General features: G+C 36.5%; 2 protein-coding genes across 2 annotated transcripts; one reads left to right on the top strand and one right to left on the bottom strand.

The window, feature by feature from the left end:
• Nucleotides 1–34,773: 34,773 nt before the first annotated feature.
• Nucleotides 34,774–63,893, top strand: LOC109003459 (protein FORGETTER 1). The gene is made up of 32 exons (XM_018981593.2): nucleotides 34,774–35,386; nucleotides 38,636–38,701; nucleotides 38,835–39,008; nucleotides 39,093–39,223; nucleotides 39,389–39,465; nucleotides 50,096–50,277; nucleotides 50,454–50,531; nucleotides 50,746–50,878; nucleotides 52,654–52,714; nucleotides 52,785–52,866; nucleotides 53,887–54,015; nucleotides 54,145–54,288; nucleotides 54,394–54,493; nucleotides 54,585–54,716; nucleotides 55,136–55,206; nucleotides 55,278–55,450; nucleotides 55,570–55,663; nucleotides 56,216–56,313; nucleotides 56,395–56,530; nucleotides 57,027–57,133; nucleotides 58,739–58,834; nucleotides 58,942–59,029; nucleotides 59,157–59,277; nucleotides 59,439–59,550; nucleotides 59,634–59,757; nucleotides 59,825–59,902; nucleotides 59,997–60,115; nucleotides 61,089–61,142; nucleotides 61,223–61,325; nucleotides 61,865–61,993; nucleotides 63,011–63,122; nucleotides 63,449–63,893. Exons 1-32 carry the CDS (start codon nucleotides 34,979–34,981, stop codon nucleotides 63,478–63,480), a joined length of 3,744 nt encoding a protein of 1,247 aa, XP_018837138.1. The 5' UTR covers nucleotides 34,774–34,978; the 3' UTR covers nucleotides 63,481–63,893.
• LOC108982768 (metacaspase-4-like) lies at nucleotides 63,840–66,158 on the bottom strand. Its single transcript, XM_018954226.2, has 2 exons — nucleotides 65,583–66,158; nucleotides 63,840–64,919 (listed from the first exon to the last, which is right to left on the bottom strand). Exons 1-2 carry the CDS (start codon nucleotides 65,926–65,928, stop codon nucleotides 64,018–64,020), a joined length of 1,248 nt encoding a protein of 415 aa, XP_018809771.2. The 5' UTR covers nucleotides 65,929–66,158; the 3' UTR covers nucleotides 63,840–64,017.
• Between the last annotated feature and the right edge of the window lie 5,931 nt (nucleotides 66,159–72,089).

Here is a 72,089-nt window from a genome sequence, read left to right as displayed (position 1 = left end):
ACAGGCAGTGACACTCAATTTGTCAGCTCTATCATTGCTAAACTTGGAGACTCCTTTTCTCTAAAAGACATGGGATCTCTTCATTTTTTTCTCGGCATGGAAGTCATTCCCACTACCACTGGTCTCTTCTTATCTCAGCACAAATATATTCATGATATCCTCTCCAAAACAAATATGCTTGGTGCAAAAGAAGTGTCCACTCCTTTGTCTACAACAACGGCTCTAACACTTGCTGATGGAACTTCATCTGTAGACAGTACAGAATTTCGCCGTGTCTTAGGTGGACTTCAGTACCTCTCACTTACCCGTCCCGACATATCTTTTGCTGTCAATAAACTCTCTCAATTCATGCACAAGCCCACTGTTTTGCACTGGACAGCAGCAAAAAGACTACTGCGCTACTTGAAACACACAATTTATCATGGCATTCACCTCCGCAAAAGCTCAAGCTCAATCATCACTACCTACACTGACGCTGATTGGGCTGGCAACTATGATGATAGGAGCTCAACATCTGCCTATATATGCTTTCTTGGGTCAAATCCGATATCTTGGAGTTCAAAAAAACAAAGAGCAATTGCAAGATCATCCACTGAAGCCGAGTATAGAGCCCTTGCCAATGCTGCCTCTGAAACCATTTGGTTATTATCACTGCTTCAGGAACTCAACTTCCCCATTTCTTCACCACCAAAATTACTTTGTGATAACTTAGGAGCCACCCAACTCAGCTTTAATCCCGTTCAACACTCTCGGATGAAGCACATTCAAATTGACCTGCATTTTGTTCGAGATATGGTTCAAAAAGGAATGCTGAAAGTTCATCATGTCACCTCACAAGATCAGCTTGCTGATCTTCTTACAAAGCCATTGTCAAAGCAACGAACAGAACAACTAAGGAGCAAGATTTGCCCTGCTAATGGCAGCCCTATCTTGAGGGGGCGTATAAGAGACAATCCCACAAATCAAGCATCAAATCAAATCCCACAAGAATAGCCAAGATTCAAGGAGGAGCTGGCTGTCATGATCTCACGAATCAAGTCTCTCATCTTCACAGCCAAGATTTTAGTTAATTTTCCTAAATTAGATTCTGCACTCTTTGTATATATATGGCACTCATTTCCTTTGTAAAGCAATTTGAATTCTGTAATCAAATCTGTCAATATACAGTCTACATTCAAATTCCATCATACTTATACTAATATAGTTTTTTTTTTAAAAAAAAAAAAAACAAACAAACCAAGAATTTGGGAGATTACAATTTAGCACCTCACCACCCTCCCAAATCCAAATAAAAACAAAACAACTCTAGAAAAATAAAACAAAGACAAACCATCAACAACCTAACCATATTAGACAAAGGATTTAGATCTAAAATAAAGGCAACCAGACTTTCTAGATGAAGATTTCCTCTCAACGAAGAAGGAAAACTGGAACAATTATTCCAAGTTTATGCTTATTTATAATAGTATGTGAAGTCTGTATCTTTCTCAATTATGGATGTGTATGTATAGTTAAATTATTTATGCTTATTGCTTCATATACAAAATGTAAAAAGTTGTATATGGCTCAATATGCATTAACTTAGAACTAAACTAAATTCATAATACATTGATATACTCTAAGTTAGTAACAAAGTAATAATTAACATCATCAATATAATTATAACTAAACTAAATCACTATAAGTCTATAACTATAATTTTAATTTATAACTAAATCACTATAAGTCTACAGTCTATCTATAGTATTAATATCACTATGAGTCTATGAGACTATGACCATATATTATTATATAGTATTAATATCACTATTAGTATAGTATATAGTATTAGTAATAATCTAGTATTAATGTATTATATAATATATAATATATATTCCATAATGTATTAGTATCAATGTCTCAATGTATTATTATATAATATATAGTATTAGTATCACTATATCATTATAATATATAGTATTAGTATATATTAATATATTATAAGAGTCATAGGCTTATAGCAAAATATATATTAGACTATATATGTATAATAGTATAGTATTAATATCACTATAACTATATTTACCTAATACAATGATTTATTAATCGTATACAAAATGTAAAAACTTAAAAGTTTAATAGATTGACAATTATCATAGAGTCATAATACATTGACATACTCTAAGTTAGTAACAAATTAGCAATTAACATTTAACATCATAAATATAATTATCAATCATTATTGTTTTAATGATTTAATTAAATAATCCACATTAAATAGTTTACTTAATTTTAATTTTACTAATTTAAATAATTTTTGTAATTAATTTGTGTGCCAAAAAACCACAGGTTAAAAACACATTATTTGCCATTAAAGAAACGACTTGTTTGGTATAAAATTGGACCTAAACGGCGCCGTTTAAGTCATTACAAAATGAATTCTGAAACTGGGTTGTTTGGGTCCAAATTCAATCCAAACGGCGTTGTTTCGTTCCACCACCCTAGGCTTTGTTCCCCCTTAGTGCGCTTGCGATCAATTTTGTTGAAGCCATTTCCCAATTCCCCCTCCCGTAAGAAAACCTAGCACCACACATCCCCCCTCTCCAGACCCTCCGTCGCAGGCTGGTAGCACCGTTGTCGTTTGGGTACTCTCTCTCTCTGGTTTTGAATTTTGATGGTGTTGAATCATTTGAGTGTTGAATTGTTTTGATGGTGTTGAATCGTTTGTTTGGTTTTTGTTTGAGTGATTCTGAGTTGCTCATTTGGGTGATTCCGTTTGCTCATTTTGTTTGGAGTTATGTGTTTTTGCATTTGGTCCTCCCCTTGCAAATTGTGGGTTGTTATTCACTATTTCTATAAATAGAGGAATATCTTGTATTTGAAAGATAATGAAAAACAGTAAAGCATTTTTGACAACTTCCTTTATGTATTCTGTGTATGGCCTTTTCAGGAACACTTGGTAGGTCATTGTATTTTTTAGGCTTGAATTAATAAACATCTGCTTTTAAAGTTGATACTTAAGAGAAAATCATAACTAATATATCAACTGTTTTCAACTGGAAAAACATTCTCTTTCTCTTTCTCCACACCAATTACTAATTTACTCTGATTTTATTTTTGCAATATAAATTGACAGTCTAAAAAAGTAATGTGTCATTTTCTTATTTCCCCAATCAGAAAATTGACAATCATTGTCTCTTTTGGTCTTGCAATTTTTTATGCTAGACTACTTTCATGTTTTGTTTGTTTTTAATATACTCTAACATGCTAATTGATGATAATATACTCAATCCTTGATACACTCAAATAAATATTGCAGTACCAATATTGTAAAATAACAATCATTGGATTAGGTCATCTAATAAAATATTGTTCATTACAGCTATTCATTATAAACTGCTCATTACAAAATAGTTGATTACAATAGTTTGTTATTATTGTCACGTCCAATTTCAATCCAATTTCTGACCTCTATGGATCCTTTATTCCTTATTATTAGAATAATATTTCCATCAATACTGGACATGAACAAAAATTTCATTTTTTTTTTTTTACAGATAAAGCTCGTGTGAAGGAGTTTAACTTGAAGCAGATGTGGAAGAGTCCAAATGTTTAACTAATGTTTTTTTATATTTGTATTAATAGGACTTTTCCGTTTATATATATTTGTGTTTTGTATTTATGTAAATATGAGAGGCTGAGACAGTGAGAGCTGTGTATTGATGTAATCATGTTAATATGCCTTTATTTTTTTTCTTTTTTTATTCAGAAGTTGAAATTTGGATAAATTGGATGATTACTTATCGGGGACTTTAAATATTAGGGATTGTTTTAAATTTCTTTATCTCTATTTTTTTAATTTTATTACTATGATTAACAATCTTGTTTCAGTTGTTTGGATGGATATAGAAAATTTATATTCTTTTTTAGTAAATCCTTTTAACCAAATTTAGTAAATCCTTTTAACCAAATCCTTTTTAGACAATTTTCTTTTTATGATTATTTTTATTTTCCTTTCAAGTTATTTTTTGGTATTTTTGGACTTAAAATTAGATAAAATGTTAGTGGGTCGAAAAGTTAAAATGACTGTTGGGCCGAAAATTGTAGGATTTAGGATTGGGCTATTAGCCCATTTGGTACTGTAAGGGACCAAAAGGACTGACTGAGACTGGACCTAACCAGTCCGATCCCACTGTCTATTCAGTTCGGTCTAGGGTGGAAAAACCCTGGACCGAATAGGTCCGGTTTGCAAAACCTCATGCAGACCGACCGGACCAGACCGAAGTCACCCCTAGTGAGAACTATGCCAACCCAAGGGAAGAAATTCCCCTTGTGCAGGTAAAATGCTAGCGAGAAAAAGGTAGCCAGGGGAGCAATGTACAACTAAGTATGAAGTAAGGCAAGTAATATGTTGCGACCGGTAAAGCCAGTATGAGCAGCACAAAGAGAACAAGGTGACTAAGAAGTGCGCACCCAATATCGGACAGGCAAAGGATATACTGACTATATGAAAGAGAGTAATGGGCAAAGAGAAGCCATCGCGAAGAAGGGAGCACTCTTTCGGAGGAGCTGAGATGGCAGCAGGTGACGTACCAAGCCCATGCTCCAACAATGACATCACAACATGAGCGCGCCTGGGAAAGGAGGAATATGGACAAGCAGGCCAAACCTCTAACCACAAAAGTAAGGCCCAACACCACATGGACAAATCTTATAAGAAGATGAACTACGCACCAAGTTCCAAGACAAGAAGCAGAGACGTGTGCTTGTGCACCTTGTCTAATCAGCTCACTCGATCTCTACCATGCTTTAGTCTAGAGGACGCGTGAATGATCGAGATTCAAAATCACTTTTTAGTCAATCAGAAGTCTTGACCATGACTAACAAGTCTAAAAAAGACATTTGGATGAAAGTTTGCATCTCACTTTTGAGATTGTAAATTACTTCAACAATCTCTTCATCCTTTTTCTGTTCAGGACTTTAAGGGGGCCAAGAAATTGGAGCGTTTATCAACAAGGAGACTGATGACTCCAGTACAACCCTTAGCATTTAGTTATTGTCCAGGTAGATTCACTCATATAGGTTTGTTCAGGATTTAATATTCTACTTATCAATCTATTTCTCTCATGAAAGTGCATATTTTCCTCACCATGATTACTGATTATTTTAAGGATGTGATTTCAAAGTGCTATACTCATGATATCGGGTTGAGGATTTCTCTCATTGCATGTAACAATGAACGTGTGACATATGACATGACATAACGTGGCATTAACAGATGAGCATGTACTTGAAATAATTAACATGGCATGCATATTAGAATATTTATAATAATCATATGTGACAAGAATATGAAAATTATGGCTTATCGTACATACAAAAATACACTGATAAGTAAGTTAGAGGCTAACTTATAATGATTGTGAGTGACGTAAAAGTAGTGAAAAAATAATGTGAACTGAAATGAGATAATTCTAAGGGTTAGAATATCCCATCAAACACTTCAAACATAAAACTCACTTAATTATGGCAAAATTTCCATTTTATCCCTATACTTGCAGGAAATGACTATGTTGCCCCTAAATTAAGGATTCTGCATAGGGGAGGGCTCCGAATCTGATGGAATCAGAATGGCCAATCCCGACCCCCGACTCTGACCAAGGTTGGAGGCCAAGTGGAGCTCTGAATCTGACTCCGATCAGAGTTCCGAAGTCGGAAGGAAAATCAACCATTGTGATCATACCACCTAAGCCAAACATTATTCCATCCAACTAGTCACTTTGTGGCCAACCAAAAAGGGTTTTAACCATAGTCAAACCCCAAACCATTGAGGTCTAATTGGAACCCCAAAACAATGGTGGAAGCCTAAACCCTAAATGGTTTCCCCAAACTCTATTTTTGGCCGGTTTTAGCTTAGTGATTAATCAGTTGATTAAATCTCTTTCACATGCTATTAACCACTCAAATTCATGTCATTACACTCACATTTATTATTTTATATCTTGATAATTTCATTGGGCCTAGAACAATTTAGATTTTGGCTTGTTAGAAAATGAAACTCTAACCAAATCCTCTTTATACCCCAAAGTTAGGCCCAATTGGTTAAGGCCCACCGAGAATTACCACCCAAACATGGCTTCTTGTGGAAGTTTCTCCACACTTCCCGATGTGTACTATAGCTACCATTGTCAGCCCAAATAATAGTTGATGGGAGGCCAAATAGCCACCCCAAAAGCCCCCATCACATGGCAACTTCCAGCCAATACCATGGGCTGTATTGCCAATAGTTTTGCCCCTAGTTTTGGCTGACAAAACCTCAATCAAAGGGTCATCCTCACATCCTCCACAAGCCCTCTAATCCTATATAAGCCATCCATTCTGGCCCCTTCCCATTTTGGTCACTTGTTTTTCACTTACTTGATGAGAACTTGAGTTGGAGTTTCTAATAGTGTTTTTGGCCAATCTTGTTCAACTTTTTCGAAGCCTTTATAACTTGATTCTCAAAAACCTGCCTTCATATTTGTTGTTACACTTTGCCTCTAGATTCCATTGATGTATGAGTTGTGATTTTGTATTGATTGGTGAAAAGTGATTTTGAACACACATAGGTCATATTGGGCGACAGTTTGGATGATATTGTGAGATCTTGATGTTTTGATGAACTATTTGTTAAAGTTAGGTTTGGATATTGATATGATGAAATGATAACACATTTTTATACATGGCATGATTTGATCCAAAAGTATATTAGCATTTTTATTTATTAAGAATTATATATATTTTCTTTGGAGACGAAATTGGAACACACAAAATAGTTTCTGTTTTGAAGTTATGATGATAGTTGGTTCTTAAAACCTTTTCCAATGGCTATGAAATTCTTATATGATGTTCTTAGCACGTTCATTTATATGTTAAGAGTATTTTTTGGAAGATATTTGGATTAGATAATTGTTGGAAGCATGTTTTACATGAAGAGGTTTGATTATGGTTCAATATTTAGGCTCTTGGGTTGCTTGATGTTTTTATGAAAATTTTGCCATATGATTTTAGGTTTAATAGAGGATCATCTTTATGACTTGACTATGAAGTAATTATTTTTATTTATTGAAGGTTTATTTCATGAAAGTTTTGAATTTAGTGTATTTGATTTAAGTCAAAAACATGTGTTACATGGTTTAGACTTAGTGAGCACGCCAATTTGTTAGATGATGATTTTTGTGTTTTTGATTGATGTTCTAGCATTTTTATCACTTAGGTTTGCGTTGTACACATGTTAAGAGGGAGCTTATGGACTTTTGGAGCCCTTGGAGTTTAATGGAAATGTGATAGACTAAGTATATCAAGGAGTTGTTCTATTTGTCTAAGACTTGGTATTTTTGGCACTTTTCTTGACATGAGGAATTTAGAGTTTTATGATATGATTATTTTGATGTCTTGGTGTGATCTTAGAACCTAATATATGACTTTTAGTGTTGCAAGAATTGGTTTAAATATATGGTATGAGGTTTGAAAGAATTGCAATAAAAATTAAGATTTTTAGCCTTAGTATATTTCGACCAATGCCTGGTTTTTGTAGTTGTACTTTGTATTAAATTTGTTTTATTACATTTTTGGACATAATAAAAAAAATTACATAAGGAATGTAAATTTTGGTAAAATTTGGAGTTCATATCAAATCCTTAGCTTAAGGGCAAAATGGTAATTTCTCACATGTAGATGGGTAAAATGGTAAATTTTGTCATGAGTCAATGAGTTTTAAAATTTTAGCCATTAAAAGGATATTCTAACCGATAGAATTATCTCATTTCATTTCACGATATTTTTTCACTACTTTTACATACGTTACGCTGCAGTTACTATAAGTTAGCCTCCAACTTAGTTTTAGCATATTTGTGTTTGTGTGGTAGTAGGAAACCATTATTTATGTTCATCATGCTTATTATAAATGTTCATATATGCCAAACCAATTTAATTTCAAGTACATGCTTATAAGTTACATGCCATGTCATCTGTCACACATTCATGTTACATATTACGTCATGTCCCATGCATGACGTTTGTCATGAAAAAATAGTATTTTCAAGTCAGTGGAGTCTTTTATTTTTGTCATTACCACAAATGCTAGGATGATATATTATCCTAATGGACTCTATTGTTTATGCTAGAGTGTTTAAACTTGTTTGAAATTTCCTAAGTTGACAGGGTAAAGATCAACATGCTTTGGATAGGACCTAAATAACTAGTTTCCATAGCGAAGTTAGTCACAAACACCGTTGTGCCAACCACAGTTTCATTTCAATATATTGACGTACTCAGAGCTAGCGCAAATGCCTGTAATGTTATGTTGTACCGGCAGGAGTACACAGATCAATGGGACTTGGGTAGCATCCACATTTCACTTTTAATTAACCAGTTTATTGTCAAACAAGATTCCAAGTCCATGTTTAGTTCATGTCAGATAAATCAATGTCAGTTTTCAATCCATGTTAGTTTTTAGGTTATGTCAACACATATCATGCTATTTGTCAAGCAATGTCACTCTCATTCATGTTCACATTAGCATTAATGTCATTTTACTGTCATGTATGCTTCTTTATACTGATAGTTAAGTTGGTTGTTAACTTGTTTAGATTTGTAATCAAATCTTACTTGTAGTTCCAACTACCATTTCCCTCAGACTGGTTAGGGGTGTAAATCTAAATTGAGAAATCGAGAAATCGGTCCAGGTTCGGATTGGTTGGTTCGATTTTGAACCGGTCCGGTCCGAAATCGGTTCCTATATTATGAAAATCGGCTAGATCCGGTTCGGTTTCGGTTCCGTAGTTTTCGGTACCGGATCGGACCGATTGAAAAAAATATATATATAAATTAATTTTATATATTATACAAAATATTTATATATATAAGTTTTAATTATATATAAAATTTATATATATAAAATATATAATTATATATCATATATGAAATAATTTCATATTATAATTTACAAATTATAACATAAAATGTTAATCTTAGATATTAACATTTGTAATTTGTTTGATCATATGTTATTAATATAATTATATATAAGATAATGTTATTATAATTTATAAAATAAAAATTTAATCTTAAAGATGAAAATTTAATTGATCATATGCTTTAAACATAATATATATATATATATTAAATTATTAATAACATTTTATCGTAAGAAGTAACACTTTATTATATGTTTTTTACATTTTTAAAAAATCAAAAAACCGGACTGGACCGAAAACCTGTAAAACGAGAGGTACCGGTTTAAAAGGGTAACAGGGCATAATCGGTTTTGAAAAATTTAAAACTTTTCCAAAACCGGTACATACCGGTTCGATCCTAAATTTTGTCCAAAACCGGACCGGTTACACCCCTAAGAATGGTAGACTGTCAAGACATCAAGAACCAGAACCCAGAGGTTTGGATGAGACTGACTGGGTTGCGAAGGAATGACACAGAATTGATAACCACGCTTATCCATTTCCTGGATGTTATTTTGGACATTACAGCAGAGCTGCGTGGGCAGCTCAACAATCTATTAGAATAGATTAGAATAGTTTTATTTTCAAACTGTAATCATGGAGCTTTGCTTTCAATACTTATGTCGTTACATATCTTTTGGACCAGTACTGTAACTTTTGGATGTATGTTATCATGTGATCATGAAGTATGCATATATTATTTTGGAATATGTTATATCTGGTACATAATATTGCTTAGAAAAAAATTATCTGATGCGAATATTACATATTGTTAGATGCATACTAGGTGCACTACATCTTTAACTATCATGAAGGAGAGTATATAACCTTGTGTTACATATTCCGACGCTTCAGAGTCAGTCCAATCCTAAGCAGAATCTGGGGGCGTCATAAGGTTGTATTAGAGCAATACGTCTCGTCCCTAGGATTTGTACTTGGGTATAGGATCAAAATTTTAGTCTTTTTTTAGGCTTAAATATGCTAAGTATAAGAGTTAGTACTTGAAGCTTATACACGTAAATATGTATTTCAAGAAATAACATATGATGCATGGTAGAGCACGCAAATGCTAGTGGAGACAACAACCAAGAAGAAAAAATCCTCCAATGGACGGAAGTCATGGATTAGTTGAAACTGTACATTTTCTAACTGATGTGCTTAAACAACAGCAACAATAGCAAGTACACGTACCTAGATGAGAAATTAGGGGCTATCCCTACGAAAATTTTCTAGTTCACCATTATTCAGTCTTTTTTGATAATGAAGGGCCCTTGAGGGTATACAAGTGGATTATTGATCTCGAAAGGAAATTCGAGATTTGCATATGCATGGATGATTAGAAGGTACTATATGTTGGGTACCTTTTTCAAGGAAAAATTTGCATTTGGTGGGATATACGGAAGCAGCTTCTAGTGAGAGAGTTGGGAACCCTAGCTGCGTTGGCTTGGGGAAGATTCATGCAAGAGTTTGACAACAGATTCTGTCAAACAACAGGAGGCGCAGGAGCTTGCGTCTTTGTCACAAGGTAGCTTGACTGTGGAACAATACTCTGCTAGATTCATGGAATTAGGGAGGTTCGCTCCTGACCTAATTTCACCTAAAAGGATGCAAACACAAAAGTTTGAGGGAGGACTTCAGCCAAGGATTCACAGCCAAGTGTCTTATCTCAAGATTTAGAACTACCAAGAGTTGGTAAATGTCACTGTCATAGCAGAGGCAGAGTAAAGAGGTCTAGCTGCTTAGATCAATTTTGTAAGAAAGAGTGCTGTGTCGTCTACTATAAGTGGTAGTGCAGAGAAGAAGAGGAATTTTACTAGTACAGTGAAGGGTAGGGGAGTAGTAATTGAAAGACAGATGCCGTCTTCCAACCACAATGTATTAAATGTGAAAAGCTTTATGCTGGAAAATGCCGTTACAGATATGGAGTTTGCTTCAAATGCGGACAACCCGGGCACATGATCAAAGAGTGTCCCTATAACACCCGGGCCCAGCACCAAGCCCACATTCTACAATTTTTTGGATGTATACATATGAAAAGTTCACTTGAGATTAACGAGTAATTTTAGCGGATATCGAAATCTTTATTGGGTTTGCTAATTAAGTTAAAATCATTAAATATGCTTAGATTAGGTGGAATCTTTTTATGGATTGAGAAATTTTTGGGATAAGTTGGATTATTGTAGAAGTTGAGTTGATGCCCATTAGTGTTGATTAAATACCCGACCCATGGAAATACTGTTAAACCAAAGAGATTATTGGGATTACACTAACTAGTCCAACCCATTTATTAAATCTATACACTATCCAAGACATGGGCGCAAAAGTCCAAGCCTGTAAGAACCAAATATTGGAATCCACACCATGCATGTATCCACGCCATGCACGTCTCCTTTCCTCTAGAGTTCATGGCATCAGTGCGTGTATAAATACCCATGTAATTTGCATTTAATGCAAACCTTACTTTTCTTTTCTTTCCCAAATTAGGGTTGCTGCAACCTTGAGTTCTTCAGTGAAACACCACCACAACTACCCTTTTTCCACCCCTGTAGCCCAGCCTTGAACGCACAAGTGGAACCACCGTAAACCACCAAACAACCTTCTCAGTCCTCTCTCCACTGCCCAACAACCAGTAGATGCCCCACGTGAAGTTCAGTAGCCCATGTCTCCTTCTTAGCCACCATGTTGCAACCTTCTTCCATTGCTCAACAACTGTGCAACGCCAAATAGAAATCGACGCCATAGCTTGGCCACGAGCCACCCAACACTACCTCGCACCAACACTGCCCACCCTCTGTAAACAACCAATGCAGTCTCTGTTTTAGGCAAACCGAAACATAGCAACACCGCTGCCCGTGAGCTTCTCTCTTCCCAAGGTCACGTTCGAGAAGTAACCATCATGGAGGAGCTTGGTGAACCAGTCAATGTCGTTGACCCGTGACAAAGGCTCCTCCATCATTCACCTCATGCCTATCTACATGCTGAGAACCATCGAAGAAGGGTTCGTACGCATGAACCCGTGGTCTAGCCTATCTCGCTGGAAAATACTCAGAATAGCCACATGAACTATCGGTTGGATCACTTCCTATCACCCACGTGCCATTCCAGTAAACCAAGCCCGATCTTCTCCCCTACTATCTCTTTCCCTCACTTAACTCTCTCTCTCTCTCTCTCATCACTTTTTCTCTCCCTCCCACAGTGCTCTACAGCCGCTCCCACCTTGTCGCCGCTTTGTTACTGCCCTCACGATGAGTCTGTCACACGGTGCTCCCCTTGTGACTCTATTATTTTCATCCAAACATGGCTTGCCATTTTGTTGTGTAGTCTTCTGTAAATCCTAATAATATATGCAACTTGTGTTTTTTTTATTAATTGGGTGGGGCTTATCTAGGACCACATGGGCTTTGTTTATGTACTAGACTTGTTGTTAATTAAAGTTTGATTATGTTAAATAATTATGAAGTTAAACATGTATGTTATTGGGTTAGACTTGGGTCTTAAATCATTTTGGGCCTAGTAATATTTTGGTTATAACAACTATTATAATACTTAAATGGGTTGGACTTATTTGTTAAATAGACTTGTGATGGAGGTGGAATTAGGTTAAGTGAATGTTAAGTGGATATCAATAAATTTGAGAAGTGATGATATTTTAGAATTATGAGGAGGATAGATTTTTTTTAGGAAAAATAGGTTATTTTAGTATTTCAGGTCTACATATCAAAATATGTGTTTAAGTGGAAATTTAAGCAAGTTACGTGTTTATTTTGTAGGTGACGATTGATATTCGTTTGACACTGTTGTGAGGAAATTCAGATAAGTTAAAAAGTTCAAATAAGTGGGGTTCCTATACTAGACTTTGCATAAAACGAATGGACAGAAGTTGATTTTATGAAAAATATGCATGTTTTGTTATGAAAATGAGAATTTGAAAACAGTCTCGGTCAATTTATATGCATTATTGATCATGAAGTCTGTATAAGAAGATAAAAGTATTTGAATTGTGTAAAAAGAGCGAATACGAATTTTTGTGCATGATTATATGAAGATGCTCTAAATTTGTTTTGATTATGAAGATGATATGATTCTGTTTAGTACTTTGTTTTAATAAGATGTGGCTTCTGAAAACTTTTTATATGACATTCTAATCTGTATATGGTTTTGTTTATGCTCTGCTCTGACCTTACCACGGGTGTAAAATTGTGGCCTCTATTTGGGTTGGTACTAACTTTTATGTTTATGGTGCACTCACTTTGGAAGCAAAGTGGTTTTTTGTGTGGTATTTCTTGTGTGCACACTCGGGACTTTGAGAATAATAAATAGAAAATTTCACATTTTGTTTTTGCAAAACCCTACTGTAACAGCCCGCTAGAAATTCATTGGTGGAATTTCTATCAACTTTAGGAATCTCGTGAAAACCCCATAAGTTTTTACGAATCAACCAATCGCACAGGTTTTAGTCTGTCAACATAGTCAGTGTTATCACTCACTATGGTGCTAGAAATATGAGTTTTATTTATTTGAGATAGTTAGAAGTGTCAGAATGCGTTATGGTCTACGCCATTAGGTTCAGTTGATTATTTAAGATTTTATGACGCAATAAGTTTATTTTCATATTTTCGGATGAAACGCTTGTTTGAAACTATAAAATTATTTTTAGGAACACTTCGAGGTTGAATTTCGGTAAACAATTTTTACTGTAGGTTAATATGAATATCTAAGAATTTTTAGTGTTAAGTTTATTATTCACTTTTTAGGAGTGAATAGTAACCTCGGTAAGCACTTCAATTGCAGTATTTCAAAATCACAGTGTGAAATGTTTAAATTAGATTAGAGAAGTTTTATTTGGACACTTGGCAAGATCTTAGCCACACTTAGTGAATAATATTAGACACTTGGCATCTTGAGGAACGTTTGTTGGATTTGAAGGAATCAATGTGTGAGATGCCATCTAAGTAAAACTTTGTTTCATCTGATCAACCAAATTGTGTCAAACCAAAGAGGGTTTCAATTGAAACCCTCAATGGTGGGAATCCAATTGAAAGCCCAAAATCATGGTTGAAATCAGAACTCTAAACAATTTCCCAAATCCTAAAGTTGGCCTTCAAACCATTTCTAATCCAATTTCTAGCATTATGTTTAATCACTTGATTTAATCACTTCCACATGCTACTAATCCTTCAAATGTTTGTTAAAACATCATTATCTATCCTTCTTAACCTTGAAAAATTGATTGGGCCAAGTGGGCTTGATAGCAACCCAAAACCCTCTTTAAACCCTAAAATTTAGGCTCATTCGGTTTAAGTCCATTAAGGCCCACGAATTTGGTCAGCATAGGATTGGTTTTGGATATATTTTGTACCTCCACTTGGCTAGCTAGATCTTTTCAAAGAATGGCCTAGAAGGTTCTTGAAGTACAAAGCTAAAGGGGCCACCTCACTCTTTCACTTTTACACTCCACCTTGAGAAAAGATCTTGGACTGATTATTGTTTATTGCAATGAGAAGAAAAGGCCAACACTCAAGCTTTACTTCAGTCCTATCACTTTCCATAACTTGTGTAAGAGGCTTTCTAGTCCACTTCCCACGAAAAGTAACCCTCCTTTACACTTTTCCTTCATAGAACACAAAAGACACTCTCGGATAATTTTTCTTATCTTTTTTGAACGCCTAATGCAGAGCTTGTTTAAGTATTTTCTTGCAAAGTTTTCTTCATGAAAGTTGTTCATTTTGGAGTCTAGTTTATGTGGATACCTTATTTGTTCCATTTGGAGATCATTTGATTGGTAAAACGTTGTTTAGATCCCAAAAAGGTCATTCTAGGCGATAAACTGGAGAGTGTGTTATATTTTGGAGTTTTTGACAAAGCTAATGAATAGATCTTGGTCCGGAATTTTTATGGAGTACTTTCAACATGTGTATATGATTTTTGGTTGAGGATTTGTTGCATGATTAAAAGTTTTGGTGAAATATTTTCTTAGATCTAGAAACTTAGAAACTGAAGGAGGAAAAACAGTTTCCGTTGTGAGAAAGTTTAAATTATTTATGGTTTAATCTTATTCGAATGACTTTGATATTCTTATTGGAAGATTCTAAGCCTCTTATATAGATGTTAGAATATTATTTTAAAGATATTTTATGTTAGTTTCAAAGATATGAAATTTTATACAAGGAGATATTCGGTTAGGCCAAAGTGATGATGTTCTAAGCAAATTTATGTTTTGGTTGATGTTTAGCATGTGATCTTAAGTTTGATGCTTGGATCTGGTTTAAAACACCTTTTTAAACCATGTGATGTTTTGGTTTGAAAATCACATCTTTATAAGTCATGGATCAAGAGGTTGATCAAAACAAGTTAGAAACAAAAATCTGTTTTGAATTTGGAAGAAAAACAAAAAAAGCTCAAGTATGATTTTAGTGATTTTGATGACTTTTGTTCATGATTCAAAACATGATTATTCTTAGGAATATGTTATGAGTATAGTAAAAAAAAATTGATTTAATCATGAGTTTTGAAATTTGAAAGAATTACAACAAAAATCAAAAGAAACAACTTTTGTAAGTTTCGGCCTTATAGAGTTTTAATGGTTGTGTTTAGTTTTAAATTTTTCTGAATTGATATTTGAGCTTAGGACAAAATTTACATAACGTATGTAAATTTTAATGATTTTTGGAGTTAGGATATAAAATCCTTAAGTTATAGGTAAAATGATCATTTTCCTAAATGTGAGGGTAATATGGGAATTTTACTCTAAGTTGATACTTTTCCATATTCTTAATTGTTAGTGATTAAGTTCTAATTTTTAGAAATCACTACTTTCAATTTCTTGTGATTGCACTTGAGTTTTGTCTAGAAGCACGAAGACCGATGTAAGTTAGCTCTTAACTTACTATCAGTTTACTGTATATGTGTGATGAGTAAGAGAACTACAGTTTATGTTCATATGTTGTTATATATGCCATGTCATCACATGTTTATTTATTACACGAATTATTCTGTCATGGAATACTTATCTGTTACACAATATATTCTGTCTCATGTTACTATTTGTTGCAAGTATGTTACATTACGTATGTCATCTGTTACATGTATGTCATGTCACGTAATATTCACTGTCGCATGTTATGTCATATTACGAAATATTGTCTGTTATATGTTATGTTATGTTATGAAATATTGTCTGTTACATGTATGCCATGTTTGAAATGTTATATGCTATATTTATGTTTCAAAGTATGTCATGTCTGTCGTCTTACATTCATGTCAGGTTACGCTATGTCAGGACTTCTGTTTTTTATGTCACGTTCTTGTCACATACGTTACAAAATACTAAAATAGGGTAACATTCTAGTAGAATTCCTTTGTTCATGCTAGAGTGTCTAAATATGTGTAAAATTCTTTGGATTGACGATATATAGTCAACAGGTTGCGAATGAGACCTAATTAACTAGTCACCAGAGCGCGTCAGGCACTAACGTCGATGGAGCCACACTTTATTTTACGTGTGTCCAGAGCAAATGTGGCACAAATAAGTCATGGGACCACAACAATTATGGAGCATACACTACGTGAGACACATCAATTGTGACACGTAGAATACTTGAGGTTAGAACAATTGTGGAGTACGTATTAACGCACTCACAGCTAGTATAGACACATGTGTTGTGATGCGGTAATCGGCAGGGACACACGGCTCAAGGGGACCCGTGTAGCACCCGTATGATCACTTTATTAATTAAGTCTATTGAATAAGATTCCGAATTCATGTATTTCACGTTCAAGTCATGTTTCATGTTATGTTATGTTCACGTTATGTTTCAAGTTCACGTTCATACTATGTTTCAAGTCCATGTTATGTTTTAAGTTCACGTACATGTCATGTCACGCCAAACAAAGTTTCAGTTTCAGTTCAAGTTAAGCTATGCAGATACTCCTGGCGTAATCATTCTGATTGTTAGGGTATCTCATTTAAAATACTCATGATGGAATCATTCTGATTGTCTGAGTATCTCTGACGGAATATGTTGGGCGGAATCATTATGATTGTTCACTATTCCTGACGAAACGACTGGTGGAATCATTTTGATTGTCAGAATTCAAGTCCAAGTTTATGTTAAGTAAATAAGTCAAATGAAATTCATGTTAAGTGAAGTCTCATATCAAGTTCATGCTAAGTCGAGTCTCAGTTTAAGTCCAGATCAATTTAAGCAAGTCAAGTTCGGTTCACGCTTCAATTTAAGTTATACCAGTTATGTTATGTTGTATGTCAAGTTATGTTATGATTACTTATGATTTGATTATGCATTCATGTTTTTACTGCCATGTATGCATCATTAACCTGTGTGAAGGTTTTTTGTTAACTTACTGAGATTTGTAATCAAATCTCACTGTGGTAGTCACAACTACCATTCTCTCCGAATGGTAGATCTTGTTACAAGATCTGAAAGAGAATCGAGAATCAACCAACTGGAAACGGTCGACTAAGCGACACTGCGACGTAGGTGATAGTACAATTGTTACCTCAGATTATTACTTGTATTTTTGGTGTTCAATCTCAGCACTCTTTTCATCGTAACTATTTTGGAATAGTGTTGTGATCTTAGTTGTTTAGTATGTCATTATGTATGAAGTATGTTTTGAGTATTTGAGATATTTCAATTTGGTGCATAGATGCATGTTAGGAATATTGCATCTTATATGTCATGAACGAGGGCAGATAACCTTGTATTGCATGTCTCGAAACTTCAAATGTCCGTCCGATCCCAAGCAGAATTTGGGAGCGTCACACCTATCACGGGGGTTAAACATAGAATTTTATTTTGATGTGATGTTTCAATTATACTATGCCCAAAGACTTTTGAATAAGAATATTTTTGAACATTCACTCTGATATTTTTTATAACACATTTTGATTCTGCATTCTGAAAATAAAAATATGTTGTTCTGCATTTTGAACTTTGTAAATGCTCATGTTTACATATTAGTATATGTTCTCTACTTACTGAGTTGTTGATGGATCCGCTAGAAATCAAGAGTATGAAGTACTAACAAGATATGTTAATCATAGAGGAATAAGTGTCAAAGGGTACAAATAAATATTGGAGAGTCATTTTTTCTGGATTTATTATTTTCTGTTACTTTGGTTATCATGAGATATGAATATTTCTGAGTCTTTCTGAAGATTTTAATTTGTTATATTAAGGTGTTTCTTTGGTTTCCTTGTAGAGGAACATATATATTTATGTTGAACAAATAAATTTATATTTTATGGAGTCGTTGAAGTATATATAAATGTGTTATGAGAGATGATTTTAGGTAACATGAACTAACTCTTTGAACTCTAGGATTGGGGCGTTACAGTCTCAAAACCGCCCAAAGTAGTGGAGCCAGTTACAATGGTGACAACAAGCCGAAACCAAGGCCCTAGGATGTGCTTAATTTCTATATAAGTTTTATCATACTTTTATTCTAAATTTTATGCTAGTTTGTGTTTAATTTTCTTATTTATTAAAGTTTTTATTTATTTTGTTTATTTTTGTTTAGGAATAAATAAATTGAAGGAGTCATCAAGAGAATGGGAAACATTCAGTTCTCAAAATTTCTGAAGTACCCTTCGGTAATTGGAGGATAACGTTTTCTAAACAACTCCAATAAGGGTAATTTTTGTGTCTACAGAAATCCAAGAGAAAATCCTAGAACTTTTGTGTTAAACCCTTGTCCAAAAACGAATATCTAGAAGGCGGAAATGGCGCATCAATTCAAAAGTCGCAAAACTGTCAAATTCTTAAAATACCCTTCAGTATTTAAAGCATAACTTATTGTAGAAAAATTCAGTAAGGGCAATCTCAGTTTCTACGAAAAGCTGAGATAAAAACCTACAACTTTTGTGTTAAAGAGAGGGCCGAAAATGAACATCTAGAGGGACGAAACAGTGCCTCAAGCAGGAGGTCGAAAATCTGTAGAATTGGAGTTCATCAACGATAGAGATTCTTGATCTACATAGAGTTTCCTTCTTAACTCTTTAATCTTCTCTTTGTAATTCTCATTATGAATTCCAAAATTATTATGGTTTGTTTTGATTAGATTATGAACTAATTTCTATTGCTAAAGCTGTGATGTAGCCTGTCCATGACAATCCTGAATTTTATTTCGTTGTGATCATAATTTTATCATTCATTTTGAGTATACATCATTGAGTTTAATGCCTTCAATTATTTGGCCAATAGTTAAATGATTTGTTGTGCATGTTAATTCGAGAGATGATACATGTAGTTTAGCTTCGTATGATGTATTGCATGAATTGAACGAAAGAAAGAAATGTGCCAACGTAATTTGTGCGGCTTTTATGTGAAATATTATTAATCTTAATGTGCTCAAATGCTTTTAAATTTGCATATACATATCGTGGGTTATCGTATGTTGAGTAATTCTAATTCTATTCGAGATAGGGTCTTAGATAAGTTAAAATATTTCGCTGTAAAAAATGATGATAATTGATTGATTGTATGGTTAGAATTTGGGATTGGATTGGTTAGGTGAGTCGGATGCCTTAGTGTTTTCTTCTTGGGTGAAATCTTCTTCTTTTCAAGTGTTTGGTCAATTCTGTAGTTGTTGATTTAATTTAATTTAATTTGTTGCTGTTTTTCTAATTTAAAATCTACCATTTTTTTGGATTTTCAAATAGCTTAGAATTAAAACAATTTCAATAGTTAATAAGTAAATAGTCCTCGTGAGTTCAACATCTTTCTTATCATTATATTACTTGGTACGATTTCTTACACTTACGAAATTTCACAACACCCTACATCCCAACATGAGTTTACCCTGTAACGCTAGGAGATGTTGATGTTGACGTGTCAGAGACAGAATAATCTAACTTCATCACTGGTATTTTCTAACACATTTGTGCCTTTACCTTAGCTTAGAATGGTAGAATTTGTTTTTAAAATTGTACTACCTTACATCGATTTTAGGAAATGACAACCTGTTAAGGTTTATAGTTTGTGCACTATTCGATTCAAGCACATCGTAGTCTTTTGTGTCTGCAGTATTTGTATGGATTTGTAGTTTGCAAAATGAGTTGTTACCTCGTAAGATTGTAGTAACGATTCCTGATGAGAATATAGTGGCATGTACTCGTGTAGTTAAGGAGTGTCTTGTTGAGTTAGAAGGCAGGACGTAGAAAGTCGATTTGATGGTGTTCAGTCAGATGGAGTTTGATTTAATTTTGGGGATGGATGGGATATTCAAGCACTATGCTAAGATAGACTGTCGGAACAGAGAAATTTTGTCTGAACTCTCAGATAAAGACATGATTAGTTAGGAATGTCGATTAAGGCCACCCCTCCAATGATTTCTGCTTTACATGCCAGAAGGTGCATCGAGGATGGTGACTCAGCATTTTTGTTGATGGCGGTTGAGAAGTTAGTTGAAAATGAAGAAGTATGTGGGATAAACATGGTTGAAGACGTTGACGAGTTACCCGTATTATCGCCGGACAAAGAAATGAAATTCGGAATAGAGTTGGAACTCGCGGCGGCTTTGACACATAAGGTGATGTATGATATGGCTCTTGCGGAATTGAAAGAGCTTAAAGGTATAGTTGGAGAAACTATTAGCGAAGGGATTTATTTGTTCCAATTCTTCACCATGGGGTGCACCCGTGCTATTCGTGAAAAATAAATATAGTTCCTTGAGGATGTGCATAGACTACATGGAGTTGAACAAGGTAACGATTAAGATCATGTATTCGTTACCTTGGATCAATGACCTATTGGATCAACTACAAGGGGCATCGGTATTTTCAAAGATTGATCTGTGATATGGATATCATCAGCTAAAGGTTAAGGAACAAGAAATTGCCTTTAGGAAAAGGTATGACCACTACGAGTTTTTGGTGATGCATTTTGGGTTAACCAATGCTCCAACAACATTCATGGATATGATGGATAGAATATTCAAACCTTACCCGGATAGTTTTGTTTTCGTATTCATTGATGATATCCTAATTTACTCGAGCATAGAAGTCACCTAAGTATGACACTTACCATACTCAAAGATCAAGAGTTGTATACCAAGCTCAATAAGTACGAGTTCTGGCTTCATGAAGTGAAGTTTTTGGATCACATGGTTTCCAGTGGAGGAGTAGCAATAGACCCCGATAAGATTGAAACAGTAATGGACTGGTAGAGACCAACCAATGTGCATGAAATTCGTAGGTTCTTAGAACTCGCTAGTTATTATAGAAGGCTCGGGGAAGGATTTTCCAGTTTGTCTGGACCATTTACCGCTCTAACCAAGAAGAATGTGAAATTTGTTTGGAGTAATAAGTGTGATAAGAGTTTTCTCGAGTTGAAGAAATGACTTACGACAGCACTGATACTTACATTGTCGAAGCCTCATAAGCCTTTTGTCGTATATAGTGACGCATCCAAGACAGGACTCCATTGTGTGCTGATGTAGGAAGGGAGAGTAGTCACCTATGCTTCACGTTAGCTGAAGGACCATGAACTGAATTATCCTACTCATGACTTGGAGTTAGTTGTCGTGGTTTTTGCTTTTAAGATTTAGAGACATTACTTGTACAATGAAAAATGTGAAGTCTTTACGTATCACAAAAGCCTTAAGTACTTTTTTTAGCAGAAGAACCTTAATATGAGACAGAGAAGATGGATGGAATTGATCAGTGACTACCAGTACGACATAAAATACCATCCAAAAAGGCCAATGTGGTAGCTAATGCATTAAGTTGCAAGAGTAGAGCCAAAGATTCATCTGTTCCATCATCGAATGTGAGATCTCTTTTAAACAGTATGATTAAAATGTTGATCAGAGACCGTAGTTAGGAAGTCATTTTGAGCTTAGTCCAAGAGTTCCAGTGGATTGGGAAGAGTTGAAGAGCAATCAGATAGAAGATGACAAACATATGGAAGTCATAAAAAAAGTCGAGAAGTCTGTAGAGCCAAAAGACTTCAGTGTTAGAGACGACAAGACTTTGTATTACAAGGATCAGAGAGTGATCCCAGTTGATGAGGAGATGAGAGATAGGGTGTTAAGGGAAGCTCACAACACTCCCTATACAGCCCGTCCTGGTAGTACAAAGATGTACCAGGTAGAGCTGTAAGACTATCGGTCCCGATCGGAAAAATAGATTGAATTGTCTGTTGGGATCAATAGTCTTATTGGTTAGTCTCGAGGTGTTATTTTTTAAGACCAAATCGGACCGAGACCGACCGAATGTAGATATATATTTAATTTTTTTTATAGATAACATATTATTTTATATAATAGTTGTATAAGTTAATTATGTAATTTTCATCCAAGAGATCACCATTGACCATATATACAATGAAATTACTTAATATTCATTAACCATATATTAAATATTAAAGAGATCACTTAATTTTAATTTTACTAATTAAATTAATTTTTTGTATTAATTTTTTTTTTAAAAAAGAAAAAATAGGAAAAAAATGTTCATGGACCAACCAGACCGATAGCTAATGATTCGGTCCGACAAAAAACATGGACTGAAGTTTTCAGTCGATCCCTCTGGATCAGACCGATTACGACCCTAGTACCAGGATTTGTAGCATCATTTATGGTGAGATGGAATGAAAAAGGTTGTGGTAGAATTTGTGAACAAGTGTTCTGTATGCAGACTTGTTAAAGCAGAACATTAGAAGCCGGCATGTGTGTTACAACCACTGCCAATACCAGAATGGAAGTGGAAAGACATCTCAATGGATTTTGTGATAGGTTTTTAAAGAATTGCAGCTGTGAATAACGCTATATGGGTGATAGTTGACTGTATAACCAAAAACACCCGTTTCATAACCATCAAGAGTACATTTTCTTTGGAGAGACTGATAAATATTTATGTGTCAGGAATCGTCAAACTGCATGAAGTACCAAGGACTATCATGCAAAGTTTTGAATACCGTTTCGGTGGCTGTTTCGGTCAAGGCACGGGAACGAAATATTTCGATACCTGTACCGTTTCATGTACCGTTTCGGATAAATATTTCGATACCAGTACCGTTTCATGTACCGTTTCGGAATAGTATATATATGGATAAATTATATATATATACACACAAACTATATTCCAAAATAACAATAAAATAAGTTATAAAACAAGTAATACTTCTCAATACAAGTATTGAATTTTAACAACACACATACTTGTAAAACTAAATAAGTTCTCAATTCAACTATTAAAATAAAATCACTCATCTTCATAAAAAAGACAATAAGGATTAACATTCGAAATGTTATTCATAATATTTTCATCAACGTCACCATCACCATCAACGTCACCATCATCATCACCGTCTTCCAAATTTAGTGAGCTTAATGGCTCCTCAATACTTGCCCAATCCAAGTCTTCTCCATCAATAAGTTTAGAGTCTTCACCCACCCATTCTTCCATCAAGTCAATATTTTCAAGGTTGATTGGATCCAAAACATCTCTACCTTTTTTTATGTTCCTGTCAAAATAAATGTCAAATATATGTGAAAATGTTACATATTTTTCAACAATGAAAAACATTTGTATTGAAAAAATTTACCTCTCTTGTAACTTCAAGTTATAATGAACAAATACTAAATCATTCAAACGTTTATGCTCTAATCTATTTCTCTTCTTCGAATGAATAAACTCAAAAGTGCTCCAATTTCTTTCACATCTAGTTGCACTACAACATTGACTTAGTACTCGAACTGCAAACTTTTGAAGCGTTGGAACCTCGTGACCAAAATTAGTCCACCATGCAACTGTAGTAATAGTGCAATTAAAGTAAATAATAATAAATAATAATACCTGGATTAATTTTGTCACGTTGGCGGATTGCTAAAGAATGTCCAAAATCGCCTTCTGCATTCTTATACAATTCAAGTTCTTCAATGATCTTGTCTTGATTATCGATATCAAGTTCTATTCTCATGACACAAGCCATAAACCCTCTTGCAACATCATTTTTATTTTTAAAGCAAGGGTTATAGTAAATTGCAGGGTTAAGAAAACAACTTGCCGCATGTAATGGACTGTGAGGTTGCTTATCCCACCTAACATCAATGATCCTGATGAATGGATTGAATACACTAACTTTGTTATTACATCTCGCTTTTATGTTCTCTTTGACTCTTTCCATTGCATCATACAAGTATCTCATTGCAGGCTTCTCTTCCTCGTTGACAAGTCGTAGAACTCGAACCAAAAGCTCACTAACTTTCACAATAAATTGACATTGAGCCAAAAACTCTTTATCTTCTAAAACAATCTCGACTATCTCCTTCCCTGTGTTGCTTTTAGAATGACTTGATGCAATCCATTTATCATAAGTAAATATTTGTTTAAGCTCTTTCTTAAACAAAAGTAAGCATTGGATGCTTAAAAAATTTGTTGCAAACCTTGTGACTGCAGGACGACATAAATCACGATCTTTGGAGAAGTCTTTTCTCATCAAAGCCAAAACTCAAGCATGGTTGTAAATGAATTTCGTTATCTTTCTTGCCTTTTTTATAGTTTCATCAATAACAGGGAAATGCCTAGGATCAGAAAAATTTTTCAACATCAAATCTATACAATGAGCTGCACAAGGGGACCAGTAGAAAGAGTCATACTTCTACTGTAACTTTTTTCCTGCAGCTTTATAATTTGCATCATTATCCGTTATGAACTACACAAGATTCTCAGCTCCAACTTCTTGAACAACTTCATCAAAGATGTTAAATAGTGTTTCAGAATCTTTTCTAAGGCCTGATGTATTAATAGACTTCAAGAATATTGTACCTTTTTGGCAATAATCTAAGAAGTTGATTATTGGTTGTTGCCTCTGGTTTGGCCAACCATCTGCCATTAGTGAACAACCAGTCTCATTACAAATATTTTTAATTTTTTGCACATAATTCTGAACCTCATTCACAGAATTCTTTAACAAATTTCCTCTCAACTCATATAAAGAAGATCCCTTGAATCCTGGCCCGATGGAAGCAATGGCATCTATAGCTGGTTGATAAAACTTGGATTGAACTGCATTAAAAGGTAGATTAGCATCATACCACCAGTGTGTTATAACCATCTTTGCTTTGTCAATCATCTCCTTCGAACACATAACACTCTTAATGGAAGGTTGAGACCTAGGAGTTGTTCTTGGGACAAAAAATCTATTCAATTCCTTCACAGACTTTCCACTTCCACATTCTTTTTCCTTCCCATTACTTTTTGAATTCTGATAGTAATCCTCAATATTATCATCAATATCATTATCATCAAATGTTAAATCAACATGGCCTCCAATCTCTGAGCTTATTTTTCTTTTTTTTCTCTTTACTTTTTTTCATTTCATTAATCAGCTCCTTCATTTGCCATTTCACATCATCAGAGACTTTTTTACATGCTTCTACATTGCCGGGAATCCCAGCTAGATGATACTTCAACCGAGTAATTCCACCACCTCTAATTAGTTTATTACAGTAGACACATTCAGTATTATTTCTTGCCCCTGGCACTACACGTGCATGGGCCCATGCTGGATCTTCTGATCTCGCAGGAGCAAGTATTGTAGATGTACCACCGGTTGATTGACAACTAGACATTTTTATATTCCTATATAATAATTTATAATTCAAAACCTATTCAAATTCAACATTTAATCGATGCATATAAAAGTAAAACGGTAAAACTATTGGTGATGAGTAGAATAAATTTTTTAGAGGAATTTTCTAAGAACTTCAAAATTCATATTGTTAAGCAAGTAAGAAAAAAAATGATGAAACTTTTATATCGGCCCTGTTTTCTTTTCTATTTATCATTATTGCTATATTTAATTAAAATTCATATGGGTAAACCGTAGAACATTAATCCAGATTCTAGATTCTAGATTCTAAAATGCACATAAAGTCTGAAACTCATGTCCATACAATTAGCTAGGGCTCAAAATAAACTTAACATAATTTATGAAATGGATTCAAAGAATAAAAAATCAAAACACAAATTAACCTATCAGTCAATTTCTCCTATTGGTATTTCGGAAATCAAAGTCTAGACATAGGAAATAATCAAGAGAGGAATGGAACAAAGAAAATGCATACGGCATACCTTCAGGAAAATCCGAAAATAATCAACTTGAGTTGCTGACTTGCTGGTGCGTAGTGCGTACTTGCGTAGGCCAAAAGAAAAAAGGAAGATCAAATGAAGTTGAAGTTTGAAGAAGAAACGAAATGAAGAAAAGGAAAAAAAAAAGTCAAAAACCAAGAGAAGAAGAAAAAAGAAGAAATTGGCATCGCCGCAAACCAAGAAAAGAAGAAAAAATGAAACGAAAAAAAAAAAAAAAAGATGAAGTTTGATTTTTGATTCTTGAAGCAAGAACTTGAAGATGAAGTTTGAACTGAAGTCGGCGTGCAAGATGATAGAATCACAGACGACTAAAGAAGAAGAAAGGAAACAAAAAGTAAAAAGTAACCCTAAAGGCTTAAAATCCATAAATGCCCCTTATCTTTACTTTAAATTACAAAACTGTCATAGCCCATAAATTACAAAACTGACATTCGGATTCAGTACCGGCCGAAATGGCCATTCCGGCCAAAATTCAACATACCGGCCGAAATTGCGGCCGGTAAGAAATAACAGACTTACTTGTACTGGTTGTGTGATGGAAACAAAATATTTCGACCGTACCTGCCGGTACGAGACGAAATTCAAAACTTTGCTATCATGTTAAATAGAGACCCTCGTTTTACATCTCGATTTTGGCAGAGTTTGATGGGCATCAGTCTAAAATTCAGCAGTACCTACCATCCTCAAATTGACGGATGAACTGAGAGGACAATTTAGACTCTGGAAGACATGCTTAGAGCCTATGTCCTAGAACATGAAAGAAGTTGGGAGAAGAAGCTACCTTTGATAGGGTTCGCGTACAACAACAACTTGTTGGCCACCATTTAGATAACACCATATGAAGTTTTGTATGGTAGGAAGTGCAGATGACCATTATATTGGGACGAAGTTGGGAAAAGAAAGGTAGCTGGACCAAAAGTCCTGCAAGAGATAAAGGTGAAGTCTTAATGATTAGAGAAAGGATGAAAAATGGTGTAGAGTCGAGAGAACATCTATACTGACAACAGAAGAAGGATTATAGATTTTGAAGTCAAAGATTGGGTCTATGTGAAAGCATCTCCTACGAGGCGAGTGACCTAATTCAGTGTTAAAGGAAAGTTACGTCTGAGATACATGAGACCCTATGAAGTATTGGAGAAGTGGGAGCAGTTGCGTGTCGTTTGGAGTTACGAACTGAGTTCCATGGAATCCATAATATATTCCATGTGTTTTCATTAAAAAAGAGCTTGGGGGATTAGACACTAGCAACTGTAGGCCCCGAGAGTAGACCTTTGCAATTTAACCTAATCTATAAGGAAAAACCAGTGCAAGTCATTGATTGGAATGAGAAGGAATTGTGTAACCGTAAGATTCCACTAGTCAATGTACTTTGGAAGAATCATAATGTTCAAGAAGCAACTTCAGAGAAAGAAGTGGATATGAGAGCTAAGTACCCTCATCTGTTTGGATCTTAGTAGAGTTTTGAATTTTGTTTGTAATTATAGCTCAATCGATTTTGTGTTCGCTTTTGTACGGGTTGCATTGCATCAGTTAATCATTATACTTTATTTGTTTGGATATAAAATAAATTATATGTTTGGATATCAAGAGATGGAGTGTTTAGAGCACCATCACACTCATGCGATGGATATAGATAAGAATTAGGCAGGCTACGAGAGGAAAGCTTTTCCTCATGAGGAGTGGTATCCACCCCTTCACCCGAACACTTGGATGGATCGAGACAATATTAGGGCAAGGATGTCATGCGATGGAGTGGAGTCCAGTCAAGCAGCCAAGGATAGTGCCGCAGTCACCAATCATGAGCCCAACACATCCGGATCATCGATTTCGTCTACTCATTGAGAACGACTACTCATTCAGGGTCACATCCCAAACAACGATGATGAGGTTGAGCAGCACATTGACCACAACTATTTTGGTACCATGATTTACGATTCCAATGATGATGTGTTCTATTATATGTAGCAACATACCACATCAGTAGACACTGAAGCACCCCCGTCCGCATCTTCTAGCAACTATATGTCCAATGATGGACAATTTATTAGTGAGCAACATCTTCTCCTTTTGTGTGGTAGCAATTATATTATGTACATACGTAGATTTTGGGGACGAAATCTTTGTTTTAGGAGTGGAGGATGTAACAGCCTGCCAGAGAAATCTTGAAAAGATTTTACAAATCGAGCGACCACTTAGGTTTTAGCCTATCAGCATAGTCAGTTTTTTAGCCGCTACAGTGACAAAAGTGTCATTTTATTTATTTTAGGTACTTAGGAGTATGAGATTAATAAACCGTTTGCGCTAGTATTCTTAGATGAATATTTAAGATTATACGGTACAATAATAGATTTTTCATTTTCCAGATGAAAAGTGTTCGAAAATGCCTTTTGATTTAATGGAGGCACTTAAGTGTCAAATTTTGTATAACAAATTGCATCACTAGATTCTCATGATTATTTATGATCTTAAGGTGCAATGTTTAATCCTGCATTTTTTGGAGTGAATAATAATACTCGAGATGACGCTATTTGGCACCCAGATCAATTGATGGTTAAGTCACTGTGTGACTTGTCCAAAATTAGTCTTGAGAAATTATTAGTGGACACTTGAAAAGATCTTAATCATACATGGTGAAGAGTGTATGACACTTGGCACTAAGAAAAACCATGAGATGGAAATGTGAAGGAAAATAAAGAAAATAAACTGTTGTGATCATGTCACCTAAACAAAAAACTATTCCATCTGTAACGCCCCGGTCTCGAATGGGGCCGGAGAATTACTACCTTTCACTTAAAATCATATATCACAGTGCATATATAAACTCCAATCTCTCAACTATACATAGATCTCATTGTTTTAACTCAACTACTCCAAATAATTAACTAGTAACACCCCAAATTCTTAATTTAAACGTCAACTTTTCAATATACCACATCATCAGAGCACAACAAATTTACTGAATAAAATTCTCCAATAACCATGACATCCTTTTGTGCTTAATCCACTATACTCACATAGCCTTACCCATACTTTCTATTTTTTATCTTTACCTGAAACATTCTAAATATCTGTAAATATTATAGAGATAATGGTGAGTTATCAACAATTCAGTAAGCAGAGAACATATATTAGTATGTAAACATGAGCCTTTTCATAGAGTTCAGAGTGTAGAACAAAACATTTTAGTTTCAGAATGCAGATTCAAAAAACATATTATTAGAATATCAGAGCGATAGTTCAAAATGTTCATATTCAAAAATGTTTTTTGGCATAATATGACTGAATATCATCATTTTATCATATCAAAGCATCATATCAGAATGGAGACGGGGGACGGAGGGGGCTTAGCCCCGCTCCGTAAATCCCCTGCCCTGCCCCCCCAAGTTTTCAGCTTTTGACTTGTACTTTTCCCGAATCTTCTTCAACAACTCAGTCCCTCTTCTCTCTCGATCTCTCTCCGTCTCTCGTCTTTGTTTCTCTCGATTAAAACCCTCTTCGCAGTTCGCACATGATCTCTCTCGATCTCTCTTGTCTTTGAGCCTCTGCCCCTCTTATGTAGATGAATCCACTGCTTCAACCCTCTTCGTCTTCTTCCTCAAAATCTCCTTCCTCTGACCAGTTTCATGTGTAGGACTCTTTATTTTGTAGGTTCTTAAAGCTTTTATTTTTCAAACACGTCCGTGAGCTCCACAGACTACAGAGGGCAAAGCCTGTTTCCAGATCTTCAAATGAGGTTGTTTCGCTCCCCTTCGAGTTCGCTCTGTGCTAAAACCCAGTCCTTCTTCTCTTTCAATCTTCAAACCAGATTTTCACTTTCATTTTCTTTTGGGGGGTTTGATTCCATCGGCAAGTTGTTGGGTTTGGTTTTAATGGTTTGTCGTTGTGGTTGGAAAAATGGTGGACACAACAGTAATCGATTGGGGAGAGGAGGGGAGGAATAGAAGTCCACCCCCGCACCTTGTGCAATGGACTGAGTACCCTGCCCCCCAGCATGGATGGGGGCAGATTGTAGGAAAGAAATCTCCACCCTCACCCATGCAGAGGCGGGGGGGCGGGGAAGGGGCGGCCCCGCTCCGTAGGGGCGGGTAGCACCCCTATAAATCACCATGATACCAAAGTGATTGCACTCAGAACAGAGACTATTATTATATCTCGTGACAAGACCAGATGCCACTATTATATCTCGTGATAAGGTTAGAAGTTACTATTATATCTCGTGACAGGGCCAGAGGTTACCATTATGTCCCGTGATAGGGTCAGAAGTCACTATTATCACACATGACAAAGTCAGATGCCACTATTATCACCCGTAGTAGGGCTATATATCATAGCAAAACAGAATTAGAATCATCGGATCAAGATCAGAAATATAATCAAATATAGAATCAGAAAGTCATTACAAAGGTTTTACAGATGCCACATCATATCAAAACATAGTACTGAACAATTTCATATCATTTTCACATAGTTAAAATTGATTTAGAGTATCTGCACATAACATGTACAAATTTTCAGATTTCATATTCACTCTTTTTGCATTGTCAGAAATAGAATGTAAAAAATTTGCTCATGTCTACACTAATCATAACAAAAATATTTTATTCTTTTATACAAATTTTATGAGTAATACAAAATAAATAACTAAGGTTGTTTCCACATTTCTTTTCAAAATATATTATGCACATTTTTCATTAAATCAACCTCAGTTAATTTTATTTTTATGCAATGTCTTTCATAGAAATCCTGCTTACCTGACCTTTCAATTTTTTCTGAAAAAAAACCTCTGAATCGTGTTAAGCAAAAATTTGATCGTTACCTAGATATAATTAAAAATATTATAAATTAATACAATTAAATTCGCACATCTAGAATAAACAACACAATTAAACAACTCTACTACAATAAATCTCATTGTTCTAATTTTTTTTTATCATAGTTACTACGCATCTCCAACCCACAAAATAACTTCCCAAACCTCACCCATTAGAAGCGTTCACACTTATCCCATTAGCGTACCCAACATCCAATCATAATACAAACTACAAATTTTTTATTCCAACGTTTTGAATGACACCAACCACATCACAATTACTTATTTCATCTCAACATTTCATAGGGGCCTTCGGCCACTACGCAGATTCACAAACAGTGCTACAAAGCAACACCTAACATTTCAGATAATTATTTCGATCATAACCACATCACCTAATTCTTAGTTTCTCACTTACCATCACTTCACAAAGCACACAATCAAAATCACAATGATATCGTTTTCCCAACTACTGATTACAACTATTCACACACGTAACAATTTCAATACGACAATTCATAGTTAACCCAACACATGAATTCTAGAAATCATGTGTCAGTTATACCTCTATGGTTTTTATCACCAAGAGTAATCGTCCGATGTGAAGATGCTTTTGGATTGCTGATGACTTGCATAATTTCTTATATTTTATCACTTCTTAACTTTAAACTTTAATCTAAATACCTTATTATTGGACTAAAATGCTAAAATGTTAATAGAAATAATTGGAATTAATGTGTATTCTTGAATTGAGTTTCTATTTACTTTGGGATACTCCTGAACAGATTTTTACGTTTAATTTTAGAGTTTATAAAAGAGCAAGTCCAAATCCATTCGAATTTAAAGGACTTTCAAGTGGATAAGACGTTGGAACAACCTAAGAACTTTCAATGAGTGTAGAATTCTTCAAATAAGGATAATGATGGGGTTGTGAGTAATTCGGATCAGAATCTAAAATGCGCTAGTAGATAGCATGAACATACTTTAGTATTTTAACCATAACTTTCTGCTCCAATATCAGATTGATGCGATTCTTGATGCGTTGAAAATCTATCTTAAAGGGATACAAAGCTTTTTCTAATAAGGATTTCCAAATTCAAACTTCTGAAGCATGTATGTGACTGCCAAGTTGATCCTAAAATTTAGGCGATTTTGTGTGCGGGAATATAAAGACATTAGAGTTTATTTCCTACACTATTTAAGGATATCATTAGCACGAAATTGGAAGGTTTTTTTTTTTAGGGGCATTTCTTTGGAGTTTTTCGTTTCAGACGCTACAGCTTGCGAGGGACGACATTGCAAACTGTGAGGAGCATTTTCAGTGTTCATTTTCTTCTGTTCTTTTCTCAAAAAAATTATGGTGAATTCGTTTATGTTGAATTTAATTTTTAGCATGAATTAAATTTTCTTTATTCTAGGAAAACAATGTAGTCTAGTTCCGAACTATGCTTACTTTTCTATGTTAATTTGAAGTTATTCTCTTCTATGTTTGTTTGATTTATTCTGAGCTTATTATTTCTAATTAACTGGCCATTAATTAGATGATTTTAATCTTATGATTTGTTGTCGAAAGAGGAAATTATAGAATAGATCTTGGATATTTCGGCATAGATAATTATAGAGATCGAAAGACTTGTATGAACCTATCTAGTATTAAAACCATTGGTCTTATTACTTTCTTACTTTATTAATTTGCATACTCTTGTGTAAAATGATGAACAAGAATAATTTCCAATTGACTATCGAAAGAGGCTGTTGGATGTTTGTGGAGATTTGCTAACAAACAGAGATAATTAAATTCAATTAGTTAGATGAGTAAAGCATAGTGAGAGATTATGTGAAATTGATTTCCTAGAAATTTTCTTTCCCATTGATTTGATCTTCGACCAATATTTTTCTTTTCCTTTAAGTATTTTCTTTGACTTAATTTTATTTTAATTTTCAATTACAAAAATCTTAGTGACTTTTCTAAATAAAGTCGAGATTAATATAATTTCGGTATTTGTCAAAAGTAAGTTACCAATCCCTAAGGACGATACTCTTTTTATCACTTTACTATAAAACTACGATACTGTGCATTTGCAGTTTTGCACCGATCAATTGCTATGAAAACAAGGGATGCTGTGTGCGATGGAGGTTAGCAGCGGGTTTGGGCTTTTGTAAGTGAAGGCATGGGTGTTTGTCGTGGTCTAAGGTGGAGCTGAGTGGTCTGGCAGTGAAGACTGCAGGCGAGGGGCTAGACTATGATGACACATAGAGGGATAACAAACCCCGATCTGCATAGAGACCCAGAGGGAGATCAACTGAGGAAGAGCAAGATAGAGAGAGAAGGAGAGAGAGAACTTACCAGCGTCGCCCAGGTGGTGGGGCTCAAATCTGGACTGTGAGAGCGTGTGGTGAATCTTGTGGTGGTTGATTTGAAATTAGTGGTAGCTGCTGGTGGTTCTCATTGTTGGATTTGCTCGACGTGTGGTGGTGGTGATTTGGGTCTTCAACACAAGAGAGAGAGAGATCAACTAAGAGAGAACTTGTAAGAGGGAGAGAGAAATTCATGGGGAGGGATTGGTGAGTACGAGGCACGGTGAGATAGAGAGGGAGTTGAGGTTGTCGGTCACAAAGAAGGGGACGTGTAGAGGGGTGGCAACGTGGGGGAGAAGTTGTGCTTTGAGTTGTGGAGCCATGTAACAGGAGAAGAAGGTTATCGGGGAATGGGGGAAGAAAGGAGAGGGAAAACAATTTTGAGAGTGGTAAAACGATGCGCTTTGCATCTAGCTAGCCGGGTTTGGCACTTGGGCTTAGGCCCTAAGCCTGGGGTGTTACATCCTCCCCCTTATATAAATTTCGTCTTCGAAATTTGCTAATACCTCAAGCGAAGGCTACACACTTATCTGTCACATCCAATCCACGCCTATTTTAAATCTCAATCATTCTGGTCAAACATAATATTCCAAGATTTTAACTTGTAATATTTTCGCCTCGTGCCTTAAATGCCTCCTAAATCACACACCTAGTATCAATCGTCATACCCTCTAGGGTCCAATTCTAGTCGTAAACCTCAACAACAGACTCGATTAAATGCCTAATAATAACTTCACCCAAGTTCTAAACTTAACTTCATATCAAAAAGCAAATAGAACTCATCACTTTATAACAGCTTCATACATAGCCAAAAAAATAAAATTCTCCAAAGTTGGGGCACTTAATCTCACATTCGGTTCATGAAGGTATCAGAATCATGGTTCCTCGTAATCTATTGTTCCTAACAATCCTAAAAATTTTGAAAATTCATAGTCAAGATTTAAGTCCTAAGTGATCTCAAATAAACAAATTTATAAAATTAGATGCATGTTAGGTGCACTATATTTTTAATTATCATGAATGTGGGTATGTAATATTGTGTTACATATTTCAACGTTTTCGAATTTATTTAATCCCAAACAAAATCTAGAGACGTCACAGGGCTTAGCCTAGCAAGCGATGGATTCATCCCTCCAGAGGGGTAATTAATGAAGTACAAATAATAAAGAAAAAAGAAGTTATAATCAAGTACTAATGCATCCGCCTCATTTTGAGTAGATCACAGTTAAGTGAGTAATTATTATAATTAGTACTTTCATAAATACGATCGATATTTAGATGAATATCTATATAAATCTATTTATATAATTTTTTTTAATAAAATAACAATATCTTTTATAAATAACTTATCATCAATGTTTAAAATTATATATAAATTTAGTTATATAAATATTTTCTAATAAAATAAAAATATTCACATAATATATATTTGGAAAGTTCACAGCTTTTTCAACTAAAGACGCTCGGGTACTCTCTCTCACTGCCAATTACGCGTTAATAGATGTTTCATTTCAAACGTCACAGCCTAATTTCTCTCTCTTTCTCCAAAAGAAAATAATAAAGAAAATCGACAGACAGTGAGGGAGAAGAGCGCCAACGAAGAAACGCTTCCCCAAACCCTCTTCGCGCCCTAACCTGTACGTACACTTTCTCTTGAAAATTCTCTGTACAGCGAGGCATTATTGAGTCGGTGAGCGAGCGAGTGACCGGAAAAGCATAATGAGTCAGCCGCCGGTCCCTCCGCCCCCACAACCGGCGGGCGGTGGTGGTGGGGTGCAGGTACGGTGCGCTGGTTGCAAACTGATCTTGACGGTGGCGGGGGGCGTCACGGAGTTCGTGTGCCCGACTTGCCAATTGCCTCAGATGTTGCCGCCGGAGCTAATGAGAATGCAATTGAAGGCGCCTCTTCCTCCGCCTCCTTCAATACCCTCGTCGCACCAAGTGCCGGCGCATGGAATTGACCCGACGAAGATCCAGGTACCCTGCGCACACTGCAAGGCCATACTCAATGTGCCCCACGGCTTGGCCAGGTTCGCCTGTCCTCAGTGCGGCGTTGACCTCGCCGTCGATTTGTCCAAGCTGAAGCAGTTCTTCCCGCCTCGACCACCTCCTGAGGAAGAAAATGAGGTTTTCTTTCCGATCCATTTCTCAACGATATGTTTTTGTACTGCCAAAGGGATTGCTAAATGATTGCAGACGCCCATGTTTATTGGCTTTTGTATAATGTGTGTGATAACGTTAAATCATATTATTTATATGCGAATGAAGTTAAGATTCCTCAGTAAATCATTGATAAGTAGCATAGGAAATACATGTTTATTTTATGTTTCTTTTCTTTCATTTCTTTGTTGCTAATATTTTCTTTTCATTTGTAACTTATTGGAAAAAAATTCTTTCGCAATAAAGAGCTCTGTAAAAGAAAAACAAAAGATAATCTAGACTAGAGCCAAGAGGACTTGGAATATTTTAGAGATATGGAATTTGTTTACCTGCAGTGACAACTTAACGACCATGAGTCGGAATTCATGTTTTGACTTAGGCTGTCTTTGGACACAATATTTTCCGAGGATTGAAAATATCTTTTAGGGAAAACCACTGATATTTCATTGTTTACTTGAGGCTCTAAAAATAATGTTGGAAATACTTTTCAGAGGTTTTGATGGTACAAAAAAGTTTACCCAAAGTTAAGGCCATATGAGACGATGTGATTGAGAAGATCAAGCAATGATTGGTAGGGTGGAAGAGGACGTACCTCTTGAAAAGTGGTCGTATCACTTTAATCAATAGCACCCTCTCTAATTTATTCACCTATTTCCTTTCCCTTTTTCTTCCACTGGCGCATGGCGAAGTGTATAGAGAACCTTCCATGCGATTTTCTATGGAGTGGATTAGGCGAGAAACTCAAATTCCATCTAGTCAATTGGTGGAAGGTACACTCCCCAATATCAGGTGGTGGGTTGGGGGTTCAAAATTTGAGAATGTTCAACCGGGCACTTGTTTGAAAATGGTTGTGGTGTTATCACCAAGACAGGGATGCATTGTGGAGACTGGTGATTGACTCTTAAGTATGGTGGAGCATGGGGGAATGGTGCTCCAATGTGGTACATGGGACATATGGTGTGGTGTTTTGGAAGAACATTAGAGGAAGATGGGAGGTTTTCTATCGACATATCAAATTTGTGGTGGGCAATGGCTCTAGATGTTTTGGACCCCTTGGACGAGTAAGACGCCTCTTAAGGCCACTTTCTTTATTTAGATAGATTCGTTTGGGAAGATTATAACCATGGAGAACTTCTTTGGTGAAGATTCTAACCGTGGACAACTAAAGGAAAAGATAGTTTATAGTAATTGACTTGTGTTTCATGTGTAAGAGAAGTAGAGAGATAGTAGATCATTTGCTTCTTCATTGTGAGGTGGCTAAGGCCCTATGGGATGATATCTTCAGTAGAGTGGGTGTAGCTTGGGCTGTGCTGGGGATGTGGTCAATCTCTTTGCTAGATAGAGAGGTCTATACGGCATTTTGCAAATTATGAAATCTAGCAATTATTTATTAATGGAGTCCCACTTGAAGTAGGAAACTTTTAGGAGTCGTTTGGATTCAGAGATGAGTTGAGATGGTTTGTGAATAGTAGAATAAAAGTTAAATTATTTATTATATTTTGTGTGAGAATTTGAGAAAGTTGTTTTGGGATTTGAAAAAGTTGAATTATTTATTATATTTTGTGTGAGAATTTAGGAAAGTTGTAATGATGAGATGAGTTGAGTTGAGGTGGGTTTTGAATGCAAATGAGGCCTTAGTTTCCTTTTGACAAAGAAAAAGGGTGCTTCATTTTTGGAAATTTTGCCAGGGTAGAGCAAGGCAATCATGTTATTCATTATTTTCCCTTGTTTGTTTGTCATATTGGAAATTTGAAACATGGTATGAGGCATGGAGGAACAAATGAGAACAAAGGAAGGGCAGAATATACACATTGATAATTGCATATTAATAACTCGTGGAGAAAGAGAATCAATGCCTTTGATTCCTTTTGTATGGTTGTCTATCTCTTTCAACCAAAACACAAGCATCTAATAGACAGGCGAAAAAGAATAGCTTTGGGTTTAGAAACCTAGCGTTGAATGCAAGCATCCTAGAGCTTGAGGTGTTCTTGAGGAAAATATCTACTTTTTAGAAAATTGCTAGTAAACTCAATCCTTTATATTTTTGGATTTCAGTGAAGCTAACTAGTCATAAGAAGAGTTTGGGGAACATTTTTGTAGATCACCATAATGGAATAATCAGATTCCGTCAGCACTTTTCCTTCGGGTTATCCAAATTCTGATTTTTATAGGTAGGTTACATTTATGTAATATGTGTTCTGATATCCCATACTGAGGAGTGAGGAGTATAGGTCGTATATGAGATCCCATATTGCTTGTGAGGGAGGAAGTTTTTGCTCTTTGTAATGATTCCAATGGGGCTCCAATTGTAATATTGACTAGTCTTTTTGGATGTTACATGTGTCCTACAAAGTTATATGATGGAGCTCCTACATGATTCACCAACAAATTTCCAACTACTAGTGTAACCTCTGAAGTTGTATAGGTTGTCATGGTAGTGATTAAAGTATGAGGAGACATCATTGCTAGAGAAACAAGTACAAGATTAATTGGGACAAGAATGAAAAATTTTGTTTGCCCTTTACAAACTTCTTGTGCTGCCCCTTAAATTAGATATACTATTATCCTACATCTAATGTGAGCTTTACTCCTTTTCAAATACTTTATAGTAAATGAGTCTTTCAGTAAAGAATTCTATGGAACTCCAATCATTTGGGATTATGTTCCTCTCTTCCTTTTAAAACCTAATGTGTCCAAAGGCAAGCTTGCCCTTCTTGTGGCATAAAAATAAACATCTTATATTTCATTTTCACAAGTTGAATCTTCTCTGAACTGTTTCCCTTGCGACTTTTTTGGAAAGATCATTTTTGGTGGATCTCCTAGAGAACAACACCGTAGTAAGCCTTTTGCACCTGGAATGATGTGAATTTTGGTGTTGGTTTTAATTTGTTGCCTAGATTAACCTAGGATTAAGAATGACTTGGCATCAATTTGAGTTTGTCTGATATTACTTTTTTTTTTCTTTCTGGTTAGAGAAATCGGATCTATTGGCATTTTCTTCCCTTACACGCCTTTCTGTTACTAACAAGAAGTCCTTAAGGGTGCATATTTGTGACAAACCCTCCTGTTGGTTTATGCTTTTAGTTTGTGAAACTTACGTATGGTCATTTTTGTTTTGAACAAACATTTTTTTCTTTCTGATTGTATTTTATTCTAAGGTCCTATTAGTTTCCTTATATCTACGCTTTCGTCCTCTCATCTGCATTGTACTGTCAGGTAGCCATTGAAGTGGAGCGAGAAGAAGATGAAGGTGGCATGGTGGGAGAGACATTTACAGACTATGTGAGTTTTTATTTTTCTGAACTTCTTGATCAGAAGTGCTATTTGAGGGTTTTTGTTTTCATATAGTGCCTTGACTTTTTATTGAACCTTCCAAACCAGTAATTCCGATGATTCTTGCATTGTTCTTTTGCAGCGCCCTCCAAAACTATCTATTGGACCTCCCCATCCAGATCCTATTGTGGAAACATCCTCCTTAGCTGCCGTACAACCACCTGAACCGACATACGATTTAAAAATCAAAGATGACTTGGAAAGCTCTAACACTTTGTCGTGTTTGCAAATTGAGACATTGGTGTATGCTTGTCAGGTTGCTTTTATAACAGATCATATGGTTGGTAATAATTTTTCTGTTCCATTATTTGTAAGATAACAATGTGAGCTTCCATTACAGAGACACCTCCATCACCTTCCTAGTGGTGCTAGGGCAGGATTCTTTATCGGAGATGGAGCTGGTGTGGGGAAAGGTCGAACAATTGCAGGACTAATATGGGAAAATTGGCACCATGGGATGAGGAAAGCCCTGTAAGGGCTTTATATGTGTATCAATTTTTTTTCCCTTAATGTTTTGTTGTTTATTATTATTTGTTTAATTGTATGATAAAGGCATTACTGTTTGATGGTACTTTTCTTTGCTTTCTAATTAATGTTTTGTAATGCGTTTGTACTATTTTCGATGATCCTACGCAGGTGGATTTCTGTTGGTTCAGACTTAAAGTTTGATGCAAGAAGAGACTTGGACGATGTGGGAGCTACCTCGGTTGAAGGTAAAACAAATACCTTAAATCGTAGTTAGTTATTTTATGTTAGTTATTTTATTATCTTAGTAGGATAAAAGATTCTAGTTGGAGTATCATAATTTTGGAAATATTAATGCTGTATTTAACATGGTGTTACACAATATGAATTTGGAGGATGGGGTGTAGGGATTGAAAGGCTAGAAAAGATAGATGTGATGTCATTTTTATAAATTAGGTTAGATTATTTTCCCTTATTTTATTATATATGTCAGTGTTATTGGTAAGCAAAAGAGTGATATTCAAGTAAACACAAAGAGTATATAGGATAACACCCCTAATCTAAGAATGAGAAAAGAGTAATAGAAAATCCTGAAAGCTAAAACTAGAAAAGGCCAATTTGAGCAGCTATCCATTGGTATGAAGTTCTTAAGAAAAGATATGCACATTTTATTTTATTAGCATTGGGTGTCTGGAAACAGTGTTCCGACGAATCTTGGGATGCATAGGCCCTTGGCAAAGAGTTTCCCTCGAGTGCACTTCGGATAATTCAAGTGGAAAATCTCCCAGTCCAATGGCCCCTAGAGATTGTTTGCACCTAAGGGAATTTGAACCTTAGACCTAGGGAGAGCGTACCCCCAAGCCCAAGACCTTGACTACTTGAGCCAACCCCTAGGGGTTAAAAAAAACAGATATGCACATGCCATTGGCTTCTCACAATTCTCAAAGTTTCGATTTCTCATTTTTCTCTCTAAATACCACGTAATGCATAAGGGAACAAGTTTCCATATAGTATCCCTCTCAGGCTCAAATCTTGCCTTAACATGCCAAAAGAACTATTGCTCTATATGGCTTAACCCAACCCAACCCAACCCAAATATGCCAAAAGTAGTATTCCATAAAGCACTTGCTACCTTACTATGAAGCGAGAGGTGATCAATCATTTTCCTGCTCTTGCGCATCAACTCTAATCTTTTTAGTGACGAGTCCTAGTGACTGTGCAAACGTAACATGTATACTACCATAATGTGTCTCTTTCTAATATTAAGGATATTCCCAAGAGCTGCGGTCCAAATAAAGAAAGCCACTCTCAACGAAGCGTTATTCCAAACTAACTTCCGCTGGAAAAGAGTGCTGCTCTAAGAAAATAATGCTTGGTAGATTGATCTGACTTGAAATTCCTTGTGCCCTTTCTCAAACACATGGAGTGAAGAGCATCATAAAATGAAGCAATAATCACCATCTCCCAATCATTTTGATGACAATGAACTCTGAAGACCTTGCAATGCAATGTCTTTTATCCACTTAAACTTTGGACCAATGTGATGCTCTAACAACATAAGGATCAGGTAAATATCCATCCACCCGTGGGTAGCCCAAGTGGTTTTCATCCACAATAAAATGAGTCGAAGACTCAATAAGCACACACCATATTGTAAACATACCTTAAAACAGGGGTTTTCATGAAAACATATATGCTTTGTTAATATATCATATGAAATCAATTAATGATGACTACTAGTACGTTCATGCGTGGCTTATTAATTTTTTTTCACGTGTTTTATCTTATTGGCCAACATGAATTAACTTTTTTCTTTTTGAAGAACACACATTAACCTCATGTGCAAGGTTGTGCACTGGTCCCATTGCCTGTGGCCACAAGGGGAATTTTTTTTTGATAAGTAAAACAAGTATTTATTAATCCACCAACTGTCAAATTACAAAGTTAGAAATGCCCTAATTGTGTAGGAGCATTAGAAACTAAGAGGTCATGAAGGTCCATGCCATTAAAGTCCACAGCAATGGCCCAAGTACAAAGAGTCCTAAAAAATAATAGTTTTAGCTCCTCCAAAGATCTCTCTGTCTTCGAAAATCCTCTCATTACGCTTCTGCCATAAGCACCACATAATACAGGTAGGGATCATCTTCCAGACCGTTATGATTTGTCTCATCCCTCGAATTGAGGTCCAACAAGCCAATACATCCAAAACGGTTTTCGGCATAACCCACGCTAAGTCCATTCTTTTAAAAACCTCATCCCAAAGAGTCTTGGTTACCTTTCAATGTAAAAGTAAATTATTTACCGACTCACCCCCGCTTTTACACATGCAACACTAATCTGCAATGATTATCATCCTCTTTCTCAGATTATCCGTGGTGAGAATCTTGTTCAAAGATGCTGTTCATACAAATAAAGAAGCTTTAGGAGGAGCTTTATGACGCCAAAGCCTTTTCCAGGGAACTTGTGTGAGGACCTTATAGAAGGAGCGAACAGTGAACACCCATTTCCCTGCAGGACTCCACCACAAATCATCTTCATGCTGGATACTTAGACGAACAGAATACATGAGACTATAAAAATCTACAAAACTCTCCATCTCCCAATCCTGTGCAGCTCGGTTGAAATTGATGTTCTAGTGAATGCTCTATAAAAATCTACAAAACTCTCCATCTCCCAATCCTGTGCAGCTCGGTTGAAATTGATGTTCTAGTGAATGCTTCTACTTGAGACTTCCATAACCTCCGCCATTGTGACATCTTAGGCACTTGCAATCAAGAAAAGAGAAGGAAATAGATCTTGTAAAGCATTGTTACTACACCAAGCATCCTTTTAAAATTTGATCTTGGAGCCTGTCCCCAATTGCAATCTAATGTGTTGATGGAAGACCTCCCATCCTCTTCTAATATGTTTCCATAACCCCATTCCAGAGGCTCCTCTAACTTCTCTAGTACACCATCCCTCCCCTAAATCACCATATTTGCTTTTGATCACAGTCTTCCATAAAGCCTCTGGTTCCTTGGTATATCGCCACAACCATTTGCCAAGTAACGCCCGATTAAACAATCTCAAATTTCTAATACCCAAACCACCATTGGAGATAGGACGGCACACCATCTCCCACTTGACTAAATGGAATTTAAACTCATCTCCTAAGCCCCCCACAGAAAATCTCTCTGTAGCTTTTCAAGTCGACCCGCCACACTTGCCGGTGAAGGGAATAATGATAAAAAATAGGTGGGTAGGTTAGAAAGTATACTTTTGATTAACGTAATCCGGCCCCCTTTCAACAAATACATTCTTTTCCACCCTGCCAGTCTCCTCTCTACTTTTTCAATCACTGTATCCCAAATCGAGCATACCCTCGATGCTATACCCAGCGGTAATCCCAAATAAGTCATAGAAAGAGAAGTTATCTTACAACCCAGAATGCCAGCCAACTCCCCTATATCCTGAAACTTCTCCAACCGGCACCAACTCGGATTTGTCATAATTCACTTTTATTCAAAACACAGCAACAGTGCCTTCACAACCCTCAACTGGGCTTGATCAGCCTCACACATAATAAGTGTATCGTCTGCAAACAATAAATGAGAAATAGTAGTAATACTCCTACTTGGCGATCCAATCTAGAAACCACTAACAAACCCATTAGCCACTAAGGCTGAGATCATCCTGCTTAGTGCCTCCATAACAATAACAAAAAGTAAAGGAGATAACGGATCCCCTTATCTCAAGCCATGAGAGCTCGGGAAGAAACCCTCTGGACTGCCATTGATCAACATAGAGAACTGTACCGTGGATATACACCATCTGATCCAAGACCTCCACCTTTCTCCAAACCTACACCTACCCAGTAAATATAGAAGGAAATCCCAATTAACATGATCATACGCCTTTTCCATATCTAGTTTACACATAATCCCTGAGTTGCCAGCCTTCAATCTACTGTCGAAGCATTCATTAGCAATTAGAGCCGCATCAAGGATCTGTCTACACTTAACAAAAGCATTCTGAGGCTTGGTAACAATTTTCCCCAAGACCCCACTTAACCGATTGGCAAGCACTTTTGCAATGATCTTATACGCATCATTCACTAAACTAATGGGCCGAAAATCTGTGATCTTAATGGCCCCTACCTTTTTAGGGATTAATGCAAGAAAAATGGTGTTGAGACTTTTCTCAAATTTTCCTAACGAGAAGAACTCCTGAAACTCCTTCATAAGATCTTCTTTAATCACCTCCCAACATTCTTGAAAAAAACCTATAGAGAAACCATCAGGTCCGGGAGCCTTATCTTTTGCCATCCTCCTTACTACATCATAGACCTCTTCTTCTTCAAAAGCCATCTCCATCCTAGCAACGTCCCCTAGTTCAATAGTGTCAAAAGCCAATCCATCCAAAGTAGGCCTCCACCCCACTTGCTTAGTGAGAAGTTTTTCAAAGAACTCGACCACGTGGTCTTGAATAACCTCTTCTTCTCTACACTCGGCCCCCTCAATTTTCAGCACTTCAATGTTATTATTTCTTCTATGAGAGTTTGCAATTCTATGGAAGAATTTCGTACTCCGATCACCTTCCTTTAACCAAATAGTTCGTGATTTTTGGCGCCATGATATTTCTTCCTGTAGGATTATCCTCTCAAGATCTGCAACCAGCAAAGTTTTCTGTGCTTGCTCCTCCTCAGTAAGTGGCCTCCCTTCTTGCAGTCTTTCTAAATCCTGTATTTCCATCCACTTAGTATTTTTGTTCTTCTCCACATTACCGAAAGACTGTTTATTCCACTCCTTTAAGTCTCTTTTTAAGGTTTTCTGTTTATTTGTAAAAATGAAACTGGGTGTACCTTCGAAATGATACGAGATCCACCAAAGTTACCCTTTCCACAAAACCTTCTGACTTCAACCACATATTCTTGAACTTAAAATACCTTCTACCTCTACGAATACCTCCACAATCTAGTATAATAGGCCAATGATCCGAGGCTAGCCGTACCAAACGCTTTTGCCATACATTCGGAAAATGGCTTTCCAACTCAGGTGAAATTAAAAAACGATCCAAGCGGGACCAAATTTGATTATTTGACCATGTGGCTGGACCCCCAGCTAGTGGAAGGTCTATCAAGTTCAAGTCAAAGATACACTTTGAGAACTCCAAACTTGCTGGCCTCAATCTTCTACTTCCAAAACTTTCACTCTGGAAACGAATCACATTGAAGTCCCTTCCAATACATCAAGGGAGCTCCCACCAGCTATGTACCCCTGCAAACTCATCCCACAATAATCTTTTGTCGACGTCTAGGTTAGGCCCATACACACCTGCAAATGCCCACAACAGAATATCTGACACACATTTAAAAGAACATGCTACCATATATCTCCCTATATACTCCACTTTCTCCACCTCTCGCCTATCCCATATCACCACAACTCCTCTCGATGCCCCTGAAGAGGCCAAGTATACCCAGTCTACATAAATACTGCTCCATAAACTCCGAACAGTCTTCCTACTAATCATCTTCAGCTTCGTCTCCTGTAAGCATACAATGTCTGCTTTCCACTCACGGAGTAGACGCTAAACATTCCAAGATACAATCTTGGGTTTCATTGGGGAACAATCAGCCCCTTCCCTTTTGCCCTATTCCTGCTGGAGCTACCCTCCGAGTTCATCGACCACATTAATCTTTGTAATTCCCGACTTTTCTTAGAGTCCCCCTTCTTTTTTTGGTAATGTCCAGCTTCCATAGCAGTTAACAAGGCTATGAACTACTCCTCATACCCATCACATGCAATTCCCACAACATGTTGAATTTCTTTTGCTTTATGTATTACCCAATCGGAGGCTTGATGTGGGAAATGATAGTTTAATGGGATAGGATTCCCCATCTTGTTGTTCTGGAATTTCTGAAACTCACTCCCCACCGAAAACTCCTCCAACCCGCAAGCCTCAGTGATGAAAAGTTTGTCCTCCACAAAATGCATAAGATCATACGAATCCTCCTCAACCTTAGCCAACTCAAACTCCTCAACAGGTTTCGCAGACACTATTACCGGAGCCAAAAACACCCCACTACCACTCCTCGGCGAGCTCTGGATCTCCCTTGACGGAGAGAACCACGATTAGAAACCCACCAGAGCCTGTTGTGCACAGAGCTTCGATGACACCTCATCGGCGGCCTCCACAGCCTCCATCGGCAATGTCTGTGAACCCGCCGCCTAACCCTTTGCCGTCGGCAAGCTATCCGGCACGAATCCGAGGCTGTGAAGCTCGAAGAAGAATATCGGGCTAGGGCTCGGGCTCTCAATAGCCTGGGGCGAAATGGGTTTACGGATCTTGGGCTGAGCTTCCTCTGATCCTTGCCCGCGGCTTTGGGCTCTGGATTGAGACGGCCTAGCCCCACCATGCAGGTGCTGCACATTGGGCCGGGACAACCCACCCATCCTACGCCAGACATTCCAGCCCTTTCCCCTTTTACCTCTCTATTGGGCCCCTTTTTGGGTCTTACTCGGTCCACTGCCCATGACCTGCATTTTAGCTTTTAAATCAGACACAGTTTCGTTTTCCTTAAACGAACCAACAAAGGCTACTATCGCAACCATGTCTCTCTGCAGGGAACGCAACTGCCCCTGCATTTCCAGCAACTTCCTTCGAACCTCCCACTTTTCCTGACATACCGCAGAGGCCCTGCCATGGTTATGGCTTGACACACCATCACGACGCCATAGCCCATGGTCCCTGTCAGAGACTTTTGCACCACCCACCTTCTCCTTTCCAGTTTTCGGTATCGACGAAGAGGGGACCTCCTTATACGACTGCGTATGATGCCTCGGTATCCCTCTTCCATTATTTAGTTGACCTCCACCAGGCAAACCACCCACTTTAGTGCCCTCTTTCCCTTGTTCTAACAGTACCTCCCTCATCTTCCTCCAACCCCATCCATTCTCACCTTCTGGAATACATAAAACATTCCTCCTCTCCCCTGGTTATACTCTGAAATTTCAAGATATCTCCTCCTATTTGCACAGCGTTGAGCAATAATACTACATAAACCATCTCGTGTTGCCGAATACACCTCCTTCTCCCCCTTGCTTAGGCTTTCCTCTAACACCTTCCCAAGCCATTGAGTTGAAGAATGCCCCAGCGTCACCGAATGCTATGTTTTCCAGCTTCTCTCAGTGACTCTCAAACCACCACCACCAAGTTTTGACAAAATAAAGCACTTAGATTCAATCACCACTTCTATAAAATGACCCATCATAACCATCACAACTTCAGCAAACAATTAATGCAACATTGATGAAGAAAAAATGTTATAGGAAGCAAACGGGAAGAAAAAGAGTGCATGTGTACGGAGAGAAAATTTCTAGGAGAGAGTTCTGACCCCAAGGGGAATTGCTAATCTTATAATAACATTGCTATGGTGGCCAAGCTTAGGTTCGCAGTTTGCACATCCACCTATAATTGCATTAGAATCTTGCATCTAAATTTCATTATTTAAACAATTCATTCTTATTCTTGCTTTTTCTTACACTTATCATATGAGACTTTTCATATTATTTCATGACACATGAGATGCATGGAAAAGTAATTCACGTAATAAGCACGGCTAATATAAAATCATGATGTCACAAAAGCATAACATGACAACGTATCATGGTTAATAACATGCACTACATCACAAAATAATATGCCCTCCTTATTTAACATCAGCACAACTTGGTACTGAAAAAGGGGCTGCCAAGGAAAGGTCACATGCACTATTATAATTTTTAATACCTAGGGTATGATACAAGTGTATGATCATGCTATTTACAATGTAATCACTTTTTGTTATGTTGCAAGGCTGCTAGCTTTATGGAATATGGTTTTTGATTCATTTGGGATAGATTGGGTTATGCATTCTCGAGTTTGAATCTACTTGCATGTTGGAAATGATAGTTAGCTAGCCATCCTTGCACATTATTGTGGAGGATGACCCGATCATGCTCATTGTGGTGTATTTGGAGAGAAAGAAATGAGTGTAGCTTTGAAGATTGCAAAAATTCTGTTGCAACTCGACCCATCCTTTCTTAATGCCCTCTTTCATTGAATAGTACTCCAAATTAGTGTCTCTTTTTCTTTTACAACTTTTCAAGATTTTTTTAGCACTTTTCCCTTTTCCTAGTTAGGTGGATTTCTTGTATACTTATTTGTGCATTTCTTATCTTAATAAACACAATCTGACTTATAAAGTCAGAAGTAGTTTCAACAGGGCATGTTCCTCACGTGGAGAGTATTGGCCTCCATCCTGGGATGCAAGACATCTTGTCCTACCTTTGGGGTGCTCCTTTCAAGTTGAAATCCATTTGAATTGATGTGTGATGCAAGGTGCATGGCTATCAAGGGCATAAACGGGCTTAGAGGACAAGATGGCCTGCAAAGGGAAGAAAATCGCACAAGAATTGTTCAACCCAAGAGTTTGCTCGACTCTAGCTCAAAATTCGGTTGGGTGAGAATCTTGCAAATAGTTCGCTTGAGATCTCGCTCGAGTCTCAGTCAAGCGAACATGGTTGAATAAGTTTTAATTAGTATTTTGGATAATTTTTTTTTTATAAGTAATAATATTATATTTATATCAATAGGAGTAACCAAGTACACTTGACGTATACAAAAAAACACTTAGCCCATACAAGAGAGCCCCTAATGACCAAAAAAACCCATGAAACCTACCTAAAATACACCAAACCCGAATTGGAATGTAACACACCTCCCCAACCCCAGCCCCTTATTTCCGTAAAACTAATCATCTACCCAAACATCCCACTACGAGAACGTCTTTACAATGCCCTCCCTTTAGTCTTCCCTCGACTTGAGTTACCTCCCTTAGCATCGTGGTTGATTGCCCATGAAAGATGCTTTAACTCCTTGTTTTTCTTAAAATTTGATTTGGTTTCAAGCGCGTGATTCACCTCAATCGCAATGAGTAGTACTTTAAATTGGTCTTCATATTATCCATGTTCTCCATATGAAAGCCCTAGAATTTGCTGAAACCCGTTAACTTTATTCAGAACCATATTGTTTATCGGAGGAAGAGAAACCAGATGAACGACATTATCCCCATCCACAGTACCCAATTGCACTCTCAACTCTAAATCTTCCCCTACACGAGGCACGAACGACAAACTGATAATTTCCTTCCTGCCATATGGTTGCTCGATAGCTATATGGTTATTGTCCATTGTTTCTGTCACCAAGACAGGTTCCTCCCCTCCATCAACATTGCTTGTATTTGCTCCACCCCCCGATGATCCTTGTCGTGCCACTTTGTCTGACCCTACTGCTCCCTCAGGAATAGAACAGACAGGGGAAGTACTACCTTCTATTACCCCGTTTGCATCTTCTAAAAGATGCTCGAATGTTTCTTCTAAAGTACTCGAGACCCTGGAGTACTTTTATTATTATTATTAGGACAAAGTGGATGAGGTATTATTATTATTATTAGGAGTTTAGTTTTTAATAGACTAGGTTTTATCTAGAGTTTGATTGATTAATTTTAGAGTTTATTTTGTTTTGACGACTTCAATTGTAAGCCTATAAAAAGGCAAGTCTATGGTCATTTTAAAGGCTGGTGTTGATTGTTATTATTAAGATCTGAAGCAGATCTGTTATTATTAAAATAATCTTCGAGAGAGTTTTTCCCTATCACCTATTATCTTAGAGTGAGATCTTTTAAGAATTAAGGAAGAGTTGCTTCGTTTTCGTGAAGCAGATTTGTGTTTTGTCTTTACACTGCATTCATAACATCAGATTTGGTTTGCATGCTTACGTCAACGTGTTGGATTTAAATGGAGTGGAATTTGACTAGTTGGAAGAGGATGCATTTATCCAATGGCGTTTCCCAATGGAATGTCACATATTTTGGAGATGCTCAAGATTGGGAAGTGATGCTTTTTTGGTGTTCTACAATCTTGTGTACTCTATTCGTATGAAGGTAAGGGGTGGGGGAGATGAAGATAAGATCTCTTGGCATCCTTTCGAAAAAGGGAAGTTTATCGTCCGCTCATTCTACAAGTGTCTCAATATGCAAAATGCAAGACCATTTCTGTGGAAGACAAAGGCTCTCCAAAAGGCAATCTTCTTTATATGGACCGCTTCCTTGAGGAAGATTCTCACATTAGACAACTTCTGGAAATGCCGAATCTTTGCCGTGGATTGGTGTTGCTTGTGCAAAAAAAGAGTGGGGAGTTTGTTGACCATTTACTACTTCATTGTGATATTGCCATGACCCTAGGGAATTAATTCTTTGCTAGTGTGGGACTAGCTTAGGTGATGCTGAGAAGGGTGATCGATCTCTTAGCATCATGAAGATTCCTTTAGGGTAATTAGCAGATTGCAACAATTTGCAAGATGGTTTTGTTATGCCTGTGGTGGTGTCTTTGGAGGGAGGAGAGTGAAAAAAGTTTCGAAGATTGTAATTGGTCAGTGGATGAGCTTAGAACTTTATTTTTTATAATACTTTTCTCCGTTGGTCGATTGTAATTGATTTTGATGGCATGAACTTTCACGAATTCCTTGTATCACTAGATTATCGTGCATAAGTGATGCTCTTGTATATGTCCCATGTACTTGTTGAGCTCTTGCCTATTCTGATTATCAATAAAAATTTTGTTTACCTATAAAAAAAAAATTAAAACATAAAAAACCTTCTAGATTATATTTGCTTGGTTCAACTCTTCATGCTTATGTAACTGTTTGTATTCATACCATAACATGAAGAAGAATATTAGAAAAGCATGTGTAGGGCACAATGCATCATTTACTTACATATTGCTTTTCTTGCTAAATGCGTGGATTTTAGAATTGTGAACCAAACAGTTGCTAAAAAATATATATTTTTGTTTGCAGTGCATGCTTTGAACAAACTGCCGTACTCTAAACTTGATTCAAAGTCTGTTGGGATCAGGGAAGGAGTTGTTTTTTTGACATACAGCAGCCTTATAGCATCTTCTGAGAAAGGTCGGTCTCGTTTGCAGCAACTTGTGCAGTGGTGTGGATCAGGATTTGATGGTCTTGTTGTATTTGATGAGGTACAAGACTTAAAAATATCAATTTTCTTCAGAAATGTTTTCTAGTTGGAGTTGTTAATCTTGAAGTGTACTTTTTTTTAAAGAAAAAAAGTTGTATAACTGATGCAATTATGTGTTACAAGATTTCAATTTTTTCTTCTATCTTTCATTGCTAAGGGTCAATGGCTTCATTGTAGTGCCACAAAGCCAAAAATTTGGTACCTGAAGCTGGAAGTCAGCCAACACGAACAGGTGAAGCTGTTCTTGAGATACAGGTTTGTCCTTAAATTATTATACAATATTTGATAAGGGGAGTTTTACCTTTCCTCAAGTACAGCACTTATCTTTTTTTTTTTATTGTTTGAAAATCCATTAAAAGGATAATTCATCCTATGATTATGAATATACAACAATATTGGGGTAGGAGGGCATAGAATGCTTTAACTGGATTTCATCTAAATCTTATTGTTCAAAATTTGGATATCGTAGGCTCGACTTCCTGAAGCTCGTGTTGTTTATTGCTCGGCAACTGGTGCATCTGAACCACGCAATTTGGGTTATATGGTCCGCCTTGGTCTTTGGGGACCTGGAACATGTTTCCTGGACTTCCGTGATTTTCTAGGTGGGTGCTTTTTTTTTTGTTTCGCCTAAAGTAATTTTTCCCTGCTCTGCTCCTGCATATTTTTATCTATCTATAATATCTTGTGTCGTATCATGAAGTTAATTTTGGTAGATAATCTACATAAATGTAAGCAGGAAAGGAGAAAAGTTAACTGTATTATGATGGTTGCTAGAGTTCAGTTATCTTATGTGCATAATCAATTAAGATTCGCCATGGTGAACATGACATCCTTTTGGGCTTTATCTCTTCATTGTTTTATCCCTTCCTTTTATTCTTAGAAATAGGCTTCCACTGGGCGGCACCCTAGTTCATTTTGTATCCAACATATATAATATATTTTATAATGATTGCAATGGAGATTCAATTGGATCGACTAGTCCTTTTGGAGCATGGCCTAGATGTGTCTTCAGTATTCTTTTGGAGCGTTACAAATGATATTAGAGCTGATCCCAACCAGAAGTGTGGGACTTGAGTCATGTCACCTATGATAGAATGGCCCAATGAGGACGTCGGGAATATAATAGGGGAGAATGTGATACTTCGTACTGACTGATGAGTGCAAGTGGTTTATCGGATTCCGCATTGCTTGGGAGAGAGAAGTTCTTGCTCGTTATAATGATTCCAATGATGACTCAGGCCAACCAATGCTTCCTATCTAGCTATATTACAACTTTCCACAACCACTGTCTCCATCGACGGTACTGCTGTCTGCCCAATAGACTGTACAAAACTGTCTTATAAGATGCTCCCCTTTAGTGGGGAATGGATGAAGACCAAGTTAATGGTCTCATTAGCCCTTTTATTTTTCTTTTTATGTGCTGTAACGATTGTAATTGGATGTTTATCAGGAAATTTCACATTCTCCTCATGTATCTTGTTCCTTTTGTTTTAATGAAATGTTTGTTAAAAAAACTGCAGCCATTTATATGTGATTCCTTGGCTTCTTGAGCCTTCTAAAGATTTTCTAGTCACACCCCTCTTGTCTGAACCCACAGTCTGCATTCACAAATTTCTATCTTCTCTCTTCTCCTCATAAGGTAGTCACTTGCCCTCTTTTTTTCTTCCTTGGTTTTGGTGTACTATCACATAGAATTATTGATGTTCTTTTGTGTTTCTGATTTATGACCTTAATAGTCTTGTTTGATCTTCTTTGGCTGTTCAAGAATCTATCTATATACTGACTCATATGCTTCCTTTGATCAGCCTTTTTTTCCTACGATCTCAACAATTTGTTGTTTCTTTCTGCCGCTTGGTTGCCGTGAAAATTTCAGGATACGAAAGAAAAAAAAGAACTGAAAATCATATTTGTGGATCTTTCATTCTGTTCTCAGCAAAAAAAAAGGATAATTCAAGATTCCAGAAGCTTGTTTTTGCTTTGATTGTTCGACATTTGAATCTTTATAGACATATAATTATACTCTAAAGCCCACCTGCCCTGAGGATGGCGGCAGGCAGGGCAGGACAGGTCCAGGTGACCTGCTGCGCACCCCTAGTGGATATATATACATGCATCGATGCACAACCATACACACACACACACACACTAATGCATCAATTCATTTAATTATTGTTTATTGGTACTTGTAAAAAGAAATTATTGTTTAGTGGTGAAGATTACAAATTTAATTCTTGGCTATTGGTTGCTTTTCATACAATTTGTTTAATCTTTTTTCCCTATTCCACCCTCATGTTATCTTTATATATTCACTTATTTCATTTCCTACTTAAATTATTGAAATTTAGCAGAATCTTTTCTTACAAAAGGTTACCTGCAGGTGCTCTGGAAAAAGGGGGTGTTGGAGCACTGGAACTTGTTGCCATGGACATGAAAGCAAGGTTAATATTAGTCTAAAATTCATTTCGGTGCAATATTTTATTTTCCTAAATCATGTTCTCCACATTTCAGGGGGATGTATGTTTGTCGTACACTTAGCTACAAAGGAGTGGAGTTTGAAGTTGTTGAAGCACCATTAGAAGCTGAAATGATGGTACAAGGCATTCTTTTGCTTTGCTATATGTGATACTCATTAAACCAAATCTTTTTTAGTTATTATGGTTTTTATGCATTGCAAGCACATAAATAATTTGGGACGTGCTTCATAATTTGACAAAACCATGCACATTTTTTGTTACTCCTGGGGAAAGCTTATTTGTCCCCTTTCCCCTTCTCTCTAAAGTACTTGTAAATTTTTTCAAATTGTTTTCTTGCTGGACTGCTAGGAAATCATGCTCAAGTTCTATTGGCCCCCTTTACAAATTCACAAATTACAGATTCAAGAAAAAAGAAAGATTTTACAAATTCACAATTTTTAAGTATTTTTTAAATTAATGAGTGCATAAAATTCAATCAAATGTTTATACTAACAAAAAAAATATTATTCATATTCATATAAAACTATGGCTGTATATTTCCTTTTTTATCTTTTATTTTTTCAATTCATAAAAAAGCTAAAATATAAAAATTCAAATCTTTATCAAAAGATTTGTCTATAATGCCTCCTGGATTGTCACTGGCTGTGAAACTGAGCCATCATATAGTGGTTTAGAAAGTGGACGAAGGAGTATTTCATGGTGATACAAGTTTAAATCTGCGGTTACTGAGAGACACTGCTTGTAGCCGTAAAAAGGAAAAAGTGAAAAAGGAAAAACAGACCAAAATGAGAAAAAAATGAAAGTATAAATGATGAGTACAAATGTAATGAAAATTGTACTTCATGTCATTTGAGATTAAGGGATGAGAATTCTACATGGACGTAAATATGTTAATTGAATGTTTGTTTGTGGCTTAGCTGTAACCTTTGCTTCTTTTTAGTTGAATCATGCTCATTTTGATGAGCATTATGGACAACTACATTCAACATCTCCAAGGAATGCAGTTTAAACCCCAGAACGCATCATATTCTAGTTACTTGCTTTATAAATTTCATATTCAATCTTTAAAATTTTCCATCTTATGTATATTCTGAAGATCTCTTTTGGTATTTTATCCTACGCCAATTTTTTTCAAGGATATGTATAAAAAAGCCGCTGAGTTTTGGGCAGAGTTACGCGTGGAATTGTTGTCAGCAAGTGCTTTTCTTTCAAATGAGAAGCCTAGTAGTAGTCAGTTGTGGAGATTGTATTGGGCAAGCCATCAGGTATATGACCTGCTGGACCATTGGTGCGGTTTAACACTTTTGGCAATTGAATTTCATTTTTCTTTCTTAGTTTTCAATTTATATCCTCAATCATTTTGTTATTTGTTTTTCCTCCATTTGGTGTTGTAGCGTTTCTTTAGACATATGTGTATGTCAGCTAAGGTCCCAGCTACTGTAAGATTAGCCAAGCAAGCATTAATGGAAGATAAGTGTGTGGTTGTTGGCCTTCAGAGTACTGGAGAGGCACGGACTGAGGAAGCTGTGACAAAATATGTGCGTATCTGTGATTTCATGTTAGGTCCCAGCATTTACTATCTAATCTTTGTTGTTTGGATTGGTTTCATATTTGAAAGCTTTTTAATTCCTCACCCTCAATAGGGTCTTGAACTTGATGATTTTATCTCTGGACCTCGAGAACTGTTGCTAAAATTTGTGGAGGAAAATTATCCTTTGCCAGAAAAGCCAGAACCTCTTCCAGGCATGTGCTTGGTTTATTTACTGGATTGTTTGTACCTTATTCATATACCTTCTGTGACTGAGATTGACTTCTACTTCTGATTTTAATATAGGAGAGGAAAGTGTTAAGGAGCTTCAACGGAAAAGGCACTCAGCAACTCCTGGTGTCTCAATGAAAGGGAGGGTCAGGAAAGTTTCAAAATGGAAACCTGCAAGTGATGGTGAAAGTGAAGAAGAATCTGAAAGTGAGTTTCTTGAAATCGGACGCTGAAGAACCTGGTGTATTTATCTATAAACTATCTTCTCTTCTGTAGTACAAAGGGTATACAAATCAGACTTCATTTCATTGTATTGTGCTTGAAAACTACGTGCATCATCACCTGATCTCATCCTCATCAATATCTGACGTTTTTCCATGTGAGGTTTTTCATTTGGTTTTTATTGTCTTCGTATTTGCAACTTTGCCAGATTCTTCGTAAGGTGTATCACTTTTAGACCATATACTATGTGCAACTGTGGCTTTCGTCAATATTATCATTCATGGTTTTTGTGTGCTTTTAGTGTTACTGTTTTTAGCCCAATGAATATTATCTGCTGAGACGAAAGTTGTGAATAGCCGAAGTATATGCTTTATTATTGCTAAGTTCCAGTTTAATGAATGCAGCTGATTCTGCTCATGAATCTACTGAATCTGATGATGATTTTCGGATCTGTGAGATTTGCAATGATGATGAGGTAGTTTCTCTTGATGTGTGCTGATGGTTTGAATGTACACTGTGATTGCTGATCATACGCTTCCCTTGCAGGAAAGTAAGACTTTGCTCCAATGTTCCTGTTGTGGCCAACTGGTCCATCCTGCTTGTTTAGTACCACCTGTCATAGACTTGGTAACCGGAGATTGGTCATGTCATTCATGCAAGGAAAAAACAGATGAATATCTTCAAGCAAGACATGCATATATAGCAGATCTTTTGAAGAGGTTCTCTATTTCAAGAGTTGTTCATCTTTGGGGGTTTAGGGCTGTGGTTGTAGTGGTGGTAGTTATTAAGTTACTACATGCCAATAGCAGTAATATGTGTGCTATAACCTTGGTAATAGGTATGAAGCAGCTTTGGAGCGTAAGACCAAAATTCTGGAGATAGTTCGGTCTTTGGATCTGCCTAACAATCCTTTAGATGACATTATTGATCAGGTGGTATTCATATGTCCTTATGATTTTAATAACTTGTTAACATGAGCTTGAGCTCCAACTGGGCCACAACAAATAGATAGAGACCCCCACTGAGGTCCTTGACTTACATTTCTAAGGATTTTCTGCATTGTAGAGGAAATTAAAACTGTTGTAGCTTCTGCTGAGTAGGACAGAACTCAGAATACTGTGTCCTTGAGTTACTCATCACTAGCTAGGATCTGTGTTTTACTTGGCTGTGGATTTAGTCCAGAAAGACTAAGAACCCATGAACTTTGTTTGTGGGTTTTTCCTGAATCCAAGTCATTAGCTGAGTGATGCTGTTGCACCTCATTCGGTCATACCTGAGTTTTTAAAAGCGGCTTGAACTTTTTCAGAGAATCTATTATTACAATTTGTTGCCTCACATGTAAGTTTTTGCTCACATCTGCTGTTTGGCTTCTCTGTTTTTTAGTGGGCATTGGATATCTGCTTAGTTTACAGCCAAATGATCATCACCCTCTGCTGTGTTTGATGTTATTATTCTTGTTGACCATGCCTGTAACTTTAATGCAGCTCGGAGGGCCTGATAAAGTGGCAGAAATGACAGGGAGGCGAGGCATGCTTGTTAGGGCCTCTAGTGGAAAAGGTGTTACTTATCAGGCACGGAACACGTGAGTTTGAGTATCTTTCTTTCTCGCATGGTTCATTATTATTTTATGGTGGCTAAATTGCTATCTCGTATGTTGCTTCAGAAAAGAGGTCACCATGGAGATGGTTAACATGCATGAGAAACAGCTCTTTATGGATGGTAAAAAGTTGGTTGCCATCATATCTGAAGCTGGGTCAGCTGGTGTTTCTTTGCAGGCAGATAGAAGAGTTGCGAATCAGGTATGTTTAGTTTTGTGAAACCTCTAACATCCTCTGCATGTTTCTTTGACTACACCATTTGCATGACGTGTTTGTAGGTAATGCCCCAAGGGAGATCCAAGCCACATCTATGCCATACTCCAAAAAGACTAGTCAATGGTACAATTGTTGCCCCATTGGAATCATTATAAACAAAAGTACTAGTCCCAAGTACAATTAGAGTCCTATTGGAATCCCATATATCACCTAAGTCCCAAGTACAGTTAAGAGTCCTATTGGAATCATTATAAAAAGTAAGAGCTCCCTCCCTAGCAATGTGAAATCCCATATACCACCTATACCCATTAGTCAGTTTTTTTTTTGGGGGGGGGTTATCATATGTGTGCCATACTATATTTTAACTGAATATGTTGTCTACAGTTGGCTTAGATATGTAATTTTATACTTCATTTTCTTTCTAAGTTCCCGTTTCTCATTGTTTGCATTGGAAATACATCATTTTGATACTTCATGACAGAAAAGAAGAGTGCATCTGACACTGGAACTTCCATGGAGTGCTGACAGAGCGATTCAACAGTTTGGAAGAACTCACCGGTCGAACCAAGCTTCTGCACCCGAGTACAGGTTGAAGGCATTATATGTTTAATTCTTTAATCTATAAATTTTGCATCTGCATTTTTTTACTGTTTAATTAGTTGGACAACCAGCAGCTGTAACAGCTTGGCCAACAGGAAAAAGAAGCTACCATAGTTTGGACTATTTAAGTTCTGCCACAAAAGTTGGAAGTGACTTAGCCCTAGTTGGGTAAAGGATATGACCATACACAGCACTAGTACCAACTAAAGCAACCTCTCAAGTTAAATGAGAAAAAATGTGTCATAGCAGTGGCTGCTATCAAACTAGCACAATCTAGCAGAACATAGAAATCAACAAAGCAAACCATGACTGGGGCTGTATTCGAGCCGAGTTCGAGCTGTCAAAGCTCAGTTCAAATATTCATTAGTCTTAGATCAAGCTCGGCTCGTATGAGAGTTGACCTCTAAGGTTCAGCACGAGCTTGGCTTTCAAAAGTGGGGTCCACCATTAAAAAATTAATTTCTTCATGTGGGTCCCATATTTACCCACTTTTTTCAAAGGGAGTATTCGGAGCTTGAAGACTGAAAAATGAGTTTCTGTCTCTCTTGCTCTCCCTACCCTTGTTGCAACTTAGAGGAAATTTCCCGTTGGGATGAATGAATGACTGGCCACCTTTAGGGATAATGTTAGGAAGTAGAGTATTGTGATGATTAATCGGTGCTACATGTGCCATAAGGATGAGAAATATTGGATCACATTCTTCTGCGTTGTGATGTTGCTAGCACATTATGGAATATGGTCATTTGAGATAGTTGGGGTTATGCCCTCTTGTCTGGTGGATCTTCTACAATGTTGGAAAGGGCAGTTTGATAGCCAACTGCATGAGCTATTGTGGAGTATTTTGAGAGAGAACTGTGCACACTTTTGATGACTACAAAAAGTCGATGGTGGAGGTCAAGTCATCCTTCCTTAATACACTCTTTCAACAAGTAGCGGCCCAAAACTGTGTATCTTTTCTGATTATACTTTTCTAGACTTCCTATCCACTTTTCCTTTTTCCAATTAGGTGGACTTCTTGTATGTATACATCTTGAGAATCGGGGATCCATATTTTTTGTTTTGATAAACTTCAGTACTTTTACTTATATATGAAATAAAATCTTCAGGGGTAGTTATAACTTGAGGAGGGACCTATAGGGAATTAATGAAGTTTTAGCTCCGATAGTATTTGAACTTTTAGTTATCTCCTAACTTGTCTAAATTTAATGTTACTTATATTTTATATTTCTATAAAAAAAAATATATAATCTCTAATGGTCATTAAATAGCGCAAGAGCTCATTTACTACAAAACATTGCAATTGATCCCTCTATAAAATAGTGAGAAAGAAGAAAATCTGTAGAGAATTAAATTGAATTTTTATTACTGTCACTTTTTTCTTTCTACTTGATTTCCTGAGTACCCAGTTTGTATTATTGTCACTTTTTTCAGTGACTCCTAGATATTTTGTGCATGTCTGAGATTTATAATAGCCAATTCTTACAAAATAACTATTAATGTGATTACCTAATGCAAAGAAGTGTAGGCACTTTGATGTTTTGTAAAGTTTTGAATTTGTTTGACCGAACTAATTTCTACTTCTATGCTTTGCAGGCTACTCTTCACCAATCTTGGCGGGGAACGCCGGTTTGCGTCAATTGTTGCCAAGAGATTAGAATCTCTTGGTGCCTTAACACAAGGAGACCGCAGGCAAGTGTGGTTTATTTTTGGTCTTAAGAAGTATGAGAAAATGAATTCCAACCTTATTCTTAAACCCCCAAATTATCTCTCTGAATATGTGATTGAATTCATTGCAGAGCAGGGCCATCTTTGAGTGCTTATAATTATGATAGTGCGAATGGAAAGAAGGCCCTTATGGTGATGTATAAAGGAATCATGGAGCAGGTTCTTTTTTGTTTTTTGGTTTTTTAATAACCTTTTCGTGGCGATGATATATCTTTCTATTTGTGCTAATACTTGTGGAAAAAGATAGGCTGAATATTGTGGGAAATAAATATGTTCCATTTTTCAGGATTCTCTGCCTGTTGTACCTCCTGGATGCTCATCTGAAAAACCAGAGACTACCCAAGATTTTATAACGAAGGCAAAAGCTGCTCTTGTTTCTGTGGGAATAGTTAGGGACACAGTTCTTGGTAATTTTTATTACAAAAATCATCTATTACAGTTGACTGCACTAAAGTGCCGTAGTTCAAATATTGTCTATGGTTCATTTTGGGTTATAATGTAGCAGAATGCGAGATCTTGTGACTTATACTTGTCTGGTTGTGACTTTTGTGTTTTATATTTGCTGTAGTTAATGGAAAAGATTCTGGAAAGTTATCTGGCCGTATAATTGACTCTGATATGCATGACGTTGGACGTTTCCTTAATCGGCTTTTGGGACTGCCACCTGATATTCAAAATAGGTCAGTGGTTTGTTATTAAAGAGTTATGTGCTCACTGCAGTTAGAATTGGGCTTGTTATCTGAACATGCTCGTCAATTCACAGGTTATTTGAGTTATTTGTCGGCATCTTGGACCTACTTATTCAGAATGCACGCATTGAAGGGAATCTTGACTCAGGGATTGTTGATATGAAAGCTAATGTCATCGAGTTACAAGGAACCCCCAAGGTCAATACGATGCTGAATCTCTCACTGGCTTTACAAATTTGGTCATCCTAACTGCTTTTCCCTGCAGACTGTTCATGTGGATCAAATGTCTGGGGCATCAACAGTACTCTTTACTTTCACTCTTGATCGTGGAATCACATGGGAGGTATCTTTTTCACTCCAATTTCTAGTTTAGGTGTTTAATGGTATGTTGACTTTAACAAGAAGCCAAATAAATGTGTAATTCATTTGCCTGTCAGTCCGCGAGTACCATTCTTGACGAGAAGCGGAAGGATGGGCTTAGTTCAGCAAATGATGGATTCTATGAATCTAAGAGGGAGTGGCTGGGGAGGCGTCACTTCACATTAGCATTTGAAAGGTATTATCCTTGAATCTACTTGTATCCGTCTTTTTTTCTTGTTGAATTTTGTATGTCTGTACATCATAATTTTATACGAGTAATTCAAGGAAAGATATTGCAATTATTAATGTCTTGAATTTTAACTTTTTATTTAGTGTTGTACATATATAATATATATCTATGTATAAGGGTTTAGTTATTATTTAATGTCCCAACTTCTTGGCTTGTTTTCATCAGTATTATACTATTGTTTAAATGATAAGGATTCCATAAGAACATTAATTTCTTTTGCTAAAAAAAGCAATGAATGCTGCACCACGTTGATTATATTCATATACTGAATTGTGGCTTAAGTTCAACCCAATTCATATAGAATGAATTTTAGAGTAGAGCTCCCAGAGTTTTGGAAGCGTTAGGATGAAAAGGACCTGTTCTTTAGCTGATTTTTTATTCGTTTAGTCTTATTTTAGTTTTTTTCCTTGTTTTTATCTTGCTACAGTAATAGTAAGGGAATATCTATTTACTTTTCAAAAAATAAAAATAAAAATGTAAGGGAATATCTTCTTTGGTTACCTATTGCTAGAATGCAAGTGATTCTGGCTTTAACTTTAGGCCAAGTTGCAACAACTTAATCTTTTTTTTTTTTAAAAAAAAGTAGAATTTTATAAGAACACGTGTTCTGGTGTTTCAAATGTATCTAAATTAAGTTCTTACCTTCTTATCTTGGTTGCATATAACATGAAGCATATGTGAATGGACTCGTATAACTTTTATTTTTATTTTAGTATCTAATGTGGGGCTTGATGTCACCTTTCATTTTTTTTTATAAGTAATATATCACCTTTCATGAGACCATCCTGGTCTTTTTACTCAATGATTGTATTTGTTCAACACACATGCACAAGGATGTACTTGCATACAGATCAAATCAGGAAAGCAATGTGCTTGACTCATTTTTTTATTTTATTTTTTTCTTGGAATTATGATTCAGTTCTGCTTCTGGAATGTTTAAGATAGTACGACCAGCTGTTGGGGAGTCTCTAAGGTATAAAAAAATATTAATTACCAGACTTCATTTTCACTCTTCACCTCCAATCTTTTACTGCATCGTTGTACCTTCTCCAGGGAAATGCCTCTGGCGGAGCTTAAAAATAAGTATCGCAAAATATCATCTTTAGAGAAGGCTCGTAGTGGTTGGGAAGACGAATTTGAAGTATCATCTAAACAGGTAGAGAGTGTTGATGAAATTATTTTTCTTTGGTTGTAGGTATTTCTATTTAGAACGAAATTTGTTAATCGGTTTAATGTGGATAATTTGCTAAACTATACATGGATAGGAGCGTATACTATTTCTCCTTTTTCTAGTATTTTTTTATTTCCTGGATTGCTGTTTGCCGAATCCAAAGGGGTTATCATGTATATACATCCTATGTACTGGGTGCACTTGTTCGTGGACTGATTAGTAATCTATTGAGATAAAGGTTTGATTTTCCTTTACTGGGATTGGGGGAGGAGGCACTGTCGTTGAATACAATAATGGAAGTCTTTCATTGTCAACCTCAAGTGCATGGCTCAATTCTTTGGAACATACACTTCATGCAAAGATGCGTATGATGAGTTTTTTTTTACTTGCGTTACTTGCTTAAATTTTTTAATTTATTTTTGAAGTTTAGATATTTTTAGCATCAATTAAAGAATATTTACCTGTTGATCCTGTATCATCCTTGTTCTTTTTCTTACCCAGCTTAATGCTATATTTACCTGCAGTGCATGCATGGCCCCAATTGTAAGCTAGGCAACTTCTGTACAGTTGGCAGAAGAATTCAGGAAGTAAATGTATTGGGTGGACTCATCCTTCCTGTTTGGGGCACTATTGAGAAGGCCCTTTCTAAGCAGGTAACCTGGCCTGGCTCATCAATAGATCTGTGATGATTTTGTAATCTGCAAAAGCAAAATGCATTTTAATTTTGCTTACCCAAACGGTTATCTGAAATAATAGGACTTTTGCTATCTGAACTCTTTTCTGCCATTATGCTCTGTCTAGAGTTATTCACTCCATAACTTCTTGGTCTGTTTCTGTCCTTTTGACCCTCGGTTTTAATCTTCTGCACACTTGCATCTCTAGGTCTTCAACATGGATCTATCATCTTTTATTCGGCTATTTTATGATCTTATTAAATGTTGCATATTCCTTGTGTCACCACTCATCCATCTTATCAAAATATATAGGCCGTATATTTTCTTAATAAATTATTTGAGATTGCCCAATACAACAATATTACATTATACTGCTTGGTGGATCATGTGAGGTTTGGATGAGTAAGTGCCATTACTTATTTGCATCTTTTCTGCATTCTTTCCCTCTCTGCTGGGACTAGTTGGAATTGAGCATTTAGTTGCCAATTGGCTCAATGTTCCTTCCCTCTTTGCCCCTTGTTTTAAGTACTTCATATACTTACTACTGCCCTTGCTAACCATAATAACTTAGGGTTATGTTAAAATTCAAGTATGTATGTATTCCACCAAGTCACTAATTCCATTGTAGTTGTACATCCTTTCAGATTTACCCATATACTTGATTTTTATCATTTTGTACTGTATTGTTTGGCCTGATAAGAAAACTGGTGCAACCTATTAGTCAAAGGGTGCGTTTGGGATGAGCTGTAGATTCTCAATGCACTAAGAGTCCCCCTAGATAACCCAATACACTGTTCTAGTTGGTGGCATCATATATCTGGGATTTACTTCCAGGGATGGATCCGATGGGCACTGTCTTATTTGATTTTCTACGTCAATAAAGAATTTGGCTTGCTAAAGAGATAATTTTTTACTTGTCCTCCAATTTGTGACAAACAGTGTCATTCTGTTCTATATGGATTATTACTGATCAATGACTACTGAAACATTATGTAGGCCCGTCAAAGCCACAAGCGGCTCCGTGTGGTGCGTATAGAAACTACCAGAGACAATCGGCGGATTGTTGGGCTTCTTGTCCCCAATGCAGCAGTTGAATCTGTGCTTCAAGGTCAATCTCTCTCTCTCTCTCTCTCTCTCTCTCTCTCTCTCTCTCTCTCTCTCTCTCTCTCTCTCTCTCTCTCTCTCTCTCTCTCTCTCATGTGTACACAGACGAAAACACGTCCTGGCACTATATGTCAAGTTATGTATTTTCTTTCCTGTGGTTGCATTGTATGTCAAGTTATTTAATTTCTTTCCTGCGGTTGCATTACTTGTGGGGATTGTTCCAGTGAGCGAGTCGATTTTATTTACGCAGCGTTCATTTATGTATGATCGAATCATATTTTCATGGGGGCAAGAAACTAATACGAGTCTTGACTTATACAATGCTTGCAGATTTAGCATGGGTTCAAGATATTGACGATTGAGATAAGTGTCAGTTTTTTGCTCCAAGGGATTGTCTGTTTGTAGCTATTTCTCTCCTTTCAAGATGCAACAGTTTCGAAGCGTGAATATATTTTGTTTAAAAGAGCCCGTGCATTTGCATACCTCACACTGGAGAACACAAGAGAGTTATGGGGAGGGGAGAAAAAAGAGGAATTCTCTGCACCATACAGCACTGTGCACAGATTCATTTTGATTTTTCCGTCCGGGCTTCAATTTTTTGGGATATAATTTTGTATATTATCCACATTTTCACGAAATGTGAAAGACAATAGGGTTACTAGGCTGTATTGATTATAGTCTTTGTTAAACGAATTTGTATTGGTTACATGCACATTCATCAGACAACACATGAAATAGAAAAATCCTTTTTGATAATAAAGTTTCGTTTACCAAATCCCAAAAGCAAACCAGTACAAATTACAATGACTTCACACACACACACCTCGACATCATACACAAACCACATAAAAAAAACCCCATATAGTTTATTTATTCTTAAAATGCTTGGCAAGGTGCTTTTAGGTCGGCACGCAAAAAGGTGCATCAATATGATGATCACTGCAATAGAGGCCAGGTCGCTGAGTGAATCCCTGGCTCTTCAGCACCTCTCGAGCCCTCAAAACAAGCTCCTGATTACTCACCGCACCATCTGTCTCGGAGAGGATGGTCTGAATAGCATTGCTAAGAGCTCCATATGCTGCAGCAGAATTGCCTGATGGACTGGCATCAGCAGATGTTTGGTCAGTCTGGCAGCCGCTAATCAGGATTCCGTTATCCGGAAGGGCACGCTTGGCTGATCCGGCATAGACCTCTTGCTTGCTCTCTACGTGTGTCTCCATCGCTGGTTTTGCATAATCGTTATCCTCCAGCTTCTGTTTGAGAAACTCTTGAGCCAGACTTCCAACCATCCCCAACAACCCACTTCCTTCTCCACTCTCTCCTTCACCATGCTGAAGTTTGTCCATGATCACCTTCATGAACTTCTTCACCTTAGGGCTTGCATCTTCACCAAACACATCAAAAAGTGTTGTCCTCAGCTTCCCGACATCAATGTCCTCCTTGCCAGTTTTCTGCTTGAGTATGTCGATGAGAGTCGAAACAGGAAGTTCTCTGCCCTTAACATAGCCATGCTCGCCATATGCAATCTGAACATCTCTGTCGGCTTCAGTTTCCTCCCCGTGATGACGGCGATGGGGTATGCTAATTCCGCGCGACTCGAATGCACCTTCCACTTTTTGTTTCAAAAAGCTTTTAAAGCCAAAACCGGAAGAGCCTGAGCTGTTGTTTTCTTGACGATTTGTACTTTCTCCAATCTGCTCCTTGGACTCGTCAATGAGGCCACCACTGTGGCACGAATCGGACACAATGGTTAGGCTGCAACCTTCAGGAACACTGTCTACAATCTCCCTGAAATCATCATCTGTTTACACCCACAATACATTATATTCCTAAAATACATGAGATTCGATCAGTTAAATAATACTGTCAAGAAGCTTTGCAAAAGCAGATCATCATGCCTCTTCCATTTGTTTCTCATATTCATTCTATCAAGAACGAAGAAAAAAAAAATCGTTTTACGGCAGGATTGGATCACAAGACAAAATATAAAATTTTAATCTCATCTCATCATTACACATTTTTCAAATTTTTATTCAAAATATAATAAACAATTCAACTTTTTCAAATCTCAATACACATTTTTCAAATCTCAAATCAATAATAATATTAAAATATATTATTTTAAACTTTAAAACACAAAATTCTCGTTTCTCCCCCAAACCTGCCGTAGAGATACATGGGAGGAGAGAAAAACAAAGCACATCATCCTGAGATTCAAGGAAGATTTGTTTTTCCCCAATAGAAAACCTACGCATCACCTGACCTGGCCTGGAATATACCCGAGAAATATTTTGTAAAAGAATTTTTTTTTCCCTTGAATTCCCACATCACTTGGGAATATTCCCTAGAAAGATTTTCCAGGAAAAAGAATTATTTTCAACGACCAGGCATAGGGATCAGAAATAATAGAAAAAGTCGATAACAGAAAAAAAAATTATAAAATAAATATAGTAGAAAGAATGACCAGTGATGAGATTCATATCAGAAGGAACAATGCATTCATCGTATCCAGTATCATCTTCTTCACCGGTCTCGGCAGGAAGGCGGGTGCCGTGGCCACTGTAATGAACAAAGAGAAAGTCCCCAGGCTCGGCCGATCGCACCAGATCCGCCAGAGCGCTGCGGATATTCCGCCCAGTTGGCTGAGTGTAGGAATCGTCCGTGTCGATCATGACTGTGATGTCTTCTTCTGCAAACCCATATCGATCTACGAGGCACTGATACATCCTCTTCACATCGTTTATGCAACCTTTGAGCGCTGCTTTGGTTCCTGGGTAATTGCATCCTATCAACACTGCCTTGCGTGCCATGTTCTAATATGATTTTGATGACTCTTCTCTTCTTGTTTTCTTGATGATATATATTGCAGAGAGAGAGAGAAACTCACAAAGGCTAAAGATCAAAGAGACAAAAAGCTCTCTTCCTTCTTTAATGGTGTATTGGGATCTTAATACTACGTGTTTCTTTGATGTTTTGTGGTTGTGGGGAGTCGGAGGGTCTTCTTTACTTTTTGCGGTGCGTTGTATAATTATCTCTTGCCTGTCTGCAAAATACGTGTTTCCTAAACTCCATTTTTCAATGTTATAAAAATAAATAAATCAATTTTTCAAATTATTATTTTTTTAAATAATAATAATGTGCACATCTCTCAACAAAAAAAAAAAAAAAAAAATCTCAAGCTATAAATTTTTCGAATTTGATATCAGTTTGTTCTTATCCTTTGCTGACGGAAACAATAACTCAAAAAACTCTACAGCCTTTATAGGCAAATGGAAAAAATTGTTTATAAACAAATAATTTTATTATAATAATCCAAAATACAGTAGGTGGAGGTCGAGAACTCCGACAATCACCCCCAAAGTTTTCAAACCAAGTGCTAAATAGTAAAAATATGTAAAAAGAAAATATGAGGAGTTGAAGTTGGGATTAATAGAGTAGTATAGATTCAATCAAAAAAAAATTTTATCAATCATTATTCATCATCTCACATCTTACATCTAATAAAAAAAAATCACATAAACTATAAAAAATACCTAACACTTTATAAAAAAGTTATAAGTGTGGAGTGTGAGGGTGGATAATGCATGATTAATACATAGTAAATCTCAGATTCAATACTCTCTTGGCTAAAGGACTACAATATAGTCTAATAGATGATTAATCATGAAGCTAGATTTTCCTAGTAGTCATCAAAGAGGTCTACCTAGGTTTCCACCCTAGTCATGAGAGATTGTTGTGGTTGAAGAAAGTCTTTGTCTCCACACCACAACCTTGGATAGAAGATAGGAATGTATTTTGATTTTGGGTTATAGGGAAAGCAATAATTTAGGAGGGTCAAATCCTCCACGATCTTGCGACCGTTCTAGAAGCACATGACATTTTTGTACTGATGTGTGGGGTTCATATGCTAGTTGTGGAAGAGTATAGACAATAAGATCTTGAAGATCTGAGGCCCAGGAACTTGATGGAGCAATGCATTTGGTGTTCGGAGCTTTGATTTGTTGAGAATTTAAGAACAAATGGAAGCGAAATTATGACAATATAGTGACACTCCCGTGAGGGTATTTGTCCCACAAGTTGGTGATGAACAAAAGGAATTGAGTGCATTTATTTGTGTACCAATGACCCCTATTTATAGGTCATCATGCACCGGTTGGTAAATGACACGTCCATTAGTTAACCAATGGTAACCCAAAGGTCATAATCTTAAGAAGTGGCACAACCTTTTGACTAAATCAAAAGGTTGTGTCTCTTGACACTTCCTTAAATATCACCCCTCATGGGAACCATCACCATGTTAGAGGGTATCATTCCAAGAGGTACACCATTTGGTGATCATACCCCATAGAATAACATCTCCTACTTGATCACACAAACGGTGATGATCCGGTTGAGTATTTTACCTTGGTACCAATATGAGCTTTCCACAACTCAACTCTCATCTGCTACTCTTACAGATCGGTGTCAGAGCATGATAAGCCTCTACGTGCACACGTTTTTGTCATTACCTTATCTGACCGCATCTTTTACCATATGTGCTCCCACAGATCACATATTAGGGGTGACTTCATTTCACTAAAAAGAAAAATTTAGTGAACGGCATCGATTCTCCATGACTGCATCAATTAATCCATCTATCGTGATTTGATCAATTATTTATTCATCTGTCACAATTGACGACTTCAGCCGAATACATAACACATGTATCGACCTGCGTTGAATTTTCACTAAGTACTTCCTCTAGCAGCTATTCCTGAGGTTTTCCCTAATCACCTTATCAACGACTTTGCAAATGATTTACCATTTACTTAGATAATCAAATCACATTTCACTAAAACTTTAGTGAATGTCACTGAATTTTCATTAAGTACTTACTCTCCTGAGTCTTTCTTTAATCACCTTATCAGCGACTTTACCATGATCAACATTTTACTTGGTTAATCAACCTGCATTGAAATTTCGTCAAGTACTCACTCTAAGGCCATTCCTGAGGTCTTTCTTGATCACCTTATTAGTGACTTTACAAATGACCGAAATTTTCATTTGGGTATCACCATAACTCCAATTTTCTAGGCGTCCCTAGAATTTGATGAGTTATGCATGTCGACCATGAGATTGCTTCACCTAGGTTTCTCTCAATCTCATTCTAGTCACATGTTCTCTGAATTTCTCCAGAGATACACCTTTGGTTATCAGATCTGTTACCATTACGGTCGAGGAAATAAAATTAATCTTGACCCCACATCTTTCCACTATATCTAAAATATAGTGATAATGCACATCAATGTGTTTTCCGTTAGAACTCAGTGTTCCATTTTTTATCAAAGAAATGTCAAACTGATTATCACAAAACACATTGATTGGTTCTGTGGATGTATCCAAATTCAAGCTTTCAACAAAGCATTTTATCCACACCGCATTACTCACTGCAGTACTACAAGCAATATACTCTGCTTCCATAGTAGACTTAGTAACACAACCTTGTTTATTACTTAACCTAGAAACTGTTGTTCCACAAAGTAGAAATATATATCCAATTATAGATTTTTTATCATCTATATCACTTCCAAAATCAGCATCACTATAGTCGATTAATTCTAGATCATTATTTCCAAAGCACAATTTCAAATTTTTGATACCTTCTAAATATCTTAATATAAGCGTCACTGCTTGCCAATGTTCTTTACCTAGATTGGATTAAAATTTACTTACCAATCATACTGCATGACAACTATCTGGTCTGGTACTTGTCATTGCATACATGAGGCTTCCCACAGCTTGAGCATATGGAACTTTAAGCATTTTACTTATTTCCTCTGTTTTACTTTTTAATTTATCCCTTAGTGGCCTTGGGATAAGCATTTGTGTCTTACAACCCCACACTTTGAGTTTACTTAAGTCTGATTTATATCTCGTCCATAACTCGTAAGGTGTAAAAGGTTTCGTTTTAGTTTCAACTCTATTCAATATATTTATAGCAGTCGATAATGCTTCACCCCAAAAATGTATTGGAAGATTAGCATATGCCATCATCGATCGCATTATATCCAATAGAATTATTGCGACGCCCCCAGATTCTGCTTGGGATAGGATAGACATCCGAAGTGTCGGGACATGCAACACAAGGTTACCTACCCCCGTTCATGACATATAAGATGTAATGTTCCTAACATGCATCTAGCATTATGCAATATTCGCAGCGGATAATTTTTTTTTTTTTAGCAATATTATGCACCAAACTTATAATATCCCAAATAGTAAAAACATAAACCATGCATGCTTAAAACATCTACGATTACAACATGGGTCTCAGAAGACTGTAATCACAAAACAATGGAAACCTGACTTTATAATTACATTGCCAAAATACGCTATTAGGATAGTTCGTTGAGTAACTCGCGTAACTCGACTAACGATGCCTGAATACTATCTAAAGACCTAACTATGGAGGCTATAAGCTTCGTGATGCGTCTACGGCATCTAGTCAACCTTCTCCAGTCTGCCAGTGTCTGCTCCCTACTCTAATCCTGACACATCGCCTACCATTCGGGGGGAATGGTAGTTGGGATTACCACGGTGAGATTTGATTATAAATTTCAGCAAGTTAACAGGAAACTTCCACACAGGTTATTGATGCATGCATGTCAGTAAAAGTATGAATGCATAATCAAAGTCATAAGTAAGCATATCATAATTTAACATATAGCATGACATAAACGACAGAACTTGAACTAGAACTGAAACTTAGCTTGACGTGATATGGCATGTACGTGAACTTAAAATATAACATGGACTAGCAACATAGCATGAACGTGAACTTGAAACATAACATGGACTTAAAACATAGCATGAACGTGAAAATACATAATTTGAACATGAACTTGAACATAACATGAACCTAAGTATGATATAACATAAATGTGAACTTGAAACATAACGTGAACTTGAACTTGAACATAACATGATATAAACATGAACTTGAAACATATTCTTGTCTCATTGGGTCACCATGCTTAAGTAATCTTATCTCATGGGGTTACCATGATTGACATGAATGTAAACTTGAACATATAACATGACGTGAAACATGACTTGAACGTAAAATACATGAACTTGAAATCTTTTTCAATAGACTTAATTATAAAGTGACCATACAGGTGCTACACAGGTCCCCTTGAGCCGTGTGTCCCTGCCGATTTTCGTATCACAACACAGGTGTCTATACCAGCTGTGAGTGCGTTAATACGTACTCCACAATTGTTGTGGCCTTATATATTCTACATGTTACAATTGTCGTGTCTCACGTATTGTATGTTCCACAGTTGTTGTAGCCCCATGAATTGTTTGTACCACACTTGTTGTGGACACGTAACATAATGTGTGGCTCCATCGGCGTTAGTGTCTGGCGTGCTCCAGTGACCAGCTAGTTAGACCCCATTCGTAACCTGTTGACTGTACTTCGTCAACCCAGGGAATTTCACACCTATTTAGACACTCCAGCGTGAATATAGAAGTTCCACTAGGATATTACCACATCCTAGTGCTTAGGGTCGTGATTGACATGAATAACTTAACTGGCATATATGACATTTCGTAACGTGGCGCGACATGAACGTGACATTAAAGACAGAAGTCTTGACGTAGTGTAACGTGACATGAAGTTAAGATGACAGACATGACATAAAATGTAACAGACAATATTTCATAACATGACTTACCTGTAACAGATAATATTTTAAAAAATGACATAACAGATAACAGACAACATTTCGTAACATTACATAACATGTGACAGTGAATATTACGTGACATGACATACACATAGCAGATAGCATACGCAATGTGACATAATTGCAATAGCTAGTAACATGAGACAAAATATATTGTTTAACAGATAAATATTTGACAGAATAATTCATGTAATAGATAAACATGTGATGGCAATGCATGACATATCATATATAACAACATACGAACACAAATTGTAATTTCCTTACTCATCACACATACACAGTAAACTGATAGTAAATTAAGAGCTAATTTATCTCGATCGACAAGTCTTACGAGAGTAAAGCGCGAAACATGAGGAACTGTAAGAGGGTATTTTAAAAGTTAGAAATTAATTACTAGCAATTATAAATGTAAAAAGAGACAACTTAGAGTAAAATTACCATTTTACCCTCGGTATATGGAAAAATGACTATTTTATCCCTAACTTAAGGATTTCACATTCTAACTCCAAAAATTACCAAAATTTACATTCCTTATGTAAATTTTGTCCTAAACTCACATAACAACTCAGAAAAATTTAAAAACAATCACAACTATGAAAAACTCACAATGGCCGAAACATTCAGACCATTTCTCTTGATTTTGGTTGTAATTTCTTCCATCTTCAAAACCCATGATTAAACCAAAATTTTGTAACAAGGATCTTCCTATCCTAAGTTTAAAAATACACTTAAAATATACATTAAGAAAAGCTAATCATCAACACTAAACTTTTTGTAAAAAGACCCAAACTTTTTAACAAAAAGTAAACCCTTAAATCACAAGTTTTGACCTTAATAAAAACATCTCCAAGAATTCCAAAAAAATCAAATCTTACTTCTAACGTATTCATAACATTATCCTAAGATCAACCATGCTTTAAATCATCAAACAAAAGCCACAAAAATCACAAAACAACACTTGGAGTTTTTGGTTTTAAACTTAGTCCAAAACAGAAACTTTTTTCTCCACTAACTTTGATCAATCTCTTGATCCATGGCTTAAACACAAGTGAGCTTCAAACTAAAACATCTCATGGTTTACAAATGTGTCCTAAAGAAGATCCAACCATCAAACTTAAAATCACATAGCTAAAACTCAATAAAACATGGATCTAACCCAAAACTATCAAATCTTAGGCCTAACCGAAATCCTCTTGCATAGAAAAATCATATCTTTAAAACTAGTACTAAATATCTTC

Source organism: Juglans regia, chromosome 6 (assembly GCF_001411555.2).
Source record: "Juglans regia cultivar Chandler chromosome 6, Walnut 2.0, whole genome shotgun sequence".
NCBI lineage: Eukaryota > Viridiplantae > Streptophyta > Magnoliopsida > Fagales > Juglandaceae > Juglans > Juglans regia.
This window is presented reverse-complemented; position numbering and strand designations above follow the sequence as displayed.

What these genes read in the sequence shown, in the direction of transcription:
- LOC109003459 (XM_018981593.2), top strand. Translation starts at nt 34,979, where the DNA reads ATGAGTCAGCCGCCGGTCCCTCCGCCCCCACAACCGGCGGGCGGTGGT. An exon ending in GGGAGCTACCTCGGTTGAAG is followed by an intron (nt 39,466 to 50,095) that starts GTAAAACAAATA and finishes TTTTGTTTGCAG; the next exon opens with TGCATGCTTTGAACAAACTG. An exon ending in GCCATGGACATGAAAGCAAG is followed by an intron (nt 52,715 to 52,784) that starts GTTAATATTAGT and finishes TCCACATTTCAG; the next exon opens with GGGGATGTATGTTTGTCGTA.
- LOC108982768 (XM_018954226.2), bottom strand. Translation starts at nt 65,928, where the DNA reads ATGGCACGCAAGGCAGTGTTGATAGGATGCAATTACCCAGGAACCAAA. An exon ending in TGATATGAATCTCATCACTG is followed by an intron (nt 64,920 to 65,582) that starts GTCATTCTTTCT and finishes GGGTGTAAACAG; the next exon opens with ATGATGATTTCAGGGAGATT.